This window comes from Arvicola amphibius, chromosome 17, assembly GCF_903992535.2.
Source record: "Arvicola amphibius chromosome 17, mArvAmp1.2, whole genome shotgun sequence".
Classification (NCBI taxonomy): Eukaryota; Metazoa; Chordata; class Mammalia; order Rodentia; family Cricetidae; genus Arvicola; species Arvicola amphibius.
The window spans coordinates 4762384-4834314 of record NC_052063.2 but is presented as its reverse complement, the minus strand read 5'-3'; the positions used below and the strand labels follow the sequence as shown (position 1 = coordinate 4834314).

Sequence of the window (71931 nt, the reverse complement as noted above, 5' to 3'; positions counted from 1 at the left end):
GCAGGTGCACACATATCTACATACCTGGCTAGCTGGATATATTAAAATGGCAAATAATTAGCTTAAAAAGAAAAAACTGGTATGTAGGAAATCACAGTGGGCTGCAATGGAAAAGACGGGTCATTGATTTTTCTTAATCATGCCTTTCTTTTAAAAACATTTCTCATTTCAACCTAATAAGGATTCCAGATCCAGATGGTCAACAAACATGTAATCTTCACCACAAGAAGGGGAAAAGGGAGAGGAATTCATCATTCCAGAAGGGATACTGCTACATTAGGTAAAAACCCAGGGCAGGCATTGACTCCCATGCACGCTGGAGGCTGGACATGTGTCTAAAACAGGCTAACCCATACATGGAGGATAAATCCTAAAAGCTGTTAAACTCTCAGGGATGAAGACTTGCTATACTTTCCAACTGGTGGAAGAGGGTATCGTGCAATTCAAATGATTTTTGTCACAGTGGAAGCAGCAGACCCAAAGAGGTGAAAGGACATTTTTGTGGTTGAGAACCAACCCTTCTAAGGGAGTGCTTGAACGAAGACTTAATCTCCATCTCCTGGGTTTCTGGCCCAGTGCTTTTTCCCCCCACTAACTCTTTTCTTGCCAAGGTGTTACTATTTCAGGATTGTGACTGGAAGGGGCCTCTCTGATGTTTAGTTCCATAATGTGAAGACTTCCCAGCCACACAATGCTATGACATGGGTTAGGTTTGACAAATGCTATGTTAAGAAGTTCCACACAAAAAGTTAAAAATACATTAGGCTTCATTTTTTTTTTTTTTTTGAACACTTACTGTGTTCCGGGCTTCAGGCTAAACGCTTTGTGGATAGAATTCATCTGATCCATCCGCTTAAATCTTATTGGTGTCTACCGTCAGCCAGGCATCTATGAACTAGCTGTCAATCAAAGAGAAGACATCCGATTCTCCACCCTGCGGAACTTGCAGCCCAACTGTTCATGGCATTAATTTCACAGATGATGAAAACGTCCAGAGAGTGCTAGGGATGCCCGTCTGCACATGCTAACAGTGTTACACGCGCTCACAACAGCCCTACACTACTGGAAAAGAAGGCATGGGAAACCTAAAGTTTTTATTTGTTTTGTTTTGTTTTGTTTGAAAGCTTTATTCATCAAAGCAACATGAACTTTTACCTAGATAAAGGCACATCAATGTTTGAGCAACTTTTTCCACAAGGAAAAGCCCCATTTAACAAAATAGTTGTCACGTGTTTGCAGTAACATAAGGAGGAAGGAGGAAAAATACCACTCAAACCAGTCTTTTTGTTTGTTTTTTAAGACAGGGTTTCTCTGTAGCTTTGGAGCCTGTACTGAAACTAGCTCTTGTAGACCAGGCTGGCCTCGAACTCACAGAGATGTGCCTGCCTCTGCCTCCTGAGTGCCAGGATTAAAGGCATGCACCACCACTGCCCGCCTCAAACCAGTCTTTTAATTAATTATCTGATTTGAGTTGGTGACAATGTCTTTTAAGGCTGTCATAATCCGATACTTAGATCATGGAAATATTCCAACAGAAACATTGGGCTTGACTGGAATGCCAGCTTGCCCATAATTCTGTATGGATGAGTTTAGGAAAATTTGAGTTTTACGTGTTTTAAGAAAACATATATATGCTCTGTTTTTAAACTTACATTGATAACTGCTTTTGTGTTTCATGAAATCACTATTTCCACAGCAAATGTCTAACTGTATACACGAACAGCAGGGGCAGAAAAGTCCCCTCTCTAGTGGAGTGGTTGGAGCTCAAGGCTAGACTCTATCTATAGGCGAAGATCAAGAACAAAGTGCTCCAAGCAGGGATAGAGAAAAAAGCTGAATACCACAGAGGAGCAAGTGATCCAGGAGCAGAGAAACTGAAGAGCTTCAGTAGGTGGAAGAGGTAGGAGTCTCACACACATAGAAACACTCTTATTTCCATCAACTAGATTTATTCGGTATTAACATGAATCTAAGATGTGGTTTCTCTGTGTAATAGCCCTGGCTGTCCTGGGCACTGTAGAGCAGGCTGGCCTGGAACTCATAGAGAGCCACCTGCCTCTGCTTCCTGAGTGCTGGGATTAAGGGTGTGCGCCACTGTGCCTGGCCACATGTCATTCAATACTTTTCAGTCTGACTCAAGCCCCAGGATCACAGAGGTAATAAGAAGCTGAGCAGCCATGGGAACCAAGGCTCTCGGCGGTTTAAAGCATGACAAGGTAGAGCAGCACAGGGTCCTGTCATTCTTTTCACTACAAGGGGAGTACGTGTGAAGAATCTGCCAGCAGGAACTGAGGTAAAACACGTAGTATAATGTTCACCCTTAGTAGATCCCTAGATAGTAGGAAAATAGTGATCAAGAGGAATAAGGAAGTATGGCTAGAGAGGACTAGAGCATAGAGTAATAAGTAAGTAAGGCTAGAGAGGACCTAGAGCATAGAGGAATAATTAAGTATGGCTAGAGAGGATTTGAGTAGAGATTGAACTTGGAATGACAGCGTTGAATTTTTGTTTAGATAAAAATGGTAGAAAGAATGGCTTTGCTTTATTTAAATACATAAATAGTATGAATCTACAAAACTTTTACATACTTATTCAGAAGAGGGCACTTTCAGTAGCTGTGAGATTGAATCTGCCCATCTGTTTAAGCCAGGCTCTTGTGAAGCAGCGGCACACACCTTGAGGGCAGAAAATAGACTCCAGTGACTTATTTCCAGTTTCAAATGAGTTCTCTATTTAAAAAAAAAGAACAAGACTGTAAAATTGTCAAACGTCTCCATTCTCTTCTTCCACATGAGCCTCTTTGAGGTTTAATGATAAAGAAAGCAGCATTGAGATTAAGTGAAAAGCACTGAGCAACAATTTAGAAACATCTGGAAGAGGCAAGCACCATGCCCCAGAGTTGCCAGGCTCTCGGCATAATAAGCAGAATAAGAATTCTCTGTTCTGTTAGGAAAGCAAAAATTCTGGCTTCACGTTAAGTCAACCCCTTGACCCTGCACGCCAGCTCTCAACTATTAAAAATGACCGCTAAATTCCCAGGGAGATAAAAATCAGTTTTCATCCATGGAAGCCTGTGTATGAAAGCACTGAGCTTCATTGCAAATATTTTCTCATCCAGGAGTTTGAAGTAAAAAAACATCCCTAGCCGGGCAGTGGTGGCACACGCCTTTAATCCCAGCACTCGGGAGGCAGAGGCAGGCAGATCTCTGAGTTCGAGACCAGCCTGGTCTACAAGAGCTAGCTCCAGGACAGGCTCTAAAGCTGCAGAGAAACCCTGTCTCAAAAAAAAAAAAAAAAAAAAAAAACCAAAAACAAACCAAAACAAAATCCCTAGTTAATCTGTTATAACAACATGAATATCTTGAATGACTTCCAGTAACTTTGCTTAAAAAATGTCACTGTCTCTATGACATTCCAATGAAAGCTCAGGATTAAATGTCAATACATTTCATTATTTTCATTATTATATTGCATCCCTTGATGGCAATGGATTCCGATTGCCATCTTCATGGATTATGTTTCCCTTTTGCTGCCGTATCCTGGGTGGTTGCCCTTGCTCTCTTGGCAGGGTGCCTGTTTCTAAGCTTATATTAAAAATTTGTCTTATCTGTTACGGTTTAGAATGAACTAAGGGATTACTGTTTTAATCCCAAATCAATAAGGGCAGTCAGGTCTTGGCAGGACTCCGATCTCTCTAGCTTTTTTCATATATTTGATAGACAAGAATGCGCTGTCATTTTTATTGGCCCTAATTTACATATTCCAAAGGTAAGAATTGTTGCCGCTGGTGTAAAGACTATTATAATGCTCATGGTCTGAATAAAAAATGTGTATAACATTAATATTCTGGACTATGGAAAAACCTGTAAGAAACATGTACGTTTTCTCAAATTAGACAGAAACAGATGGTCCTTTTCCAACTTTTGGGCACATTAGGATCTACGTGAAAGCTGAAATTCTTTTCAAAGTGTTATTTTACTTTTAATTGTGTGTGTGTGTGTGTGTGTGTGTGTGTGTGTGTGTGTTGGAGTGGGGTCTATAAACATTAGAGCAGTTGCCTACCTGGCCAGAAGTTATTAGATCTCCTGAACCTGGACAGACAGTTGTGAGGTGCCCCACACTGGTGCTGAGAACTGAGCTAGGATCATCTGTAAGAACAGAATGCTTTGAATTGCTGAGCCATTTCTGCAGCCCCCACAAACCAGAAGCTCTTTTCTTCCTTCCTTCCTTCCTTCCTTCCTTCCTTCCTTCCTTCCTTCCTTCCTTCCTCCCTCCCTCCCTCCCTACCTCCCTCCCTTCCTCCCTCCCTCGTTCCTTCTTCCCTCCCTCCTTTTCTCCCTCCCTCCCTCCCTTCCTTCTTCCTTTCCTTTCTTTCTTCCTTGAGACAAGATCTCACCATGTAGCTCTGGCTGTTTTGGAACTCACGATGTAGACCAGGCTGTCCTAGAACTCACAGAGATCCACCTGTGATTAAAGACATGCACTACCACGGCTACAAGCAGAGATTCTTAATCAAGCAGGTCTGGGCAGGGCTTGAGACTTTGAGTTCCAACAAGTTCCCAACCTTGGACCACCAGGAAAGGTCTTGGGTTCAAAATCTTGCTTTACCAGTCATAGGATTGTTGATGTGAGGTAGTTTAGTGAATGAGGAGCTGTGCAGGATTTGAATTGCTTAGGTAAACACTTGTCTATTCAACAGGAATTCCAAATAAATACCACATTAAAATTTTGTTTGATTATTGAATAATTTTCACTTAAATGGCTTTATAGTCCCCTAACTATGGCTCTTATGAATGATTTTCTTTAAAAAAAAAAAAAAAAAAAAGACCAGTTTATTTTCAAACTCAAGCCTTTGGAGACTAATATCTTTTCTCTCCATATTTTGCTACTAAGAGGTCTGGTGTTCTGCCAAGGCAACATTTTAATAAATTTAAACTCACAATTTTCCTTGTCATGTGAACATTCAAGTTGGCTCCCAATTACACAGGAGCAGCCAATTCAACAGGATGTGTGTACTGAATTTACAATGAACGTGTCCTTGAACTAATGACTTTAAAATCCCTGATTTCGTGATTTGCTTTTAATTTGTTCAACACGCATGATCTAACAGTTGCAAAGATTCTGGCCAACTCAGAACAGGTTGACTTACAATTGAGCAACACACAATTTTCCTTTAGTTGAGTCTTAAAATACGAATTCATCTCGAGGTCAAACATTTATTAAGCTGCTCTCTACATTCCATCTTGCTGGCAGGGCTAGACGCTAGGGGCAACACTTACTTTGCTCTTCTAGCCTAGTGAGGAAGACGGCAGAACAATTATTAGAAGCTCGTTTTAACAAGCCAGTCAGTCCCCAATCCTTACAGTTGACAGAATTGAGGACGCATTTTCATTCAGACTCAATGACCAGGAAATTCGTCAACCACTGCCTAGCATGTATCCACAGCACTAGCTGGTGACTCCTAGAAATAGATTCTCCAGAGCTCTTAACCAAAGGAAATATTTACATTTCTTAAGGTTTTGCCTATAAAATCAACATAGAAGAGGCCAGTCACGTGAGCATTACAGCTTGTAACTGATTGTCTTGCAAACCCTCCAGCAAAATAAGTGATTACAGACAGAGATAATTTGCAACTTGACTTTGGGATTTTTTTCAAAAAAAATGCATGATTTATATTTATATATTATATCATGTTATAGAGAAAATATTGGTCTTCTCCAAATCCATAGGTTTTAGCTTTAGCCCCAATCTGGTGATATTTGGAGATGGGGCTTTTGGGAGTAAGACTTAGATGAGGCTGTAGAGCGATGCCATCATGATGGGTTAGCCAGAGATGCTGGCAGTAGTTTCTGTCCTGCCCAGTCCCGCAGCCATTCAGTCCCAAAGAAACACATAGAGGTCTACATTTATCATAAACTGATTGGCCTATTAGCTCAGGCTTCTTATTAACTAATTCTTACATCTTAAAATAGCTTGTAATTCTTATCTATGTTTAGCCACGTGGCTTGGTACCTTTTATCAGTGAAGCATTCTCATCTTGCTTCCTCTGTGTCTGGCTTCCTCTGTGTTGACTGCAGACTGACTCTTTCCTCTTCCCAGAATTCCCCTGTTCTCATCGTCCTGCCTCTACTTCCTGCCTGGCTACTGGCCAATCCGTGTTTTATTAAAACAATACAATATACGTGACAGGGTACAAGACCATTGTCCCACAGCACAGAGAGAAGTCTGTTATCTGAAAACCAGGAAGAGAGAACTTGCTAGAAGCAAGTAAGTCAGCCCTTTGACTTTGAATTTGCCAACCCCAGAATGGAAACAAATACCTTGTGTTGAAACCACTCAATGTATGGCTTTTTTCTTTATGACAGCCTAAGCAGACTGAGATGTGGCCTTAGATAGTTACAGAGGTCTGTAAAAAAAAAAAAAAAAAAAAAAAAAAAAAGCTGTGAAAACGCCCAAACGTTATCTCTTGTGGTTTCCAAGCGAGGTCCCGCAGCTCTGCCAGGCTGGCTCTCCAGCATCTCTTGAAGAATATTTGCTCTTTCATGCTTCTAGCTTCTCCTCCCCCTGTGCTGTTCTCTTTACCTCAGATGACCTCCACAAATCTCCCACTTCTGGTTGGGAGGCACAGCTCCGAGAACCCCTTTTAATTACCCGTGATCCCTTTCCCACATGATGCATTACTAAGTGTCTTCCCATCTACTCATTTACTTCTCCTCCCTCAGGATACAGCTCCTACCTGCTCAAGGGGACTTTCCTTGAGCGCCTCTAGGGCAAACCTAAGACCTACATCTTCTGTATCTTCTATTGGACCACTGGGAGTGTTTTGCAGATCATATGGGAATAAAATTTACTGAAGAAAATTGAACGAAACGCTTGAGGCCAACACATGTTCTGGGACAAACGAGCCAGCAGTAGAAGGATGTACAATAAAATCCTGGCTTCCCAGGCTGCGGGTGGGGGCAGGGTGGGAGGAGGCATGTTCCGCATAAACGAGTTTAATAGATGGCTGAGGATTTATCCTTTTAAACACCAAAAGTTTTACTTTTGATTGTCTTGGATGGAAACATTTCCAAGATGTTCTTCTGAAATAATGCATTGTAAACACAATCCAGTCAGAACACTTGCCGTCATTAAATGAAGTAGTGAACTCTAACCCCCAGAAGCCCCTGGGCTCTTCGGAGATATGTAATGGAACTGCTTGTCCCTGTTCTAAATGGCCACAGGTTGCCGTTTTTATTATTATTACTCTGTGTGTGTATGTGTGCACACATGGGGGTGCTTTTTTAGACTTTTCCTCGATGAGGCTGTTTGTCTTATTGATGTCTATGTAAATGACTAGCCATTTCTATTTTGTGCTCCAAATTGGCTGTTTCTCAGCTAAAATAAGTTTGGAAATCAGATGCTGGAGTCCACTGTGGTTGTCATGATGATCATTGTTAGAAACGTGTGTGAACTGAGGGCAAAAGGCTCTGTGTGTGTGAGGGCTTGCCAAGGTCTCTGTGGATAAGTGGGGTCAGAGTCAAGGGCCTCTATGTTTGAACTCCTACTTAGATTGCTCTCAAACTTTTCTTGCTATTCTGTTCTGAAAATAAAGACAGTTGGATGTACAGTTTTCAAACAAATGAGGAACTTCGTTAGGTATGCCACAAATATTCTCCGAGTACTTGCAGAGTAAGGCACGCATGCTAGAGACAATGGAAAAGACATATAACAAATATTCTACTGGACTTCTTATACTGCACACCATAGATACATAGTTATTGAACGAGAAAGCTTTATAGCCTCATCGTTGAAAAGATGACACCCAAGACACACAAGTAACCTCGCCATGTAACTAGCAAAAAAGATCAAAATAGACCATACAAATAAAGTCAATTCAAGGACCAAAAGATTATTTATTACTGGAAAAATCCAGGAAGACTTCATGAAAGAAGTTCTAGTTTTGATAGGGACCTGATGGGTGGGACTCACGTTTCAATCGGGAAGAATCCAGGGAACTAAGAAAACACAAACACTACAGACATGGGGCCCAGAAGCTGGAATGGATAGGATGCTGTTGGGAGTTGACCAGTACGCTTTGGCTGGACTTCATGTAGCGAGTAGGGGAGGACACATTATGATGCTATTAGGGGTCACAGCATGGGTGGGCCTTGGACAGCAGCTAGAAGGAGTTGGGCCATTATTAGGCAACGGGGAAAAGCTGAGTGGCTGCGTTAGCTGGAGGTGGCAAAGCCTAGAGCTCAGCGTGGGATTACCTTGGCTGATGCTAGAGCTATCTAGAAGAACGTGCTATGCATTGAAGTGATGTTCACTCCAGAGCTTACAGAGTTTGAAAGGGCAGGTTTTAGGGGGATGAAGAGAGTTTGAGCTAGGTTAGCCCGAAAGTGAGGATGCACTGATGTTTAACCATGGCTGGGGAAGTGCGCTGAGCTACTCAGAGGGTACTGGGTCCTCACAAGGTGAATGCTCGTGTGGACTGGGCTCTCAAGAAGAGGCTCAAAGGTTCCTGTCTTAGTTTTGGTTGCTTTTGGACACCTCTATATTTAAAAAATAAATCTTACTTTTTAAATAGCATTCAAGTGAACCTTTAAAGGTTAAGTTCATCCTTGCCTTTTCCTGTGAGTCCGCCCTTTGTGTGACTACAGGATTAACACTGAAGTCAGAGAGCGCTTCTTCAGGGAAGCTGTACCAGCTCCTTGATTAGAGATAAGGTTGTTTTCAGATTACCGGGAAACTCCCTGTAGAACAAGGGCTGGGGCTGGGATAGATCCCGCATTCCACAGAATGAATGAGTCGGGTTTTGACACAATCCAAGGTGAAGCCAGAAGAAAGTGTGTCTTGTCTTGTAAAAGGCGTGTGCTAAAGAAGCTGAATATAAACCTGGATGATAAAAAGTTACATACGTGGTCAAAAGACGGCAAGAGGTAACTCCCATGTGGCCAGAGAGCATGGAAAGAGTGTGGGAACGATACCATATGCTTAGGCAACCAGATGGCTAATACTGAATGCTGCTGGAAGCCAATGATGGTGGGGCAATAAACTTACCAACTAAGCCAGTGCCCCACCTATAATTGGCTCTCGGTCCTGTGTGCTTGATAAATTGTATGGAGTATATTAGTTCTGAGTTCATTAGAACCTTAAGGGTTTCCTCTTGGGTTCAAATCAGCTTCAGTGGTTGGTTGAGCTCAGGTCTTCAACTGGGAAAGATTCTAGAAGATTAACATTGGAGCAAAAAATATCAGCAGGTTTTGGTGAGTCTGCTTCCTCTTCCTGGTAACATGAAAAGTCTTTAAGGCATGATCACCCTGGGCAGGAACATCAGGCCTCCAGGGCCAGGGCAGGGTGTGTTTGAGTGTATGACTTCTTAACTAAACCAAAGGGAAATTGCAAGGGCTCTCCATCGAAGGGTCTCTACTACTCTTCAAAATACAATAGGTGTTTATCCAACACAATGGCCACTAGGCTGCTTGTGGTCACTGTACATGTCAAATGTGGTGACCCAGGTGCTCCAGGGGGCTTGGTAAAATGCTGCCTAATGAGAGTGGAGCCCTGGGTTGTAGCTCTACTACCTTATAAAGTTAGAATTTGTAGCACACACATATAATTCCAGGGCTGGGGAAGTAAAGGCAGGAGAGAGTATAAGGAAATCCGCAGCCATATAGAAAGTTGCAGACCAGCCTGGGATACAGGAGAACACAGCCAATTTCAAAGACAGTATGAGAAAGATAATGTCAGCTACTCATTAAGACTTTGTTTCTGGTTGTCTGTTGAAATGCTAGTTCAGCTATGTTGGGTAAAATAAGTTGTTGAAGTAAATTTAAAATCTTTCTATTTACTTTGGTATTTGGATGCTACTTAAATTTCAGATTAAATATGTGGCTCACATTTCCATTTTATGGGGAGAACTGCAGAAATGCCATGTTATTTTCAGTTGTGATAATAAACAGTACCACCTCCCTTGTTCTTCTCACTTTTTTTTCCCTTATAGGGAACTTGCTAACACGAACACTAGGAAGACATTTGAAGCCTGATAAACAGGTTCATACATTCTTATCTATTGTCTGGGATTGTTTATCTGCACTTCAGCGTTTCCATGGAGATCTGAGTAACTGCAAGCTTGTCTTAATGGTCACGATGTTCGGTACAGTTTGTGTATTATAAAAATTAGTGAGACAAAAACTCTTAAAACGGCTCATTACTTTCGGTCATTAAAAAGCAGAAAGACAGAGGGAGGGAGCTGACTTATTAATAACTTTCACATCAGGCAAGTTGTTGTCTGACATACTCAGATGGACGACTCACCCTTTCTAGAGAAGTTATTGCTAAACACTGCTCTCCTGCAAAGCGCTAGGAGCCTGCATCTGTTAGAACAGCAGCAACGATGGCAGTTCTCAAGAGACGACGCCTGGAGGATCATTTTGCTCTCACACTGGTGAACAAAAGAAACTGTCAGAAAGGGATTCCTGAAATCAATTGCGGGGCTTCCAATTTTTTTCGCTTATGGGCTAATGGAAATGTAAGGTTTGATCATCAGATTGCCTTTTAGCCTAATTTGTCCTGGTTTTATGAACTTTCTTGCTTCCCACCAGCAAACTCCCATGATTCCATGAATTTGGTGTATGCCAGCATTTAAGAGAATGTGAAATTGCCTCAAGGATTTGCCACCAAATGGAACTGATTACACAATGAAAATAAAATAAGCTTACTGAGAATCTGAGACACCATGTCAAGTATTTACTATGTTCTGCGGGACTCTGCGTTTAGGAAGTGACTTTTTTTAAGTACAAACGGGATTTGTTTAAAAAAGTAAAACCTTATTCAATGTCTCTGAGGCGTTAGCAAGCCAAAAAAAAAAAAATCCAGAAGTTAAATTATGATGATGAAACCCAAAAGGGTGAGTTACAACCTGAGGCGTGCCTGCCACACGGAGGGTCTGCTGTACTTCAAAACAGTCAGGAGCAGTCTCTGTGTGGGGATGGCCTGAGAGTCCTCAGCAGACAGTGAACCTTCTGGAAGAACACACAGTTCTTAAATACCTGTCACCAGCGTTATATTGCAGAGCGAGAGGAGATGGAGGCAGTCTCATGCTAAGCGGTTCCTACTGATACAGCAGTGGTGACCTCATCGTGCAGTTAGCGGACAAGCTGTTCTCTCTCACGCCATCCCTTCAGGAGGAGAAACTTATTTTGACTTTCTCTCTCTCTTTTTTCTTCTACACTGAATTTTGTTACCTTGTCAACTGCAACCTCTTTGGCTTAATAATTACAGTCAACATTGCAAAGCTTTGCTCCTCAATTATAATTATTATTACAAATAAAAGGAGGGAAAAATAAATTGAACTATCGGCACAGAAAACCCTTCTCTGACTGAACCATCTTCCCGCCCTCACACTGAATTTCTCTTTACTAAATTAATTCTGCAGAATTTGGTGTTGCATCTGCCTGGTTGCTTTGCTGATTTGACTGAACTGTGTATTCCAACAAGTTGAAAAATGGTTATTAATGTTAATTAAGAATAATAATTCTTTTTAAAATTTTTATTGATTTTTATTGAGCTCTACATTTTTCTCTGCTCCCCTCACTGCCTCTCCCCTCCCCTTCAACCCTCTCCCATGGTCCCATGCTCCCAATTTACTCAGATCTTGTCTTTTTTTACTTCCCATGTAGTTTAGCTCCACATACGTCTCTCTTAGGGTCCTCTTTGTTCTCTTGGTTCTCTGGGATTATTAATTGTAGGCTGGTTTTTCTTTGCTTTATGTCTAAAAGCCACTTATGAGTGAGTTCACATGATATTTGTCTTTCTGGGTCTGGGTTACCTCACTCAAAATGATGTTTTCTAGCTCCATCAAAGAATAATTATTCTTTTATGTAAAGAAAAGAAAGCCTATGGAATCTATTTTCTTCCTATTGAGTTTCAACTATCTAAGGAAAAACTGAGAGGAGACAGCACTTAGAGAAACATATGATTCTTCTATACAGGACTGGAAGAGCCCTCTAGAAGAATATGTTTACATAGCAACGGATGTCTCAGAGGAAGGAGAATACAGACCATGTGCTTTAACTTTGTCTTGATGGTGAACCAAAACCAAAAAGAAGTTCCCCCAAGCTTTCAGGATTAACCCATCTTGCTAACGATAAACTCCAGGAGTCTGTCTGGGGCTCTTATGTGATGCCGGCACACTGTGGTTCTTAAGGACCGAGATTCACTAGTCCAAGGTTTATCGTTGTAAAACACTACTTTAGGGATGGCCCCTGTTGCGGAAAATACCTTCACAATGTGTGAAGATATTTCACTGTGATTGGTTTAATAAATAACTCAGTGATCCATAGCTAGACAGGATTTGGGGGGCAGAGAGAATGTTGGGAAGAAGAAGGAGATGCCAGCACTCAGAGGAAGCAGCATGGGCAGTACAGAGTAAAGGTAATAAAGCCACGAGGCAGAAAGTAAATTAATAGAAATGGGTTAGTTTAAGTTCTAAGAGCTAGTTAGAAACAAGCCTAAGCTATTGGCCGAGCTTTTATAATTAATAATAACTCTCCATGTCATTACTGGGGAGTCAGTGGTCCTGATGAAAAAAAAAAATCAGCCTACATGCTCCATTTCAAACATAGCGGTAAACCCCCTCCTGCTGCTATAGACCTGTCTGTCATTCCAGCATTCAGGAAGCTGAGAAAAGAGGTCTCCTATGAGTTCAAGACTAACATGAGCTGTGTAGCATCAAGCCAGTCAGAGATACATAGCAAGACCACATATAAAGACAATCAGTAACCCAGCCAAGGAAGCAGGTGAATAAACAGAGGTCTTCACCTCCCCTCCCTCCTTGCCTCCAAATTCAATCCTGCATTCTCACATTTGCTGTGCCTCCCCCCAGCCCCATCTCCAGTGGCTCATGCAAATCTTCCCACCTATCCTTCCTTCCGGGGCTCACCTCTTCATCTCAGCTCCTAACTCCACCAGGCATTCTCCGGGAAACAAGTAGATCTTCAACAAGAATCAAAAGCCTTAGGTCTTCGTGCTCACTCCTCTACTCTAAACCCGACACCCAGTCTCATCCTCAGATCGGCAGCAGACCTCCCGTGTGACCCTTCCTCTCTCTGTCCCTATTCTCAGCAAACTGAGCAGAGACTGGTGGAACACCCCGTTTCCCTCTCTCCTGTAGACTCACCACCACCCCCATCCCATGCCTATTTCTGAAGGTCAGCTCCTACTTTATAGAGACACATTTCACCCAGAAATCCCGAGTGGCAGTACTTGGCAGGATCCCAGGAGCATTCCCTGCCAGGCAACACACGGACACCACACCCTCCTACGAATCAGAGAGGGCATCTGAAACCAAGGAACAAAACAGAATTGATGTAGAAACAGGATCCATCCTTTGCTGCATCCAGGAAACACACCTTAACATCAAGTATGCAATATTCCAAGCAAATGGAGTTAAGAAACAAACTAGTATAGCCATTTTAATATCCAACAAAACAGACTTCAACCCCCAAACCAATCAGAAGAGATAGGGAGGGACACTACATACTCATCGAAGGAAAAAAATCCATCAAGAGGGCATTGCCATTCTTAACATCTATACACCTAACACAACGGGGCCCAAGTTTATAAAATAAACACTACTCCAGCTTATTGGTGCATTCATTAACCCTCACACACGGACAGTGGGAGCCTTAGTGCTCAACTCTTGCCAAGAAACAGGTCGTCCAGACAAAACTAAACCGAGAAATACTAGAGCTAAATAATGCCATAAACTAAATGGGCCTGACACCTTCACAGACCTTTTCACCTGGACACAAAGACTATACCTTCTCGGCACCTTATGGAACCTTCTCCAAGACTGACACATTCTCATACATAAAACCAGTCTCAATAGATACAAGAAAGTTGGAATAGTTTGTATCCTATCTGAGCCCCACAAATTAATGCTGGATGTCAACAACAGAAACAACAGAAAGCCTACAAACTCATGGAAACTGAGAAACTATCTACTTAATGAAAAATGAATCAAGAAAGAAATCAAAGACTTCTTAGAATTGATGAAAACAAATACACAACATAGCCACACTTATGGAACACAATGAAGGCTGTTCTGAGAGGCAAGCTCATAGTACTAAATGCCTATATAAAAAAAATTGGAGCGATCTCACACAAGTAATTTAACAGCACACTGGAAAGCTCTAGAACAAAAAGGATAAATTATACCTAAAAGGAGTAGACATTAAGAAATAATCAAACACAGGGAGAATTCAATAAAATGGAAACAAACAAACAGACACACAAAAATAATACAAAGAATCAATGAAACAGTTTGTTCTTTGGGAAAATCAGTAAGACTGACAAACATTTACCCAAATTAACTAAAGGGAAGAGAAAGAACATCAGAATTAACAAAATTAGAGATGAAAAAGAGGATATAACAATAGAAACCAGAAAACCCAGAGATTCATAGAAGATACTTTAAAAACTGTATCCCCCTAAATTGGAAACTCTAAAAGAAAGAGGGTTTTTTTATTTTAGAAATATCACTTTCCAAGTTAAATCAAGATCAGATAAGCAATATAAACAGACCTGCAACCTCTAGTGAAATCAAGGCAGTCATTAAAAGTCTTCTAACTGAAAAAAGCCCAGGGCCAGATGATTTTAGCACAGAGTTCTACCAGACTTTCAAAGAATAGTTAATGCCAATTCTCCTCAAATTATTCCACAAAATAGAAACAAAAGAAACATTGCCCAATTTGTTTTATGAGGCCACAGTTACTCTGATACCCAAACCACATAAAGACTCAACAAAGAAAGAGAATTACAGACCAATTTCCCTAATAAACAAAAGAGCCAAAAAAATCTTAATAAAATACTTGCAAAGTAATTCCAGGAACACATGAAAAAAATTATCCACATGATCAAGCAGGCTTCATCCCAAAGATTCAGGGATGGTTAAACATATGCTAATCAAAAATATAATCCACCATATAAACAGACTGAAAGACAAAAACATCATGATTATCTCATTAGATGCAGAAAAGGCCTTGAGAAAAAAAAATCCAACACCCCTTAATGATGAACATTCAGGAGAGGGGGCTGGAGTGGTGGCTCAGCAGTTAAGAGCACTGGCTGACCTTCCAGAGGTCTTGAGTTTAACTCCCAGCACCCACAAGACTGTTTACAGCCATCTGTACCTCTGGTACCACGGTACCAGAGGCCCTCTTATTGTGTGCAGACATACATGCAGACACAACATCGATATTCCTAAAATACCTAAATCACTATTTAAAAACTCCTGGAGGTATAAGGATACAGCTGACATGCATCAACCTAAGAGGTGCGGTTTACAGTAAAAGTTCATGGCCAACATCTACTTAAGCGAAGAGAAACTCAAGTCTGCAAAGATCAGGAACAGGCCACACAGTTGCCCCCCTTTCTCCACACCTATATTCAACACAGTACTGGGATTGCTAGCTATAGCACTAGCTACTCATACGACTGAAGGATATCAAGGGGATACACAACGGAAGGGAAGAAATCTAAGTATCTTTGTTTGCAGATGATATGATAGTATACATAAGTGACCTAAGATTTCTACTGGGAAACCCGTACAGCTGATAAACACTTTCAGCAGAGTAGCTGGCTACAAAATCAACACCCCAAATCTGTAGCCTTCCTCTATACAAGTGACAAATAGCCTGAGAAAGAAATTAGGGAAACAACACTTTTCCCATTAGCCTCAAAGAATACTAAATATCCTGGAGTAACTCTAACCAAGCAAATGAAAGGTTTGTATGAAAAAAAAACATTAAGAGGTTGGAGAAGAGATCAGAAGATGGAAAGATCTCTCATGGTCATGGACTGATAGAATGGATATAGTAAAAATGATCCTCCTGCCAAGAGGTGGTGGCGCATGCCTTTAATCCCAGCACCCGAGAGGCAGAGGCAGGTGGATCTCTGAGTTCCAGGTCAGCCTGGTCTACAAGAGCTAGTACCAGGACCAGTTCCAAAGCTACACAGAGAAACCCTGTCTCAAAAAATCAAAATAAATAAATAAATAAATAAATAAATAAATAAATAAATAAATAAAATAAAAAGATGACCTTCCTATCAAAAGCAATCTACAGAGTCAATTCAATCCCCATGAAAATTCCAATACAATTCTTCACATATCTTGCAAGGATAGTTTTCAGCTTTATATGGAAACACAAAAACCAGGATATATAAAATAATCCTGAACAACAAAAGAACTCTGGAGGCATTGCCATCCCTTTCCTCAAATTGTACTATAAAGTTATAGTAATAACTAGCGTGGTTATGGCATAAAAAAAGACATGTTGGCCTATGGAATCTAACTGAAGACCCAGATGTAAATCCACACACTTATGAACATATGATTTTTGAGGGGAAAAAAAGCCAGATGTATAGCCTGGAAAAAAGACAGCATCTTTAACAAGTGATACTGATCAAACTGGATGTCTGCGTGTAGAAGAAAGTAAATAGATTCACATAGCATGAATAATAAAAACCCAGAGACAGATATAGGGGTTAAAGATCAGAGAAGCAGAGCAGTAAGCCACTAGAGAGACCTTTTATCTCTACCAATGCTCAGACTGAAGGGGCGATCCTCAGACTGCCCAGACTGCACTGTGTGTCTCCACCAGACCTCAGACTCCACACTCCAGTGCATTTTAGTTGTATTTTAATAAATAAAACTTGCCTGAGCATCAGAAAAGTAAAACAGCCACACTGGTTAGCCTTACAGACCAGGTAGCAACGATACACACCTTTAATCTCAGTAGCCACACTAGCTTGCCATAGAAACCAGGCGGTAGTGGTGCACGCCTTTAATCCCAGAACTAGAGAGGATTATAAAACGGGAGGAGACAGCTCTCAGGTTCAGTCTCATTCTGAGATTCCTGGAGGCAGGATCGCCATTTCAGACTAAGGTAGAGGTAAGAGCCAGTGGCTGGCTGTTTTGCTTTTCTGACCTTCAGGTTGAACCCCAATTTCTCTCTCTGAGTTTTTATTAATTGTCCTTTACCATATTCCTGTCTCTCCTTTATACTCATCCCTCTGCCCTGCCTTATGGCTCCTATCTTCACCTCCCTAGAGCTGGGATGAAAGGTGTGTGCTCCCAAACACTGGGAATAAAGGTGTGAGCCACCACCACCTGGATCTGTTTCTGGATCGATTTCGTGTAGATCAGGGTGGCCTTGAACTCACAGAGATCCATCTGCCTCTGCCTCCCGAGTCCTGGAATTAAAGATGTGCGCCACCACTCCCTGGCCCCCAGTGGCTTAGCTCTGCACTCTGATCCTCAGGAAAGCTTTATTTATGAACATAAATAGAATGTCACTACAGATTTATATCTGTCACCCTGCACAAAACTCAAGTGCAAGCGGAACAAAGACCTAAAACCAGATACGCTGAACCCGAGAGAAGAGAAAGTGTGGGAGAGCTTTGGATGCCCTGGCCCAGGAGACGACCTCCTGGGGAGAACACTGTTGACACAGGCACCAAGATCAACAATTAACACACGGAGTCGCAGGAAAGTGAGAAACTGTAAGGCAATTGGCAACATCATTTGGACAGAGTGGCGGCCTACAGAAGGGGGAAATATTTTACAAGCCACACATCTGATAGAAGGTTAATATCTATGTAAGGAACTAAAAAAAAAAAAAACCCTAGATATCAAGAGAATAACCCATTTAAAATGGAGTACAGATCTAAACAGAGAATTTTCAAAAGAGGACTCTCAAAATTCTTAGTCATCAAGGAAATGCCAGTCAAACTTTGAGATTCCATCTTACGCCAGTCAGAATGGCTAAATCAATAACACAAATGGCAGCTCATGCTATGACGATGTGGAAAAGGGGAGCACTCCTCCACTGCTGCTGGGAGTGCAAACTAGAAATCGATATGGCGGTTTCTCCGAAAACTGGGAACTGATCTACATCGAGATTCAGTTACAGGATATATGGTAATATATTGACCATGGCATGATGAATATTAAAGAAGAGTTCATATTTTGGAAGAGAGAACGAGAATAGATAATGTTCATGGCGTATGAAATGTTCATTGACAAAGGGGAGGAAATGGAGCCTCATTAATTCAATAACCGTTGAACACCTACAACGTACAAAGCCCTAGTCTAAGTGCCAGCTTAACTGAAAAGGCCAAGGTTGCAATTACACTAAAAGTCTAATTAAAGCCATGCATCGAGAGCTGGAGGGATGGCTCAGTGGTTAAGTGTGCCTGCTGCTCTTACATAGGATGGGGTTTCCATCCCCAGCAACAATGTGGCAACTCCTAGCTGTCTGTAACTCCAGTTCCATCCTGTCCAATGCTTGCTGCTGCTATGACCGAGTAAGAGGAACAAAACTCATCTCTTCTTTAAAAGGTGAACTCTCTCAGGTGCCGCGCTTTGGCCATTGCAAAGCAGGCGGCCCAGGCCAGTGATCCCCCCACAAACTCTGAGGGATGGTGACTCTTCCAGGACACTGCCTACACAGGAAAGAGGAAGTCAGGACCCTTGACAATGTCCCTGAGTTGAGCAGAGTTCAGAGTATAAAGATACCAAAGTAATGGAAGTCAGGGACCAGAGTACAAGAGAGGGGAAGCAGAACTAGAGACCAACAGAGAGTGTCCTTGGGTCTTTAGCTAAATTGTAGTTAGCACATGGGTGTGAGCAAACTATCAAAGCTAGAAAAGAAATCATGAAAGGAGCCATTGGGGCATCCCCAGTGCACATAGGGTGGTATCCTGCATGTTCCCATGGGCTAGAGAAAGCCTTCCTCACACATGAGCAGCGCCCTCAAGAGATGGAACTAGTCACGCCAAATAATCCCTAACCTAAAAGACGGCTCCAACCACAAAACTTGTAAGTTTCAAAACCAGGCAATTAGGCCCAAGTAACTCAACAGTCATTCCAGTAAAAGACCAAACCAATTAAAATCATATAACCAGATAGAACATCCCCAAACCTGCTGAAGTGTCTGTGGGGAAATGTCTTAATTGCTAATTGACATGAGAGGTCCCAGCCTTCTGTGGGGAGAGGCCAGCCCTGGGTGGGCGGGCCTGGGCTGTGTGAGGAAGGCGGTTGAGCGATGGAGGGGAAGGAAGCCAGAAGAAGCTGTGTTCTGTGGTTTAGCTTCAGTTCATGTCTTAGGGTTCCTGCTTGAATTCCTGTCCTGACTTCCCTCATTGCTGTCCTGTTACTTCAAAGAGTAAGCTAAATTAAACCTGAAAATGAATGGAATATACGCCCTAGCAATGCTGAAGCATGCATGGGCAGCCCGTGTGTGGAGGGTCTGTCGAACTTGTCTGTATTGGGCTTCATGGTCTAAATTCACAAGGATGACTGACCAGATCTCTTTCTCTAGAGGGCACCAAATCTCATTACAGATGATTGTGAGCCACCATGTGGGTGCTGGGAACTGAACTCAGGACCTTTGGAAGAGCAGGCAGTGCTCTTAACCGCTGAGCCATCTCTCCAGCTTCATTTCATTCAAATTAAACCTGTTCCTCCCCAGTGGTCAGTGTTTTAACGTAGCGTCAGAGGGTGCAAACTAGGAAAGTCAGGCATGCACTCGGGAGCGGTACAGCCTATTCCAATCACTCTTCTGTTTTTAACTTTTTTGCGGAGCCCCCAGAATGATTTCCATGGTGGCTGCACCAGTTTTACTCCTGCCAGCGAGAGCTGGACTCATCTTTTGCCACACCTTTGCTGTAGTAATGGTCCCAGAGGCTCGTGCATTTGAACACTTGATCCCTGGCTGGTAGCACTGTTTGGGGGAGGCTCTGCTGGAGGAAGTACATCACCGGGAGGTGGCTTTGAGTGTTTCTAGGCTCCTCCCAACTCTATCCAACTCTAGTTCTCTTACTCTGCCTGCCACTTGTTTGCAGTGGAGATCCGTTTCCTGCTCCTGCTTCTGGGCCTGCCTGTCACAAGGAACTGTAGACTGAAATAGATCATTTAAAAGTTAGGTTTTGTCAGAGTATTTTTATCAAAGCAGCAGAAAGAAATTGACTATTTATAATTAATATTTATAATTAAAATTATTGCTAAAAGGATTTCTCGTGTATGTGTAGGGGGCTATGGTATGGAAGGAAAAAGAATTTAAGGCTCTGCTGATTAGACATAAATTACTGAACTCAACAGAGTAAACAATAGGTTTAAGAGAAATCATTGCAGCTGGGAATTTTACTTGGGAGTACTTTGCTTGTCCAGGTGAATCTGTTCAGGATTAAAAGAGATCAGCACAGCTGGAGCTTGGGGGAGGGGCCTGTACATGAGATGGAGCTTGGGGATGGGAGTCTAGACTTGAGACAGATATTTGGAAGAATCAGCTCATAGCAGGTTACACTATGGACCTGGCGGAGATAATCAAGGACATGTATTCATAGCATTTCATCTTACAGTAGTTATTTTTCCATGGAAACCTATTCACGTTATTTTGTCCTTTTGACCCCTGCCTGGCTGGTGTCTAATATTAATAGCTCTCTTGCCTTCTCAAAAATTATGCTCTCTCTCTCTCTCTCTCTCTCTCTCTCTCTCTCTCTCTCTTTCTCTCTCTCTCCACACATCCCTTAGGCTTAAAGCTATCCGTACTTTCCCAAGGCTCAAGAGAGGTGCTGGGATGGATGGTCCTGGTTGAGTTTGCTATTGATTGTTGTGTTCTACAATCCTGTTAAACTTGTCTGGGTTTCAGTAGAGTTGTTTGTTTTTCTTACAATGGACATCCTAAAGGATTAATAACTTCATCTTTCTTCTTCACAGTCTACATCTCCTCCTTCTCCTGCCTTCCTGTGGCAGCCAGAATCTTCAATACACACGAAGCTGAACACCAATATTTCTGGGCCTATTGAGCCTTGCATTTCATTGTTTGGCTCATTTGTGCCGGGTACCAGGATGCTAGGCAAGCCCTCTGTCACAGAAGGAAGCTCCCAGCTCGGTTGTTAAAATGATAAAGTATCGGCTGATTTTCAAGTGGAATCTGTTCTTGTATTTGTGGGATAAATGCTACTTGAATGAATCATTAGCCAACAGATTTTATTTTAGCACAATCTAAAATGTATAGGGTTAGTATACACAGACCTATAAATTCACCTCACGCCTCATCACAGCTTCCCATATTTTTAAGATCTTGCTTTAGTGATACATTTGTTAAATTAATAAACCAATATTAATGTATTATTTTTAACTAATCTACAGATTATATTGAGATCCGCTATGCTGGGCAGTTCTATGGATTTTGACAAATATACACTAGTTCCGCACACAATAGCTTGAGTTTGTTCAGGATCCCCCGTGGTTGGTAGTCGTTCTTCTAAAACGGCTGGTAGAGAAAAAAGCCAACACCTGTCAGCTTGGGTTCAGCTGCGATGACAGAAACTACAGCTTGTCTTTCAAGAGCATGGCTCGATATCCTCTTTGAAGTCTTGGAGATGAGAGTAGATAACATGAAATTCAGGCAGTCTGGGCAGTCCATGGCACCCCAAGTCAAATGTCTTTATCTGTCCTGAGTACTGTATTCCCTACTTCTGGTTCCACTAACACCTGTAGTAAATAGTTCTGAGCTCATATTTACCCACAGCAACCATTATCCAGGTATTTCATTCTGGTTACAGTTTCACGATCATCTTCACGGCTTGGGAAGCTCGTTTTCCCATAGAAAAGTGCATCCCAGAAGCGCAGGGGCAGCTACTGTCCTTGCAAGCCACTCTTTTCCCAATGGGCTCTAGAAATTGCCTCGGGACCTCAGTTCTAACCAACTGCCTCTTAGAATGTTTATTAAATCACCTTAGGGTTTGTAGCACTTGTAGCAATTTAGATAGTTCTGCTTTTAATTAGAGCATTTTATTTGGTTAACAAAGAATAATGGAAGCTTATAAACGCTTTATTTTTTTTAACAGAAGAAGGCTGGGGTAGGTGCGTGGCCACTGGATGACACTGTCACTAAGCGTGGCGTTCAGACTCTTCCACTGACTAAACATTCGCACATTTTTGTGATCCTCATCCATAGTTCAACTCAGTCGCTGAAAGAAGAGTCACTGTCTGAACTTTCTTCTATGGCTTTTTCAGTTGCACCATTGGGCACTGGAGCATCTGGCTTCCTGGAAAAAAAAGGGGGGGGGGAGGCGGGATTTAAAGATTTTCCCAACCGAAGACAAGCTTACAAACTGAGTTAGGTTCATCGTGCAGTACTGTTGCTAATAAACCTGCCGGGTCTGCGCGTGTACAGGACCCTCCGGTACTGCGCCCCAGCGAGCTCCCTCTGACTTCCGCAGGCCAGTGGGGATGAACTGCTCCAGCTCCGCTGGGGCCACAGCTCTCCGGCCAGCCCTCCCCGGGCTGTGCCTTCAGCACTCTGCGTCGCAGTGCCATGGAGACAGAGATGCGACGTGGACAGGCTGGCATGCCCGGCGTTGAGTCCCTGCAGCCTCGAGTGCACACTGAGGCACAGATGGGAACGTGAGGAATGGAAAGACAAACGGAAGCTCTGGGAACCCAGAAGCAGGAGCTGGAGAACGGCTAAGAAGCAGAGGTCATGTGGGAGCGTTGTGGGGAGGGGTGCAGCGTGGTCAGAGCAGGCTCTTAATGTCCACGGGGTGTTTTCACTTAGTTTTTGTTCTTGGGTTTTCTCTAGAGTGTATTCCCCCCATTAGGTTTCACCCTGCTATATGGTTAATTTCTAATATCTCCATTTTTTTTTTTCCAAGACAGGGTCTCACCATGCAGCTCTGAAACTCATGATATAGACCAAGCTGGCCTCAAATTCACAGATATCTGCCAGCCTCTATCTCCCAGGTCTAGGATTGAAGGAGTGCGCCAGTGTGCCTGTCTCCCATTTTTTTGTTAGTTTTATGGGGGAAAATGAGTACAGGGGATTATTTCAAGACTGCATCAAAATTCAATTAGTATCTATGACAACCCAAGCACACAAAGCAATGTACACATTTCTCTAAAATAAGTGCTATTTAAGAAATGAGTTGGCTGGGTAGGGTGATTCATGCTTATAATGTCAGTATTTGGGAGGCTGAGACAGGAGGATTGCTATGAATTTATGACCTGGCCTTCCCAGCAAGATCTTCTGTCAACAAACAAGCAAACAAAAAAATTTAAAAGATAGCTGGGAGGGGTGTTCTGTGAGTTCAAGGCCAGTCTGATCTACAGAGTGAGTTCCAGGACAGCCAGAGATTCACAGAGAAAGCCTGTCTCCCAAAACAAAAACAAACAAACAAACAAACAAAAAAGGTAGACAGAGTTAAATCTAGAAAGGAGCAAAACTTAAACTGCAGGGGGCAATGTGGCCATTAAATACATGAATTCTTCTGAACCACAAACACGAGGAAGAGGTCCTTCCGTCGCCTTGGATCCTCGACGCTTTCTTGTGTCTGGTGATTCAGTTTTTGTTGTCTTTAACATCTTTGGGAATATTTATGCTAAGATTTGGCTTTTCTGTTTGTTTTGAGGCTATCGCAAACGGGACTGATTTCTTAGCTGCTTCTTTTCATTGTGTTTAGTGAGAGGGGAAACCCCCTTTCTCCACCAGCGGGTACCCCACATCTCTTCCCGCTCAGCTCCTGGCAACTAAGCTCATTCTGTAAACGGCTTTGCTCAAAGTGCAGTCTCCTGGTGGGAGCCGCTTGGGTCTTTAAACTACAGGGTGATCTCTTCTAGAACAAGATGATAATTTGACTTCTTCCTTTCCCATTTGATTTCATTTATTTCTTTGTGTGAGGTGGGGGATGGAGGATAGGGCAAGCTTATTTATGCTGGTGGGACTATCTGGTCACAAGAAAAAAATCAGTATGGAAGTTCCTCAAAAAATGAAAAACAGAATTTCCATATGATTCATACATGTCGATTACCACTTTTGAGTAGATTACCAAAATAGCAAAATTTAGCTATCTGCAGCACTATCTGCACATCATGTTTATCACTACCCTACTGACAGGTCAGAGAGCCAGTCTCGGCGGTCACCAGCGGGCTGATGAACAAAATGTGGTATGTACATATAACGGGACATGCAAGGAACTGGAGCCTACCATGCTAAATGAAATAAGCAGGCCCCTCAAAGACAATATCATGCTTTCTCATATGGGGAATCTGGGAAGATATGATAATAAATCAGGACTCTTAGCAAGGAGAGGAAAAAGGAAAGCAGAATAAGAGAGAGCAACAGGGTGTGTGTGTGTGATCGAAATGCATTATGTTTTGCAATTGACATGTTAATAAAAAAGAAAATATGCTGTATATGCAATCATTCACGGATCCACACGATGCTGCATTGTACAGAAGAAGGGAAGAGAGAGATCTACTTTCTTCTTCCACATGTGGACGCCCACTTTCCCCATTTATTAAGGAGGATGTTTATTCTCTAATGTATACTTTTGTCACCTTTGTCACAAACCAGCTGGCTGCTGCTACACGGGTTTACACCCAAGAGTCCTCTGCTCTGCTCCACTGATCTGTGCGCCACTACCAAGGCTCTCAGTATAAACTGGAGTCAGGAACGGTGATGCCTCCAGCGTCACTCCCTTAGCTGCCGATTGTTTTCATACCCGAATCTTTTGTATGAATCTTAAGATGGTTTTCTCCTTCTCTGGCTGGGGGAATCACATCGAATCTGCAGACTGTGGCGGGAGGTCGACCGTTTTCCTAGCAGCCATTTCCCCAACCCCATCCACCTTGTATTTCAGTCACATGATGCAGCAAGATGTTTGTTTTCCTGGGCACTCCAGACGTGTGGTCAGAATGTTTCTTTAGAAGCCAGCTCTGGGTTAGTAGCAGAAGCAGCTTAATTTTATTCAGTGGCAAAAACTAAAAACTTCCTGATGGCTCCCTTAGTGGATTGGAGGAGAGAGCTCGGCAGGAGGAGGCAGACGGTGTGAGGTGTAGGGAGGAGAGGAGGATGTCCACAGTCACCAGCCCGGAGACTCCGAGCCTCTAGTTCCTGCCACTGTCTGCACTTCTCAGCTACGGCCACTAACTTCCTTTTTGCTCAGGCTAGCTTAAGTGGGTTTTATAATTTTGGGGATGAAGACAGTTTAAAACACACATATATTGTTGATTTAATATTTCTTTGTTAAAAGAAGATTTAACTTTGTGTTTAAAATCATAAGCACTTAAAGGATATAAAAATCAAATAAACATTCTTTGGGGAAATATGCAGATAGTTTGAAATCACTTTTATTTTCTTTACAAAGCAGTTCAATTTAATTTAAACTGTTTTCCACAGCAGTGCTAGATAACTATGGCTGAGCAGAGAGTGGTGGAGAGGCTGGACTACTTACCCAAGTGGCTTTCCTATGGGTTTTCAATGCCATAATAAAACTGTAATGTCATACGATTTTGTTGTAAATTAGTGGTCTGTCAGAACTCTACATTATAGCCGCAGCCACTCTCGGGGGAAGAACAAACTCTGGGGTTCTGGACAGACAGACAGAGCTGATGAAACACAAACCTCCAGGCTCCACCTTGGTGTGGGAGCTCCTTCTGTATATGTGCTGCTTTTATTGGTTAATGGATAAAGCTGCTTTGGCCTATGTCAAGGCAGAATATAGCCAGGAGAGAGAGAGAGAGAGAGAGAGAGAGAGAGAGAGAGAGAGAGAGAGAGAGAGAGAGAGAGAGAGAGAGAGAGAAAGTAGAGTCAGGGAGATGCCATGTAGCTGCCGAAGGAGAAAGGCAGCAGAATGCCAGAACCTTACAAGTAGGCCACAGTCTTGTGGTATTACACAGATTAATAAAAATGTGTTAATTTAAGATGTAAGAGTTACTTAATAAGAAACCTGAGCTAATAGTCCAAGCAGTGTTGAAATTAATACAGTTTCTGTGTGATTATTCGGGTCTGGGCAGCTGGGAATGAACGTGCAGACCCTGGATGAACAGCTACAGGCTGTTCAATGGCAGCTGTGAAGGGGAAAACTGGGTTATCCAGCCCAACCCCAAGCAGTCAGCCTACAACACACACAGGAACAACCCTAAATGGATTAAGTAGGATACACTATGTAGTTATATATGTGTACAGACATATAAATATGCATTGTGTGTATACAGACACATTAAAATTATAAAACAAGTTATAAACTTGAGAGGGAGTTGGTAGATATACATATAAAAATTATAGAAGAGTTCATAAATTTGAGAGGGAGTTTGTGGGTACATAAGGAGTTGGAGGGAGGAGTAGAAATGGTTTTAAAAAGACACCACTTACATATTTAAATTTCAAAGTAATAAAAATTTAAAAAATCAGACAAAGTTGGGATGACAATGTGTCTCAGTGGTGGAGTCCCGGGTACAGGGATTTCTTTGGAGAACAGGGAGATTTGCTGAGATAAAAAGTACCACACTTTCTAGTGTTCTCATGATTTGCTCAGCCTGCTTTTTTATAGAACCCAGGACCACCAGTCCAGCGATGACACCATCCACAATGGGCTGGGCCCTCCCCAATGATCACTAATTAAGAAAATGCCCTATAGCCAGATCTTACGGAGGCAATTGAGGCTCCCTCCTCTCTGATGACTCTAGCTTGTGTCAAGTTGACATGAAACCAGCCAGGACGGGTGGGATGGAGCCCAGGTGAGCAGCACCTGACTAGCTTGCTCAGCTTCAGATCTGATCCCCAACACAGAGTAAAAGTAAACAGTCTGTTCTTTGGGTAATTCTGACATTAGTTCTGAGACACAAAGGGGTGAAATTTCTGTTTCCTGGTAAGGAAATCTAGGCATTGATTCAAAGTTTTAAAAGTATGATTTACCCATTCTGTATTCCTGGGGACAACATTAAAGCAGATTAATCTCTGAATAGAGGTTAATTAAGTTTCAATTTCACCTTAAACTAAGGAATACAGTGACATCCCCATGTCTTTTTATGTCAGTAGCATCAAAACTAATCTTGAGAAGCTGGGGATTTTTTTTAAAGTAATTAGAACAATTAGAAGCATCAAACAAATACTTGTTTGGTAATTATCAAACATTTTCATCAGTTTTGTAGACATCTCAAATTCAAGGATGGCCATAATTTTGCAGTAAACTGCCAGGCTTCCTCATGCGAACTTCTCCTCTAAGACAGTGCTTTCTGTCTCCAGCTCTGGAGGTACAGCAGCCAGTCCGACATGACCGGGTTATGTGACCGGGTTGTTTCTCCCTCAACTCCAGGTCTGCTCTCTGTCCAGACCAGACAGATCTAGACCAGCTCTCCCAACAGTTAGTTATACGAGTTTGCCTTACTACCTGGAGCTAATAAAAACAGAAAGTGTGCATTTATACTTTTAAAGAAAAGAGAATCAGGACGCTCTTTACTCAAAGTTCTTGGACGAGGCTTATTTTGTACCTAAGATTCTAAATAAAACTACGTTCCCCTTGGATGGTACGTTTCCTTCTTGAATGCCACGCCAAACTTCTCTCCCCAAGTGAAGGTCCCTAACTGTGTAACTGGGATTCCGGATTCCGCAGCCCCAGACTTCCTCTGTGAACAAGGTGGCTGCTACATCACAATAAGCTAATGGAGACGTTGTAGCGGTGACTGTGTGAGTCAGTCCACTCCGACCAGTGCCCCTGGTGGCCAGTGGCCTGTACCTATGAGGTAATGGGCCAGAAGGCAGCCTCTCGGCTGTAGTTGAGAAGCAGCCTTTTGGTAAGGCCATGCTGTTACTGGAATCCTACCCTACAAGTTGGCATCCACCTCACATCTGAATGTTTCTCAGCATTTACAGACAATGACATACACTGTGCCATTGCTAAGGGTGTGTAAGAGCACACTGGGTGTGTGTGGGCTTCTCCGGTGGATAACCGCTTACAGATCCCTTAAGGTGACAATTCCGAACACTCTTGAATAAGGAGTTACCTAGGCCAATAAGATAGGGGAAAGGGGTTCCAAGGGGAGTTAAAAACGTCAAAAGGGAGTAGAAAGATGATATATTCAGAAAAACACAGGTCATTTGCAACAGCTGCACAAAATGAACATGAACAGAATCAGCAAGAGCTTGAGAAGCAACCCAGGACGCGATGGGAAAAGCATTTGCACGTAGCAGTTAGACACTATGTGTCGAAGGCAAGAATGAAGTTATGAACAAATACACGTGGCTTTATTGGGAGGGCTTGAAGGCGAACACAAAAGCCAATCAGGTGCTACTGCGATAACCAGGTGAGAAATGAAGGGTCACGGGAACAGCAAGAGGTGCGCAGGCATGTGGAAGGAGGAGGCGACACCCAAACCGAGAAAAACCATAGCGACTGACATCACAGGACAGGGGAGAGGCAGGGAGCAAAGGTGTGGGCAGGGTGAATAAAAGGACCGTGTGCTAGGCTTCATCCGGGAAGGAGAAGAATGAAGCCATCAGCGGCCGAGGACTGGAGATGCTTACAGGACACGGGCTTTCCTGTCTCTCCAGAGTGAAACATCACCATTTTAAAGGTCCTTTGTTACTATTTATGGCCTATTGTGTACTTCCAGAAGCCAAAAACATCCCAATTGATGGTAAATGTGCTTATACAATCAAATACCCAAAGGGACTAAATCCAAATGTTCCTTTCTTATTAAAATACATGCCACAATTCATCTACTTTTCAAATGTCAGAAACAATTTCCAGAACACACAGTAAACATGCCCAGATATACTGTGTTCAGTTCACCCAGCCACGCTGTTGGAGTCAGTCCTCGGCCACTAGGAAACACACCAAACGGACAGACATGTTGGGAATCCACTGTTGGCAGCGTTACAGGCATTCTTGAGTTTCACATTTTTGAAGATAAAAATATGAGAAGATGACTTTTATGATATTTCATTTCCAAAATGCACACCTTTTCCTGAAGTGCTGGAGCCAAGAAAAATTCCAGAGCATAGTGCTAGCACAGCCTGAACGCCCGGGGAGTGCGGGGTGGAGCACAGTGCTAGCACAGCCTGAAGGCCCAGGGAGCACGGGGTGGAGGAGTGCTCCAGCTGGACAGACTGTCACAAGGATCTGGAGACGTGGAAAGCAGACTTGTGAGGAACCCATTAAGATATACGATTTATTGAGATGAACCACATGGCCAGCCTGGCTTGGATGAAATGAATTATCATCAAAGTTCTGAGCCGTGATTTCTTAGCATATCTAAAAAATATTTTATAATAAACATTCAAACTGGCACCTATTTTATAAGAACCATTCGTGTTCACTGCTTATCTGAGGCACGTCTCAGCCCTGTGTCATCTAGGGTGCCACAGAATACTCTTCTTCTGTATTATGACCTTAAGTGAAAAGGCGTGGATAATGTCTTGTCACATCAACCCCCAAAGGAAATGTCAACATGGAAGAAAACAATGAAACCCAAATGTCCATCTACTAAATTCTGACCAGTTTCGTTACTGAGTTTCCTCTCCTGAAGCGTGCAAGGGCTGATTTAGCAGCCTCGGATATTTTCTTTTCTTTTCCTTCCTTCCTTTCTAACACAGCAGGGGCATCATTTGGAGGACGATATTCTCAACTATAAACACTGTATAGGAAACAGTAGCGAGAGCTCGAAACATTTTTTTGTTGCACTTGACAGATCTGGTACCTTATCAAGAGGATTTTATTAGAAATACTACTTACTCCAGCAGGTCTGGATCCAGCCCTTCGGATATCATTTTGTTTCTGATTGCCATCACTGGAACCCCCTACGCAAAAGTCAAAAGATAAATTCAGTTATAAGAAAGCCTTCTTCGTCATTCCCATGAACGACCTGAAAGAATACACCGAGGTTCCTCGTCATTTAAAGCACGTCCCCATTTGCTTCTACTGCTGCAGGTTGCGAAGCATCTCAAAGACCTCCGGGCACATTCACAGTGACCTGCGAACCAGCGCCGTCTAATCCACGCACACCCAAACCAAGTCACGTGAACCATTTTTATCGCCACTTGTGCAGCGCAGGATGAGGAGGTTACGTTCTCATCCAAAGATGACGGCTCGGATGACGAGACACCTGGCTAACCTGATGGCTACGCTTTTCAATCAAAAACGAAGGTCTCAGAGCTTTTCAAGATATAGGGCACACCAATGTAAATGCTCATGTAATAAGCAAACATCCAGATTTCATTTCGAGACTTTTGGAATGCAGAATCCAAGTGATATATTATTCATTTTCTCAGAGCACTACACACATGAACTGGGGACAATACAGGTGGTGAACTGAACAACACTGAGAATGCAGGAATATCTGCATTCAGGTTCAGAATATCAAAACAGCAAGGAAAGGATACATCAGAAATGGATACAAGTGCACTTGAAAAAAAGAACTCGTTTGATAGTGAACACACTCCATAACTCCATATTACTGAGTGTGGATGTGTCAAGACCTTTGGCGGCAGTAAATGTCCTCTGAAAGCAGCACACTCCAAAATTAGTTCAAGCTAAAATGCACGACAAATCTGAGGTGTCTCTGTCAGCACCCGCCTGTGCTGTAGCAGGCGGGTCTCCACACAGCATGAGGACTGGCCCCGTGCACACTGCCAAGCCGCACGGCACACGACCAGAAGCACCTCCGCTGTGTTCAATACTAGTGCAGGCTAGGAGCTGCAGAACCTTTGGATGCTCTTGCAGAAACAATGGTTTGATTATGGAAAACAAACGTTAGTCATGATTTCTCACTGTTGTTCCTTGGGAAATAAATGTCAAAACAGCATAATTTGGGTTGCAGTACATTCAAATGCTTGAACTTAAAAATTGTTTGAGTTTCATTTAAAAAAAAAATAGTTTGGGTTGGATATGGTTCCTTGGTTAAGGGTGCTTGCGGCTCTTCCAGAGGCACCTGGAGGGGGTAACTAAGACGTTAAGCCAAGCCCTACCTTTAAAGTGTGTTTTCTAAAACTAAGACTTGAGTAAAATAGAGTTCAAACCCAAACCTACTACTTAACTTTACACAAGGGATCAGTCTAAGTGATCCCTTAGATGCCTAAGAAGGGATCACCCTTCTCAGAGAAACTTCTTTTTGCAGTGAATGCTGGTCAATAGAACCGCAACAGGCCTAAGCGCCCTGGAGTGCTCGGCTCCAAACGGGACGGCTACACCATACCCTGCTGTCACAATGGGCAGGGACCGCCCTGGAAGACAGGGCAGAGAGGGACTGCAAGAGGCCGGGGGTGCTGCTTCAGAACAGTGTTTCCTAGATGAGACAAGCACCGCACAGACGAGCTCTCAGTTCCCCTGGCTGCCTGCACAAGACCCATATAAGATCAAACCAGTCCAAAGGACAGCATGGACGGGGCAGTGGGCGGTGGGCCGGGGAGCTAAGCAAGCACCACTGCTAACAGAACAGCTTCTGGCAGTCACTGGCGGCCATGGGAGGGAGACTCAGTTTTCTTCAGGGATGTAGGCCCTGGTAGGCTGCCGTGCTCCAGTGGCTGCCCCTACGGCATGCACACACTGGCAACACTAACTGGTGTCAGTGCACTAAAACCATTGCGGAGGACATGAGCAGGAGCTGGGAGATGTGGGGTGGTGACTTAACTATTCAGGATAACAGTATGAAAACCTTTAGAGCATTTCATTTTCCCAAAGCACTGGCGCTCTAAGGATAAGAGGGAAAACAGCAGAGTTCATGCCATATTTCCTAAAAGCAGCAACAAAAAGAACCAAACAAGCTCTCAGCTTCTATTAAGTATGATCTGATGTCAGAAGGCCTTTCTATGAGAACAGCTATGTGATTTATTTATCATATGTTAGTGTAAGCCACAGGACATCACTGGAAAGGTCACAGAAATAAATTACAAAACCCAGGAAACAGAAGAGAAGAAAAATGAGGTTTAAAAAAAAAAAAAAACCTGAAACAAAACAAGAAGCAAAAACCGCGGCATCGGCATCTCCTAAATACAGCACAAAACTGTCCGTGGGGCAAAGGGGAGGGAGGCACCTGGAAACAAACGCATAAGCCAGAAGCAGGGATGTTGGTAGAACCAGATAAACCCCCCATTTTAACGGATTTATGGAACTGATTACAGAGAAAGAACAATAGACATCTGAGCCCGAAGCTCCATATTTTAACTTGACTTTTCTGGAACCAGCCACAGAAGGAGGAAACAGAAATACTCCAAGTTCAGTGAGCCTCTTGTCACTTTCGTATATTGGTATAACATACAAAATACACCCATTTTTCCACCGTCCGCCCCTGCAGAGGCTTCTGATCACACCGTGATGTAAATCTCATACAGCTTGATATAAAAATGAAACCAGTGATTGGGCCTGTGTTCTGAGCACGCATCCCAACCGGCCCTGCTGCTGTGTGTGCGTGCCTGCGGTGATGCGGCTCGGGCATCTGTTGTTGGCTCCATTCCTGGGAGGACGTCACTTGTCAGCCGTCAGAAAGAAGCGTCCAATGTCTAATGACAAAGAGACAAAGCTACCGGTGGTCTAGGGAGGACACAGGAGACCTCGAAATGAAGTCCAGAGAGCTGTGGGGTTTTCTTTGGCAAGTAATGGGGGCAGCCCGTCCAACAGAAGCAATGAAGGAGAGCGGAGGCAGCCATGGGTCTGCATTTGCGTCACTGGAGAAAGTGTGTAAAGAAGCCACGCTAATGAAATTAGGACGGCAGCACCAATGGTTAAATGCTAGTTTCTTATATCACAAGACTGCTTGGAGGTTTCCAGGCCTGCCAGGATTCACACAATAATCTGTTACTGTGTTAATGAGAACCAAGCTACTAACTCTCTATAAGCCATGTTTTAGATTTGACGGGGGAAAAAAGGACTTTGCTTCTTGAAAAAAAAAAAAAATAACAACATCAAATCCTTGTATTTTAGGCTTCTTTCCTATCATTTTATGAACTTGAATCCAGAAATTTAGCTCTAAGAAGTGGAAAACAGGAAGTTCTTTCCTTACACAGAGCACATAACACAAGTCTACTGAGCGGCTGACCGGAAGGAGAACTTGTTCTTCATAGCGAGTTGCGGTGACACCTTAACTGAGCATCCAGGCTCAGGCAGAGGTCCCAAGTCTGGGGCAGTCTGGGTCACACAGCAGGATTCTGTCTCAAAACCACTTTTCATGTGCAAAGAAAGAGGCGTGCAGAAACTGCGGGGTGCTACGGGCTGGAGAGGGAGCCACTCTACACTAATAAGCTTCTTGACGTGGTAAAATGGACTCAACCGTATCTTTGCCTTTTGATGTTTCAAAAGTCCTGTTTTTATTCATTTGTTTGTTCAGTTGTTTCTTTTGAGACAAGATTTCATGTAGCCAAGGCTTACCTTCAAATAAATTATATAGCCTGGAGCTAGCCTTGAATTTCTAATCCTTCTGCCTTCACCCCCCACGTTATGGTAATATAGGTATGTACCTCCACGATTAAGAATGCCATTTTTAAAATTTTACTTATTTTTATTTTATGTGCATTGGTATTTTGCCATGGCTGTCAGGTCTCCTGGAACTGGAGTTACAGATGGTTGTGAGCCGCCATGTGAGTGCTGGGAATTGAACCCAGGTCCTCTCGTGCTCTTAACTGTTGAGCCATCTCCCCAACCCAAGAATGCCATTTAAAGTTTTATATAAATGTGATGGAGGAGAGTTATCTGTCTATGTTTCTTTCATTGGTTAATTAATAAAGAAAACTGCCTTGGCCCTTTAAGAGAGGTGGAGTAGACAGAACAGAATTGTGGGAACAAGGAAGTAGAGTTGGGGAGACGCTTCAGGCATTCGCCATAGTGAGTCTCCATGCTGCTCCTCTCCGAAATGGACGCAGGTTAAGATCTCTCCTGGTAAGCCACACATCGTGGTGCTACCCAGATTACTAAATATGGGTTAAAGGAAGATGTGAGAATTAACCAATAAGAGGCTGAAACTATGGGCCAGGCAGTGTTTAAAAGAATACAGTTTCCGTGTAATTATTTCGGGTGTAAAGTTAGCCGGCAGCCGGGTGGCAGGACGCAGCCCCGCCGCTTCACACTACAGATTGGCGCTCCAACGTGGTGACCAAATCCACGTAAAAACCTGAAAAAGCTTTAGATAAAGGAGAGAGAGAGAGTTTAACACAGCTTTTTGCTATTTGCTAGCATGTGCCATAGAGAGATTTCCTGTTTCGGCAATAGCGGCAGAGAAAAAGCTGAGTCATTTTTAAACGAGGCTTCCTGGTGCTGTGCCGCCAGTGCGAACTCTGGCTTTAAAGCATTTCAGTGGCTTTTATGGACTGGATGTTTGTGTGCCTGCTTGGGATCGGAAAGAAAGTGCTGCTCTGAGACCATGCCAATGGCTCACTGCTCCCTGCCTGCACCTGGGCAGATGGCGGAATCAGGCTTAGGCCAGCGGGAGAACATGGCGGATTTCTGCCACCATACAGAGAGATGTTTTTCAGACTGCGCAGTGCTCTGCATGTCAGATTTGGCTGTAACTTGGATGAAAAGAGTTTTTGTGCTGCACGCTCAGTCTCAGAGTTAAAGTGCTGAGTGCGGCTCCTACCTGGCGGCCCCAGAGCTAGTAGAAAATGGTACATCCTCCATTTTGAAATTGGAGAGAGGTGGAGCCAACATCCAGAGCAGCCGGCAGCTCTGCAGCTCAGAGCTGCAACCGATTCAGAGTCACAAGCGGCTCAGCTATGTTGGACTGGGCGTGGCAAGCCTGCAGTACCTGTTTTTGACCTAGGAATGTCACAGCTTAGATTCTTAAGTGTGTAGCGATTTAAAAGCACAAAACAAAAGTGCTCCTGGATAGTAAAAAAAATTACAGATTCACAATAGGAAAGATTCAGACATAGAAGGCCTTTAACTGGGTCACAATGTTGGATAAATGTACGTAGGCTTGAGAGCGAAAGAGAAGAAATAATATAGAAAATAAAGTTAATGCCTTAAAAAAAAAGGGTAAAGTCTTTAAAGAGACAGAGTACAGATAGTTATAGATTAAAAGAAGTAAAGTGATAGAGTAAAAATAAGCCACGTAAAAATGGAAAATTCACAGAGAGTCTGGATTATGTATTTTGTTGTGTTTTCTTTGATTTTTTTGACTGTAAAGGAGCTAAGTACAGAGAGACATTTCATTATATGGGCTGCCAGGCTAGACCAGAATGGACATCTTAACGGTATGACTTCAGGATTTGGATCTAAGAACATGATGCTTTGGAAAAGAGTTTCTTCTTTTGTTTTCACAGAGGACGAGACTCTGTGGATTGCTTCTACCCCAATATGGTATGATAGATCACGCCCTCCTGAAAGGTTGCTGTGAACATCTTCAAAAAATTACTTCACTCAACTGCCAACTGAGAGGAACCTAGCACACAGGTTACACCATGAAAGACCTAAATAACAGTGCCCCCATTCAGCAGGAAGCAGTTTGGAGAGAAAAAACTGCGCCCATTTTCCCAAATATTGCTTATAAATGTTCTTTTACATTTAAAGGGGGAGATGATATAGATATGAATTTGCATTGGTATAGATTTTAAGGTCAATTTTGTTATATGTATATGTATTTCTGATCTTGATTAAGCTATTGTGATTGTAGTTCATTTTAAAAACTGTAATGTATAATTAGGAAATATAGGTTGTTAATGGATAATCATTGATAATAGTTAAGCTTGTAGTCATGTTATTAGATTTTCTAGATATGTAGAGATATATTTCAGTTAGATAAACATTCTTCATATCTTTCAAAGACTGCAGAATATGGCATTTAATGTTTTAATAACTTAGGGTTTTTCATGACAATGAGACACGTCTGCTCCTGGCAGCACCAATCTACTTCGAGAGGAAGATGGGCATCGAAGAGGCTACTTATGGAGTTTGTTAGCCATTTGGGCAAGAAACTGCTCTTGGCTGGACTGTTCCATAAACTGGACACAAAGAACCCACAGAGAGAGGACTGCTGAACTTGCCTAAAGGTGAGATGGTCTTTCGGGGTTCCTGATTCGTGAAAGAGTCTGCGAGACGTTCTGCAGGACACAGCAGAAAGTGACTGAACTGTCTTTGGAATTTTTCTGCTCCATGGAAATGTCTGCTGGATACTGTGGGCCTGAAGCCCGAAGATGGATGCCCCAACGGTACAGAGGAACTTTGGGTGACTGTCCAGGCAGCGAGTTGTCTCTGTCATTTCTAGAGTTTTATAAGTTACTTATTTCTTATTTACTTAGGTAGCATTATATCCTTCTGGAGTCTTTGATGGAGTTGAAGAATAAATAGATAGTTATAGCTTTCCTTAGTTATGATAAAAGATAAAATAGATTTAAATATTGTAACTGTAATACTTGCTTGATAACTGTTTTGTTATATGTAATTTTGCTATGTTAAAGTTGAAGCCTTTCTTTTTTGTTTAAACAGAAAAAGGGGAAATGATGGAGGAGAGTTATCTGTCTATGTTTCTTTCATTGGTTAATTAATAAAGAAAACTGCCTTGGCCCTTTAAGAGAGGTGGAGTAGACAGAACAGAATTGTGGGAACAAGGAAGTAGAGTTGGGGAGACGCTTCAGGCATTCGCCATAGTGAGTCTCCATGCTGCTCCTCTCCGAAATGGACGCAGGTTAAGATCTCTCCTGGTAAGCCACACATCGTGGTGCTACCCAGATTACTAAATATGGGTTAAAGGAAGATGTGAGAATTAACCAATAAGAGGCTGAAACTATGGGCCAGGCAGTGTTTAAAAGAATACAGTTTCCGTGTAATTATTTCGGGTGTAAAGTTAGCCGGCAGCCGGGTGGCAGGACGCAGCCCCGCCGCTTCACACTACATAAATGATCTTATGTTAAAAATAAAATTTTCAGATAAATATTACATATACATTCAGATAAAAATATATGTAATGTTTGCTGACCAAATCATAAAACAAAACACATGCTCAATGATTTTCTTCTTCCCCTGGAAGCTTCCAGTAAAGGAATATGAAATTTTCCTTTTAATTTAAATAAACATCTTCAAGACTTGAACATGAAGATGGTTATCTTAAGAAGGAAGCTTTACAAGACAAGTTACAAAGACTTGTCCAGATCTAGAAAATGCTGTGGTCTCGTACTAACGCGGAGACTGTTCCTGCTAAGTGTTTCTGTCTTGAACCTGCGCATGTATGTGGGTCACAAGTCTTCAGTAGCAGTCACTTCTGTGCAAAGGAGCATGACTGAGTTTTTACAAGGGTTATTTCACGAGATGGGTGTGTGGTCAGAAGTGCCTTTCCATTGGCTGCTTATTGGCCATCTTTACAGACACAGGCACGGCTCACGGGATCAAATGGGTGAAGGCACACCAGACCTCAGGGCCGACAGCTGGTAAGGAAATCACAGTGGCTTTATTCTTAAAGTACACACGCTTTTAGCAGTTCTGTCTCTATGTTTTAGGGATAAGAAATTAAAGTTCACCTGGAGGCATATGAGTTTAAAAATCTTTAAGAAAATCATTTCCAAAAGTTATGAATTTATTGTCATGAGAACATTTAAAACACAGCTACACCAATTTTTCCATATTAACACCATCCCACGCCCTATAAAATACACTTGTAACATAATAAACTTTATGTGTTAATGACCAGAAGAGGGCATAAAATGTTTTCTTTGTATTTGCAACTCCTCAAGCATTTGTTGATTTAAGAATAACTTGGTGCTTAGGGAGACCCAATTTCTTCCCTTTACTATCATGTGTAAGTAAGTGGTATGCAGAATTTGTTGTTTGTCGAGACACACAGCCTTGGTTGGCCTGGAGTTCACTGTGTAGACCAGGCTGGTCTTGAACTCACGGAGATCCACCTGCCTCTGCCTCCTGAGTACTGGGATTAAAGGCGTGCGGCACTGTGCCTGGCTTGGTATGGAGAATTTTAATGCTTGCTTTGACAGGCTCCTCCATGGTGGAACCATCACCTCATTCAAATTAGATAACTCTTTTCTATAAATGTATTCACTTTCATTTTAAATTTTATTATACTTTAACTTTCTAAACTTGCAAACAATTTAAAATGTTTAAATTATGCATATGTGTGTGTCCGTGCCTATACGAGGGTTGCGCATGTGCGCACACATACCCTCAGAATCCAGAGGAGGGTACCAGATCCTGGAGTTAAGAGCTATAGGCGGTGTGAGCAGGTGTTGAATGGGCAGTGAAACGGAACCCAGGTCCTCTGCAAGGGTAGAATGCTCTTTATACCACTGAGCCTTCTCTCCAGCCCCCAAAATTTATTACAAAATCATATTAGAATTTGCTAACCAAATTACGAGTCTATGAGTTTATATGTGAAAAACACGCACATATTATTCATGTAAATTTAAAGTCATTTCTCCAAGTATAGCAAAAAAAGCAGTAGAGAAGATTCTAGTGACTTAATACAGGAAGAGCACTTCTGAGTTACTCTTCTAGGTAGGGTAAAGTGCTTAGGGAGCCAACTATGACTCCCTCCTTCTTTGACCTTAACAACCTACACACACACAAAGAAAAATGGTTGGGGTTAGGCAGCCATGGAGGCTACAGAACCACAGTAAAGGGCCTTGAATCTGGTAAAGACACGTCATCAATCTTGATCCAAGCAACTAACTAGAGATCCTTTATGACCCTAGACCAGGGAGTGGAAGGTGTTGCTGTGTGCTGGAGACTTCAGGAACTGCTTAGGTCAGGACCTGCTAATAGGCATTCTCTCGCTCCCAAGGGAGCCTGCTTCCTCTGAGAGCTCACTTGTCTTCTGGTCTTTATTGTTTCTCTCATAAATTAGCTATAATGCTAGATAAAGAAATTAACAGGAAAGGTGGGAACTCACAAAAAAGGAAAAAACAAAAGCAGCTGCTTAAATTCCAATGGCTATTTTTTCCCTTGACCCATGTGGAAAATTTTCCGGTGAGATCCCTTATTTCCAGCAGAGGCGGAAGGAATGTAAGGAAGAGAGAACGGCACAGATGAAGGGTAGCTGGGAACTAAAGGGACAGGCCGGTCGGAGTGAAGGGAGGGCTTGGCTTTCAGCAGGCACGACCGTCCTAATGGTCAGTGCCCATGCCTGAGAGCGTCCACAGAAGCCCCAGACATGTTGTACTTTCCCTGTAGCCTCTGGGGAGCTAGAGCAGTTGTGTAAACGGAGACAAGAAGTCAACAGTGCCTGTCTACTCGTGCCCTCTCTGTCTTTCCATGGTGGAGGTAGGTGCTGTGCTACAGTGGTTAAATACACCGAAACCAACTCCACTGGCACTTAGAAAGCTGGGTGAAATGGATATTTGACTTCTTTTTTTGTTTGTTTTTTTTTGTTTTTCGAGACAGGGTTTCCCTGTAGTTTCTAGAGCCTGTCCTGGAACTAGCTCTTGTAGACCAGGCTGGCCTCGAACTCAGAGATCCACATGTCTCTGCCTCCCGAGTGCTGGGATTAAAGGCGTGCGCCACCACCGCCCGGCTGAATATTTGACTTTAAGAAGTTATTTCAGATAATGAATCTCATGTATTATTTAAATTATTTTAATTATAATGCCATTGATCGGGCAAATATCTGATGACTTAATGAATAAAAACATTCTTATCAAACTCACTTTTTAAAAAGATTTATTCATTATGTATACAGTGTTTTGCCTGCATGTCTGTTTACATGCCAGAAGAGGGCGCCAGATCTCATTACAGATGGCTGTGAGCCACCATGTGGTTGTTAGGAATTGAACTCAGGACCTTTGAAAGATCAGGCAACGCTCTTAACTTCTGATCCATCTCTCCAGGCCTCAACCTTACTTTTATGCAGGTCCCAGGTCAAGTTGCTAGGCTTGGTGGTGAGTGTCTTCACCTGCTGAGCCATCCTGCTGGCTCTCAATTACATTTTGAATATGATTTTGCATTCTCTATTTTCTTTTTTCTACTTACCCCTTTAAATTACTTAAAACTTTTATTTTATGTGTGTGTGTGTGTGTGTGTGATGTCTTTGCTGGTGCCTGCAGTAATCAAAAGATTAGGGTATCAGATTCTCTGGAGCCAGAGGGACAGGCAGCTGTGAGTCCCCTAATATGGGTGCTGGGAACCAAACTACAAGAGGAGCAAGAACTCTTAACTGCTGAGCCATTCCCCTACCCCTAAAACTTGTTTTTAAATAAAATCTGGTTTTAAAGTATCCAAAACTGCATTAAAACAAAGAGCCAAGGGCCTATCAGCAACTCTAGGGGACTGGCTCCATGCAAGTACATCAGCTTGTTGATATGTGGCCGTTCTTCATATGTGACTGAGACTTTTTGACCTTCCAGAGGTTCACAACTCAAAATGTATTTTTCAAGTACATTAAACACCACACATAGATGCAGTATGGCAAACAACTAGTTCCCGGAAACAAATGAAAACTTTGAGAAAAGTGCTACAATGAGAAATTTATAATGCGAGCATGAGAATTCACTGAGCTATAGGAGTAAGTCAACAGTGGACTAGCAAAGGGGAGCAGCTGAGGAACCAGGGAGGCGTAAATAGCAGAACCAAGTAGACGCTGACAACCACTGGATACAGCAGCAACCTGCTGCGTGGCAGCTGCTCCCTGCTACCTACCACACCTCAAGGGAAACATGAATGGAAAAGTCCGAATTAGGTATACTCTTTGTTGTTAACACCTATATTTATAAAGAAAGAATAAATGAAGCTGGGCCGCATGTCACAGGCCTGTAAATTATAGCTCCCTGGAGGCTGAGGCAGGAAGAGAACAGTCAAGAACTGTCTGGACTACAGAGTGAATTCAAGGCCAGCTGGAAACTTAGTGAGGCCTTGTCAAAAACAAACAGACAAAAAACAAAAACAAAAACAAGAGCCAGGCCGGGCGGTGGTGGCGCACGCCTTTAATCCCAGCACTCGGGAGGCAGAGGCAGGCGGATCTCTGTGAGTTCGAGACCAGCCTGGTCTACAAGAGCTAGTTCCAGGACAGGCTCCAAAGCCACAGAGAAACCCTGTCTCAAAAAACCAAAAAAAAAAAAAAAAAACAAAAAAAAAACAAAAAAACAAAAAAACAAGAGCCAGGTGGTGGTAGCACACACCATTAATCCCAGCACTAGGGAGGCTGAGGCAGGTGGATCTCTGAGTCTGACGACAGTCTGTTCTATAGAGTGAGTTCCAGGCCAGCCAGGGCTACACAGAGAAACCCTGTCTTTAAAAACCAAACCAAATCCAAAGTTAAAAAGAAGCTTATAGATATAGCTTAGTGGTAGAACTTTATATAGTGTTTGGGAGGTCCTGCACACAATCCCCAGCACTGAAATAAAAAACATCCAATATGAAACCCAACACACACAAAGGGAAATATATAATTCATACGCACAGTTCTTTCTGTTTCAGAGACAGGGCCTCACTATATAACCCAGGCAGAACTGTATCTCATGGGTAACCCAGGTTGTCCTTATGTCTGTGACCTTCCTGCCCCCACCTCTCAAGTCTGGAAGTACAGACTGTCGGGCAGGGAAACGTCTTGTCTTTCTGCGTACCATGACTTGCTCTGAGGTCCCCAACTCAAGGCAACATGCAGAGGTTTAGGAGAAAAGCAAAATGATTGAAAACTCAGTCTTTATAGATTTTATAATTGGCATGAAAATATTTCCCAAATAGTATTCTTAGAGTTCAGTTCACTGACATCAGGAAAAAAATAGTAATTTTTATATTTCTCAAAAATATGACAGGAAGTTGTCTTTCTGGGTTCTCTGATATCAAGTCATAGGCAACATTTTGACCGCTAAGTTTTCTGTTTAAGGGAGAGCTCTTGTGCTTCTATAAGGTAGGACAGAAGAGAGGGGCTATCACAGGTCACTCCAGGCCCATTTATTCCAGCTCATGCTTCCTCCTCATGGGTCTACTGCTCCACAGAGACCGGTGGCTTGCTTGTCATCAAACTGACACAGTAATCACTTAGTGAGCAGAAAACAGGAAGCTTGTCAAATCACTGGATGTGTGGCTTCCCTTCAATAAGCAGCAGGAGATTGCCCCTTTATTCTGCAAATCTTCCTATGTTAGAATAAACTGTCTTGACATTTACTATTATACATATACATAGATATATTTAATCATATATATATATATATAATAAAACCTCAGGTATTACAAAAAGAAACACATATTCACACTTAGAAGTAACACCTACTTGTTAAACAAAATCTGGGACCAGTGTGCGACCGCTGGCATCACCACAAGCTACAACTCTGTCTTCCGGTCACACTGTTGATCGATGAAAAGCAACCTATGCTGTAGCTTTCCAGACCATGGGAAGTCACGTGGACTCATATGCTAAGGGTTTGGGTGCCAACCAGTCTTGACAATAACTCCTCCTTGTTGCTATCTAAAGGGAATGCTACATCAGGCTTGCCCGCTTCCCCGGGCCCACGGGGCAGCACCTCTTTATGATCATCTTTAATCCGCATTTGGAGACTCTCTGCCCTTAGGTAACGGAAGGCCCGCTTCCCTAGGCCAACGTTCACTGCTGGCGACGGCTACGTCAGAACCACCAGAACCAGAGATTATTCAATTCACATTTTCAGCAAGCCAAAGAAAATAGAGCTCTGAACAGCCTAAGTGTCTGAAGAGGCTGTTTTGGCAAATACGGTTTCAAAAAGTACAAGTCATTAGCTTCCTTCATGTGGAAGTAGGACTTTCCCAATGCACAATTTATGACTGGCACAGGATTCACCAAGCTCTGCCAGTAAAAGGGGGAGAATTGTTGGAAAAGTGATCTATGCCCACGATTCCAGTTAAGTTATAAAAGCAATATGTAACCGAGCACAGGCCAGTGCCGCACGGTTATGGTAACAAGCACTAAGTCACAATCAATTATCTGCCACATTTGGAACAAACTAGTATTACTCACTGAAAAATCTTGTATAAAACTTACTTTAAAAGGAAAAGAAAAAAAAATCAGAAAGTGCCTGCAGGTGTTCCAGGAACCTTTATTAATGCAAGGAACAAATCTGAGGATTAATGAATGAATCATAAATCTAGAAGGAAGCTCAGGTCTCAGTTTATACGAGGAAAAAGGCTTTGAGGTGACAGTACTTGAACGTGTCCCACACAACCTGAGACACAGCTAAGAAGCTCCGCATGCCAGGAGTACCCAGGCTTCAAGGCACTCACCCTATCTCTGAGAACAATCGCTTTCTGCAGTGGAAAGCACCCTGTGTCTCCCAGATGAGCAACCAAAAAAGACTTGGAGGCCAAAATGCAAGTTACGGCTTCCTGGTCTGCAGCGTGGACACGTGAAAGAAACAGAGACCACATTAGCTTCTGTTCAAAGACATTTATATTAAAATTAATGTAAATTATTAGGTTTAAAGTGGATTTGCAAAATGTGACAGGTGAGACATCCCTGAGGACAACTGGGACTTAGGAACTGAGATAGCTTTCTTGGTACCTTAGAGAGGAAGCCCCAAAAGGTTACAGTGCATCTCAGAGGGAGTCTGAAAATAAGATGATATTTTTGTAATCTATAGGACTTTCCCAGAGTGAAGTGAACGATCACCATATGGGTAGCCTACAAATCCAAGCCTTTTATACTAGAAAAAGACACTAAGGAGGTTTGAAAAGGACTCTGTCTAATTGAGATGATGAGATGACTCTAAACAGTTCGGGAAGGAAGCAGAAGAGATAACACAGCCAGTGCAAGAATATCCAATAACAAGATGCGGTTGCGTGTGACTGTCCACTGTGGCTAAAGATAGTTCAGCACAGGAGGTACTGACTTCTGAGTCAACACAGAGGCACTGAAGAAGAAAGGAATGTCAGTGCTGGGCAGAGGAGGGAGGCTTGGTGAATACACCGACTCCCTTTTGAGAGTATAATTTATACTGTCGATGTAAACATACAGCTTCACGGCTTACACTACCGTGCACAGCGGGTGGCACACTACTCAAGATGGCATCCACATATAGCTTCACGGCATAACACTACCGTGCACAGCGGGTGGCACACTACTCAAGACCGTGTCTACATACACTTTCATGCCTTACAGTACTGCACAGCGGATGGAGCATTACTCAAAACTGTGTCTATATACAAGTAAAATCCTCTGGATAAGTTTCTCTGCCATTAACAGTCCTAGGAAAGCAAAGGAAGCATTAGTGACCCTCTGAAGCTGAAAAAAATCGGGCATTTAATAAAACTGCTGCACTTTTGGGCAAGGTAAAGTACTTTTCACAATGAAGGAACGTGCTAGAATTAGCTAGATTAGGCTGCTTTTGGGGATGGCAGTGAAGTATGTTTATCATCTTATCTGTAGCCCACTGAACCCTGCTATTTTCACACCCAAGGAACTGAACCAACTGAAGAGACTATCCAACTGACCAGAGGCTAAGAGAGAACAGGAAGGCATCTTACCACCCTGGGTGACTAATCTAATCATCTAAACAATTCCTCTCCTGTCAATGAAAGGCTGAATGAGCAGATGATATGGGTCTCTAACAAATCTACTGCCAAGTATGTTCTAAAGCAGATGGTAATGTCACCATGTTCCCCCAGTTCCAATTTTAACAGCTACTCACAACAGATTTGAAGAACACCACAAAGTGTTTACATATAGGTTAATAATTGGATGCCCAAGATTGGTGCTAGCCTTGAGAGACAGCTTCCCTTGTCCTATGAAGCATTTAAAACCAACAACTTGAAGAAACAGGAGCTAACTCTGTATTTCCCCGTGACTTGAAGCTGGCTCAGAGAACAGACCGGCAGCCTCACAGCGTGGCTGGGAAGACTACTGAGCACCCTTACAACGCCACCACAGCTGGATTGCTGTCACTACGATGAAGACCATGGCACAGAGCACCTTGGGGAGGAAAGGGTTAATTTTAGCTTACAGCTCTCAGGTCCCACCCCATCGCTTAGGAAGCTGGGTAGGAATTGGAGGCAGGAACCTGGAGGCAGGAACTGAAAGAGCCCATGGGCGAATGCTACTTCTCAGCCTGCTCCCCATGGCTGGCTCGGCCTGCTTTCTTACACTACCTAGGCCCACTTGCCCAGGGGTGGTACCACCCTCAGTGGGCTGGGGCCTTCCATGTCAATCATTAATCAAGAAAATGCCTACCAGACTTGCTTATAGGACACGCTAATGGATGCTTTTTCTCAATTGAGAGTTCCTTCCCCAAATGACCCTAGCTTGTATCAAGTTGACAAAAAACTTAGCAAGCACCAGGGATGAAGTGAACACAAAGATTATTCAAGGCTGTTTTTCCTCATACAATTCCCCCTTTGACTGGTGGTAAGATATATATTATCTGGTGATAATATATTTATTGGTGATGATATATATATATATATATAATATATATATTCTATGAAAATATATATTCATAGAAAAAGGCATGAAATAACAAACTCCATAATGAATATAGAAAAAATGGCTGGATAGGTTAAGGAAGATAATGTTTTAGCTTTATGAGCTGGGACATTCAGAATCTGGGATTCGAGACAAGTAGAATTTGAAAAGCAGTAATTAAGACAAGCAGAATCTAGGCTCAGCCTGGAAAAGCACTGTGCTTATGTGAGGAAGGATTTGTGGTTTGGTTTGAATGGAGAATGGAATTCAGGACAAGAAGCAGTAGGAAATAAAAGTTGGGTAATAAGAGTCTGGGATACAGGTTGGCACAATGAACTAAAAACAATAAAATTAAATTTAACTTGGATGAACTTCTAGTTTGGGATGGCAGGGTAGAGATATTGTTTCTCCCTTTCTTCTTGAAAGCCACCCCCAAACAATTAGAAAACCACCTCTAACTTCAGTGACTAAGAGGCATGTAAGAACCACAGTGCCTGAAAATTAAAAGCAGGGACAAGAATGGCTGATGAGTTAGTACGACAGATGAAGGCCAAGCCCACGTGTCCTGAGAGGGAAATACCAGAAGGGAACAGCTCTTCCGGAGCCTACCCAGAATACCTGTACCAGAGGCTTGGGGAAGGCAGGAGCTTAATACAGGGACAGATCAGACTGGTCCACTGCTACGTTCAGGCACAGAAGCAAAAGAGATGGTACAGAGTTAAGTCAAACACTTCTAGAGAGTTATGTTTGTTTCTTTCTTCCTTAAAAAATTATTTTTTAAAAATATTTTAACTAAAAATTTATAATGGTATTAACAAAAAGATTTTAAAATACCTTAAAGACCATTTAAAAAACACATATGGTCTGGCTGTAACTTCCACATCTAGAAATTCCAATTCTGTGGGTGGAGCCAAGGACACTGGACGCTATCTAGTACTAAATGAAAGATTTCAGGAAACCCAAGTCTCGTTTCTTGTTCTTTTTGGTTTTTCGAGACAGGGTTTCTCTTTTCTCTACGTAACAGACCTGGCTATCCTGGTACACAGAGATCCTCCTGCCTCTGCCTCCTGAGTGCTAGGATTAAAGGCCTGCACCACCACCACCCAACCATTTTCTCATTTTTATGTTGGTTAGCTGAGAAGACACTGACTACATGTCATTCGGAAGGCTTTTCCTTCTTGTTCTGAGAGGCACACAGTTTTTAAGAATTTATCTCAAATGTCGTCTTTCCTGTTCATTATTCATGTTTAAGCTGAACTCTTCCTTGCTCTTATTAAAAATTTATAATTCTTTTTTAATCCAGAAAAGTGTCTTACTATGTTGGGACTAATGAGTCCTGGCCTTTAGCTGCTCTTCCCTGCCAGAACCTTCTAATTGAAGTTACTAGAAGCTGTGCCTAGCTTAGAGGATCAGAGGATGGGATTTTCACCTGTTGGCCATTGACTGCAGTGTATTTAAGCCTCCATGGTGCTATTAAAGAGGGGCTTTGGTATCAGTGATTAAAGGTCTGCGTGTCGGTCTGTCTCTGCATGTGTCTTCTCAACTCCAGCCCCTTGCCCGAAGCTCGTGAACTGGGGTCTAGCGCACAGAGCGCAGACCGGGGCCGCGGTGCGTGGCATTACTACAAAGTGTTCTCATACTTATCATTTGCCATTATTGCTATGGTGTTTTTGTAAATTTATTTTACATCTCTATCGCATCTTCCCCTCCCCACCACGGCCTCCCCCTGCCCCACCCCCAATCCACTCTCCCTCTGTGTCTGTTCACAAAGGGCCGGCCTCCCGTGGGTGTCAACATGGTCATAATAAGTTGCGTGTATTAAGGCTGGGCAAGGCGACCCAGTATGAGGAGTAGACTCCCCAAAGCCAGCAAAAGAGTCAGAGACGGCCCCTGCTCCCACTGTTAGGAGTCTCACAAGAAGAGGAAGTTATACAACTGTCACTATTATTTTACGTAGCCAAGAGAGCTGTGCTCTTTTTTTTTTAATCACTGATAAATGAACATCAAAATGGAATATATTTTGAAAGCATATTTACACTAGCATAAGAGAATCAAACTCAAGTATTGATTTACCAAAGCAACAGCCCTCTTTCATATTTCTGATACAGCCAAGATTTCAAATAAGATAATAACAATAATGGCACAAATCTACACTGAACTGTTAACCTATGTCAACCACAAGTGTAATGAATTTTAAACTTTAAACTTCTTCACTTTTGTTTTAGCGTGCACATCTGTGCGAGAGTGTCGGGTCTGCTGGAACTGGAGTCACAGACAGTCGTGAGCTGTCATGTGGGTGCTGGGAATTGAACCTGCGTCCTCTGGAAGAGCAGTCAGTGCTCGTAACTACTGAGCCATCTGTCTGGCCCTGTGTAATCGATTTTAATAAGACTGGACCTCTGGTTTCTTTCTTATGAGTGCATTATTAAACAGGAAAGAAGCAAGAGACTAGAAAACTTGGTCATTCAGGTTACCAGTTTTCTCAGATTGAAAAAAATAATGGCAAAATCTCCAGGGTTAGACAGAGAAGACAGAGCAAAGCTTACCACTTGAACCATCTTGAGATATCTGGCATATCGTGGATCCTTGGCTACAGTTATGACATTTTCTGATGGAACTTCACTTTCCTGTGGCCTGGAGTCTTGTACGTTGTCCTGCTGTAGAGAGTTTATGTAAATCTTTAAACAATTCACAGAAAGCATCTATCACGTTTCTTAAAAGGGATGTTTATTTTTATAATTATAAGGCAGTAAATATTTAAAAATTGTATTCTTATATTTAAATACCAATAGTTTAATTATTGATATATGTTTCTAAATACTGATACATACTTATAAGCTAAACTTAATATCAATAATACATTGTTCCTTAAAATGCAGATGTATTCTTGGCATCGGAATTTTAGCTTTCCTTTTATTTACCCTATGAAACTGGATGGGCGGGCATATCAGCAAGCCAGTAAAGCAGTCTGTCACTGGCTCAACCAATGGACAGTGGCTACTGTTCTGGGTGTCTGCCATCTGTCCTATTGTCCCCCACTTGTTAAATCACCATATCCTAAACGGACACGGTGATTTCAGTTCTTAGAAAGAGATGCTCGGGGGTTTCTCGGAGAAAACGAGACTCTGGTTTTGTACATTTCATATGTTAGTGAGCTGTTGTTAATGGTGACAAAGTCAACAGCATGGCTAAATACTAGTCCCATGACAAACACTGAGGACGGTGTTTTTGAACAATGGCACTCGTGACATGGCACAACTGTGTCACCAGAAGTTCCGGCGCAGTTAGGACTCGCTGCACACGGCACCTGGCTTCCCTGCCAATCTGAGCACGCAGAGTAAACACATTTTGTGACTCCCAGCCAGCACCAGCACAGCTGCTATGAGGAATGGCTGCCGCAGGCATCATTAGCTTTGTGTCAATGTATCTGCGCTAAAATGTGGACAAATTACTATTTTATATATCTTCAGTCTTAGCTGCATGGAGGTGGCGCATGCCTTTACAACCAGCACTCAGGAGGCAGAGGCAGGAGGATCACTGTGAGTTTGAGGCCAGCCTGGTCTGTAGAGTGAGTTCCAGGTCAACCAAGATTACATAAGGAAACCCTGTCTGGAAAAAATAACAAACAGAACAAAACAAAAATCTTCAGTCTTTAGAAAACTAACATAAATTATGTTTACATACTGATTTTTCTAATATAATTTATTTGTAAGCCAAATCTTTAAAAAGAAAAAAAAGGAACTCTGAAGCAATAAAATAAATACAAATTCTTTTGGTTTCTTCCACTATGTGATATTGTTAAATGTTACAAAAGCAATTGATAATATGCATGAATATATACATTCATCTGCAAAACAAACACATAAGTCCAAACATTCTTAAGCATAAAAAGACTCCAGCATATTTTTAAGTCTTTAGTGCACAGCCCATCCGAAGCCCACAGGAGCAACTGAGAAGAGCTGCACCCACTCTAACAGTTCCGACTTCAGCTGCTCCCTTGTCCCCCACACCAGGGCCTCCTGGTTTAATTAGCACTGCCATGCCCTTACTATATGAATGGCCTATTAAGCCTCATGATCCTTTCTCTCAACTGTCCTTCATTTCATTCTCAGATCGACCTCAATCTGAATAACTGATACCCTGCTGTGAACACTGATAGGATCTGAGCCACGAAATCAAAGTTGCACAAAAATCAGCATAGAGACCACAGGATTTTGACTCAGTTTAGAAACAGTAATAAAGGGATGTTTTAGATTCTGTTACTGTTTTGTGCTGAGGCAGGGTCTAATGGAGCCTAGACTGGACTCCAATTCACTACAGAGCCAAGAATGACCTTGAACTCCCCTGTCTCCACCTCTCAGGTACCAGGATAGCCGAGTTGACTACAATATCCATGGAAATCTGCATAAAGCAGTATTTAAAACCCTTTCAAGGCATTTTATATAAAAATATACTAGTAAATGCCAACAAAGACAGAATGAGAAGTTGATCTGAATGCTTGCATGCTCAAGAGTCATGTTGTTAGGTTGACCAAACAGACGTCATCACAGCTTTATAAACGCAGGAAGCCACAGAACTGCCCTGTACTCTAGATGAATTTATTTACAGCTCAAAAACTGTCAGACACATATCAGGCAATTCTGAGTCTGCAAAGCAAATTAAGAAATTCAGGTATGATTAACAGTAATAGTTATTTGGGGATCTGTAGGGGACTGGCTGTAGGACCCCAAGGATCTTGAAATCTGCGGCTGCTAGAGTATCCTATATAAAGGTGCACTGTGTCCGAATGTAACGTATGCTATAGTGTATCTTAGGCCATCCTAGATTACTTACAATACATTCACAATGTAAGCAGCCATGCTGTTTAAGGAACAACGACAAGGAAAGGGGTCAACATACGTTCAGTAGAGATGCAAACATTTTTTCCTGAGTATTCTTAACGTGTGTCTAGGTGAATCCCGAGATGTAGAATCAGGCACAGATCAACTAACTGTACTTGGGTCTAGGGCTCTTCTGGGATTAAATATATTCAGTTATTAAAACACAGAGGTATATGTGTGCTGACACACAGCAGGTTTCCTTTGTCAGCTACTAACCTTATTAACAACATCATTATGACCTAAGAACACGGTGTGAGAATATTTCTAGGTAGAGATGCAAAACTCACTTACATAGGATGCCTACTCTGTCAGTATTACTTTAGTGGGTCACCATTTTGGTGATTGTTTTATTTCATATTTCAATACCTCACTGGGATGTGCATATAATGGCAATTTCTAGATAGTAACAAACTTTGAAAGTATAGACACATGAAGGAATATTAGCCGAAAAGCCAAGTGCACAGCGGCTCTTACTATGGTGTGTAATTGGCTCTAATTAGGATACTGATTCAGACAAAACAATCCCAACCACACTTTCTCAGTTCATTGAGATATACAGACCGGGTCTTGTTAACTTTGGTGTGATATTTATACAATAAAGATTTAATAAAAACAAAAACAGAGTATCTAGCTCCTTTTCCTCAAAAATGTGTTCTGTAGCTTCAGGTTTTGTGATCTGACTACTAAGAGTCTCACACCCACTGACATCTGCCAAGGTCTATGCACAGGACTCCGGCTCAACCGAGACGCCCCACGTCCCCTGCAAACCCCTCTTACCTGCGGCTGCTCTGAAGGGCTCTCAGAATGTGATCCGCTTGGGACAGCAGTGACACTTGCAGGAGACACCTCAACGGTGACGTCCTCGAGGCCTGGGATAGACGACAGCTGAGAAACGTAAATTAGCGTTAGCACGGGAAGATCATTCCAGGTGCACAAAAATACTTTCTGCCTGTGGTTCTTACTTAGCTCCCTTAAACCTACAAAGTTATAAAGGTTCAGAATTTTCATCCTTAATCTCCATGTCATAAACTGAAAGTGAAAGACATTCACAACACTTCTGAATATTTTTTCAAAAGTTTAATTTAATTAATAACCTTTCCCTATACATTGCTGTTAGGACGAGAGTAGTTTAGTGCGCGAGCTGGGAGTGTGACTGACGAAGTGTGCTGCACCACTGATATACTATTTGAGCCTCTGGCCCACCTTCCTTATACCCCATTTTTATTGTCTGTTAACAAGGATGAGATTTTCCTTATAAAATTATTTTTGAAACATTTTTATTAAAAATGGCTTGCTAAAGAAAGGTACTCTGCCGTACACAGTGTATGTGCACACGTGGTGTATGCACGTGTGTGTATGTATACCTGTGTGTGGGTTAGCAAGCATGTGCGTGCTTGTGTGTGTGTGTGTGTGTGTGTGTGTGTGTGTGTGTGTGTGAGAATGCGTGTGTCAGTGCATGTGCTGGAGTCTCCCTCCCTGGCCCTTCACCAGCTTCTCAGAAAGGGTCTCTCGCTGACTGTGGAGCCCCTCCATGGCTCCATTAGCTGGATCCTTCTTTCCCCCGCCTGAACTCGGGTCCTCAAGCTCGTGAGCAAGCAAGCCACTGAGCCTTCACCCAGTGCTCTAGTACGTTTGAAGATTAATGATGTGAGATGTGTCTTTACACTTTAATATATGACACAGCTCGTCTTCTTTCTGTCAACATTTACCATCGAGTGTTACTAAATTATGCTTTCTAAATTTACAACAAACAGGCATACTGTCAACGTTCCACAATAGAATGCATTTTAAAATAAAAACACATTTGGGGTTAGATTAAGAAAAATCCTTCCTGATTTTACCCTGGTGATAATGACATGTGTCTGTCAAAGCTTGCTGGATGTGAGGATCATATAATAGCCAGGGACACACTAAGGTTAACTTGTCCATAAGGAAATGTAACCTGTGTCCTTGGATGGCAGCACCTGAAAATTCCCCAACCATTAAATAGGTCACAGTCCTGAGACAGGGTGTAAGAATCACTGCAGACAGTAGGACAGGGTCCTGGGACAGGGTGTAAGAATCACTGGAGATAATATCTCAAGCAGCACAAGTCACTGACAAGTGTTGACAGAAGACAGCGCTTAGCAAAGTGGCAGTGGCCCCACAGTCACAAGTTGGTGTCCTTGTGACTGCTAGAATAGCCCCAGCATGCTGAAGGCCACCTATTCTAAATGTCTAAGCCAGAGAAAGGTTCTCAGGCAGCACACTTGCTGAAGTCCCTAGAGGGCAGAGAAAGTACAACCACACCTTTACTGGCTTATTCTAATGTGAAAGCAAAATTTCCAACTTAAATATTTAGTAAACATTTTGATCAATTAAAAACTTAAATTCACTTTTGAACTGATCCATAAAAAGACAGACACTGAACACTTTTATGGAGTGGAGAATAAAATCACAAAAATACAGTAGAAAAACTACAGTAGTTTCTCCTATATTTCATGAACAGGAAAAACATGTAGATCATTACAAATTAAAACAAGTTAAAACTTAATCTGTCAGCTATTTATCAAAATCTGTAGGCTTCAGATAAAAATTATTTTTTGCAGATAACATGGGACCTTTTGTTTATTTCATTTTTTTTTAAAAAAGAGACTGCCTGTCTCTGTATAGATCAGGCTGGCATCAAACCCGTTATCCTCCTGCATCAGCCTCCTGAGCACTAGGATCCTCAACATGGACTACTATACCCAGCTTCTTGGCAATTCATGATTTCAAATTGATATTCTTCATTAACTTTCAAGACATTTACATATGAAAATATTAGGCAATGTTTATAAATTTTGCCTGGGAGACACTTGTTTTATTCTATTTTATTATTGTGCTACTATTAAAATGAAAATAATTCTGAGTTTCCATTACGTAATGTGAACCATATAATAGCTTAATTTGCTAATATGATGCTTCTATTGTGCTTTTACTTGGCATAATAAAGGAACTCTCAGTCCACGAGCATTCTGACAAGACTAGGTTAATGTTTATTTAACACCATTCATTGTCTTGCAATTATAATACATTTTTTTAATGAACTACACTATATCACTTCACAGATAGGGGTCAGGTTGACTCCACTTCCAAACACATTCTAAATATAACTAAGAAAGATGGTGTGCATGCAGAAAAGTTCACCCTGTGTTTAGAAATACAAACCTTCGCATCTAAAATGTTGAGAGTTGTTTCGATTTGTTGAATTCGAAGAGAAAGGTCTGCCAGTTTCTAGAAAAAAATCAGAGACATAATAACAGTATTTGATGAACATGCTGAAAAGAACAATGAAGGCAGATTTGAAATTTATAAGATACGCGATTTAAATAGTTCTCATATACCACTGTTTTCACAAGGTCAGAATGAGAACACTGTTACTGGAATGTGTCAGAGTTTCTACATAGTCACTGATAAAAATGTTCACCTTTCAGCTTTCTTAAACTCATTACCAGAGCACTAAACCAACATACAGACTCCACCCAGGCCAGTCTTTCCTTCACTGGACCCAGAACAGAACCGGAAATGCAACAGCAGCTTAATAACTCCTTGCAAATGAATGGATTTTCCATAGGAAACAAGAGACGGAATAGAAATGAGTCTAAAGCAGCCTCACGTAGGATCTGCCTGTGGAAATTACTTAGGCGAATAAGTAAATACAACTCAGTCCAAATTCAAGCCTCTCAGGTTTGAAAAGCAATAGGGGGAGGGGCTGAAAAGGGAAGCTGACCGATTCATTTTAGAATGAATTAAGAGAGAAAAAGAGTTCTAAAGAAGCAAAATCAAACACCTACTATCAAAACCCAACATAAACCAGAACAAAGCTCAGCATGCCCTAACTACTCCATATAATTAAGTTATCCATCTGGCCCTAGGGAGAAGGTTCAGGGGATAAAGCACTTGCCACTCCAGGGTGCCGACTTGTGTCTGCACGCCAGCACCCAACACCCACACGAAGGCCAGGCAGGCACGGTGGCCCACCTGCAATCCCAGCACATGGGAGGTAGGAACTGGATTTCCAGAGCAAGGTGGATAGTAGGAACAGCTGAATTTGTGAGCACTGGCTTCAACCAGAGACCCTGCCTCAAGAAATACAGTAGAGAGTGACCGAGGAAAAGATCTGATGTCAGCCTCTGGACTCCATGTGCTTGCAAACCTGTACACACATGTACGCATACAAAGGCATGCACACATACCACACATACGATTATTCATTACACACACACACACATACTTTCACAAATAAAAGTTAGCATAATGATGTACAACCCAGAAAAGCATTTACTGAACACCTTGGTTCTAGACATTATCATATTTATTTACACATCCCAAGAAGGCTAGCCAGTTCACTCCATGGCAGAGAGGCAGCATTTTGTTTGCTACCTGGGAGAATATAAAAATCCTAATTAAAAGCAGAGCTTTAATGCCCCAAGGTCATTTTGCCCACAATTAGGAGTAAAACACTGACCACTGTCATAGAGCACTCAGTGCTTTCTGGGTGCTTGGTTGTTTTAAAGCAGGATCCACCAACGCTGCCTATGCAGGTCTCACACTTGGGCTCATGGCAGCCTCCTGCCTCAGCCACCCAAAAAGCTGGAATGACAGGATATATTACTGAGCCTGAATCTATGAAATCTATGAAATTTAAGTAAAAGCTGCTTTCTTTTTATTTTAACTATTACTGTATTTTGTCTCTTTCATCTTTGCAAGCTAGGATGAAGATAGATAATATCATATCCCAGGGAATGACAATGAAAGCCGGTGTGGATGCTGAAGCAACAATACCAGAGGACATAATGGAAGAAGCTGCTTTTGGATTAGCAATTGCTCTGATAACCTAGATCCGCAAGCCTGGCACATGAGTGAGAAAATACTTGGTTATTCTTTAACTCACACCCTTTTCTCATACAGATGCACAACGGGCAGCTGCCAAGTCCTTGCTTTTATTTTTTTATTAAGGATAAAGTTTATTTTAAATTATGTGTATGTGCACCTGAGTGCAGGTATCATGGAGACCAGAGGAGGGCGTCAGATCTCCTGGAGCTGGAGTTACAGGCAGTTGTGAATCACCCAGTATGGGTGCTGGAAACCAACCCTGGGGCCTCTGTAAGAGGAGCACATGCTTTTAACCACTGAGCCATCTGTCCAACCTCAGGGCATGAGCATTCGGAAATTACACACACATAAGCCAATTTCTGGTTCTGGTTTCATTGTTTTAGAGAGGGTCTCACTCTGGAGCTCGGGTTGGCTTCAAACGTTCAGTACAGTCCAAGCTAGCCCCAAACTGTCAGCACTCCTGCCTCGTCTCCCAAGGGCTCAGAATAAAGGCCTGCGATCCTTGGATAAGCTTAGCTGTAATGACATCAGCGCTAAGTTTAACTTTGAGATTTGTTCACAATAAGCTGTTATGTAAACATAAATACAAGTTATAAAACATGTCATGCTATCCAAATTATAGGCGCATTCCTGAAAAATCATGGAAATTCAATTTTGGCAAATTCAATAAGTTTTTTAATTCACTAGAGAAGAAATCTTACAACAAATTAATTTATAAAATGATAAATTCCATATGTGAAAAATGAGCATATTGGTTTAAATAAAGTGAACATAAAAAGAAAAATGAGTTCAAAATTTACTACCTTATGCTTGTATGTGCACATACATGTTAATGTGTGTGAGAGAGTACACGTACATGTGTGTCTATGTGGAGGCCAGAGGTCCACACCAGCATCTTCCTTTACTGATGTGTATGTTTTGGGTCAGGGTGTTTCTCTGCACCTGGAGCTCTCTCTCTCTCAGATGGGCTGGTGAGCACGTCCCAGGAACCCTCCCCCCTGCTCTCCCGACACCCATGTTAGACGCGCTTCTTCATCCTTGACTCTTACATGGGCTCTGAGACATCAATCTCAGGTCTTCATGCTTTCATGAGAAGCATTTTAGTGGCAAAGTCATTGCTCCAGTTCCCCAAATTAATTTTTATGTTTTAACCTACCCTCATGAAACACACCTTTTAATAAATTTAATACTGTAAATGTCGGAGCAGTTGTGTGTGAGATACTACTGTCTGCAACACGTCATTTAAACACACCGAGTCTATGACATAGGAAGAAGGACTTTGCATGTTTTTAGAAAAAAAGTGAGATTTCACACAAGTGAAATAACCTGAACCAAAACACTTCAAATTCGGGCTGACAGAGTTTGCTGCAACAGGATGGTAGATCCAGGGCCCACAGCCTGCTGCTGTTCATTACCCAGAATTAGTAATCAGCTGACCAGCTTCTCAGCAAGCTCTGGACTACACAGACTGGAAATCAGTCTGACTTGGAACATTTACCAAGGTGGCTGGCATTCACCTGCAATTACTACTACTATTTTTAAATCAGTATTAAATATCTCATGATCAGACTATATACCTAACTTGTCACTGAGTATGGAGTGGAGATTTCCATAGGGCAGACTGGGGATGGGAAGGCGGATCTTAGCGATTAGCGGAGTAGAGCTGTTTGGAAATCTACCTACTGAGCAGAGGGAAGGTTTTGGAAAATGATCATTTCAGGGCAATAATTTCCCCTCACGGTATGACACAGGTTATTTTGGTTGTACCATCCTGTCATTCGGAGCCCATTTTACCTACTCTCATCTGCTACTGTCAAAGCCTCAGAAGGTATGAATGATTTATCTTGCAAGACATGAACGATACTGATAAGAACATCAACACATGCTAGCTTACCATCATTTATCTAGATACCCTAGAGAGTTGTGGGGGACAGTAGTCTTTGCCCTGCTATGGCTACCACCACCTATGGCAAAGCTAGATAAATCAATGCAAACATAATTCCAACAAAAAAAACCCTACTAGTTTTATACTACATTGGTGGTGTTCTAAAAACCCCTCCAAATAGTCTAGTTATTAATTTAGAAACTCATGAGGAGCGCTGCATTAAGAAAAAATTCTCACAATCCTACAGAACAACAGAAACTCTGAAAACACGCAACACCTGAGATTCTCAAGCCAGCTCTAGAGAAGGCTACTTGATACCACTGTGAACAACGAGGTGACATAGCTTTATGGCTGTAAAACACCGAGCATCAAAACAAAACAAAAACAATAAAATAAAATACCAAGCATCTCTAGCCACGTCCCTAAAAGAGTGTTTTAAAGTAGCTCTCCGTGCGCTCCGCTGTGCTGTGTTCTGGAAGCCAGTGAGGGCATCAATCCACGTCTTCACTAAGCCGTGTAGAACTCTTAAGCCTCCCACTAGAAGGATGCAGCAAAACCCAAAAAAAAGGGTTTAAGAAAGGCATCACATTTGTTTGAAAGTTAAGCTCAATGTGGGCCTAAATCTTGGATATAAAAGATCAACTCTATAAATTTGTTAGATGAGAATTCTCAACACCTTTGCCTGAATTTAAAGAGTTTTAGAAGGAAAAGATTAGAAATGGTTTAAAATCCAGTCTTGTGCGAACTGAATCTGAGTCAAGATAAAATACCCCCACGTCTTGTTTACACGGGGCTGTGGAGCCTGTGATTCTCTGTAAGGAGTCTGTCCAGGAAGGGCAGCACTAAGAGCTAGAGCTGGCCCTGCCCACTGGGTGGTGGACACCCAGCACTCTGCTGATGGGAGCTGGAACAGGAATGTCTGCTGGGGGTTGTGAAGGAAGGGGAGATGACCTAAGCGACTTTGTAACTTGGGTCTGATTCAATGGCTTTCCTTTCTCCTGCCTCTGGTCTCAGCAGGCAAAGAAATATACAATGTAACCTCGTAGCAGGAAGTTTGTAAAAAGTCAAGTTCTTTACAAAAGTATAAAAAAAGAGTTCTATACTGTTTTCTTTATCAGAAAACTCTAAGAAACAAAATAACAGATAAAAAAAGCTCAATTTGTTTCAAATTTAATCTCAGCTTGTGTTTAGCTGGCGGAAAGTGCTACATTTATATGGTAGATCAGGGTGTGGGGAGCCGGTGCCTTTCTCCCTGCAGTTCACTCCTAGTTTGATGGAGGAGAGTTATCTGTCTATGTTTCTTTCATTGGTTAATTAATAAAGAAAACCGCCTTGGCCCTTTAAGAGACAGAAAATTAGGTAGGTGGAGTAGACAGAACAGAATTGTGGGAACAAGGAAGTAGAGTGGGGGAGACGCTTCAGGCAGTCGCCATAGTGAGTCTCCATGCTTCTCCTCTCCGAGATGGACGCAGGTTAAGATCTCTCCTGGTAAGGCACCCCTCGTGGTGCTATATAAATTACTAAATATGAGTTAAAGCAAGATATGATAATTAGCCAATAAGAGGCTGAAACTATGGGCCAGGCAGTGTTTTAAAAGAATACAGTTTCCGTGTAATTATTTCGGGTGTAAAGCTAGCCGGCGGCCGGGTGGCGGGACGCAGCCCCGCCGCTTCACACTATACTAGTTAAAAAAACAGAGGATGCTCATTTTTGTCCTTTAGGGAAACAGTCATTTTGGTTTCTGCTATGACTTGCTAAACAAGGACAACAGGCTTCCCAGGGCTACTGATAGATTAAAAACTATTTCAGAAAGCGATGCTGAGACACATATATACTATCTCCAGCAATTTCCATTTCTATAAAGATGCTCCATTCAATAAATACAGAACAACCAAATGTACGACACAGAGTAGAGAGATGATCTAGCCTCTTCAGTTAGGCCAGAGCTGGGAGCTCAGTTCGGCTCCTTGGGCTCTGTGCTGCTCTCAGCAAGCTAGGAAGCCTCCCTACAAATCCTCTGCACGGTTTCAAATGAGCATGGAATAAATGGATAAAGAACAAACCAGTCCAAACTGTCCACATCTTCGTTTGTGTATATGCCAAAGAGAGATGTCTGGACCTTAAATGGCAGGGCTGGGATGATAAATGCATGTTCTTCCATTAGTGAGTAAGCACACAATAAATATTAGTTACATCTCACCGAGCAAATAGCCAACCACTGACAAAAATATAAACCGCCAAAATATCAATTGTAAATAATGAATCGGAGTCAATCACCAAACATAAAACACAGAAGGGCTGGACACAGGAAGATGGTGAGCCAGGCCTTTCCAGTACCCATCCACAAGCAAAAGCATTGATTTAATCAGAATCCCACACAAAGACACTTTGCCAAGAGCTAAGGAAACCAGGCGAGCACGAGGGTGACCTGCTGAATTCAGGAAGATGCATCAGAAAGAGCAGTGTGCCATGTGACATGTGTGTGGTATGGACAGGTGCACATTCCTGTCACCCAACCCCAAGAAGCACAGCAGAGAAGACACAACTCTGGCCGGGGAAGGACAGGGAAGTGAGCAGCCTCAGAACGTACACAAAGACCACCCAGTCAGACCCAGAACTGTGTAAGCCCTGGTGACCCCAGACACCTGGCCAGTACCAAAGATGGAATTTTCAAGCCCACTCATTGTCTGGTCAGACAAGCCTTGCGGATGTCTGTACCATACCTGCTGCAGTACCAAATTAGCCCAGAGACTCAGAATCCAGGCCAAACCTAAGCAGGTTCTAATGTTCTCATAATCCAAGGCTCTTAGAAGATGGCTGCAGACCTGACCATCAGGTTTGTTAGAGTTGGACCAGGCCTCTGCCCTTAGACCCAGGGCAAAGAAATGGACAGACCCACAAAGCCGGATTGTGCAGATCCAGGCTCAAGACCAAGCACAATTCTAGTCCCTGCAGCCTTGTGGTGTATGGCCTAAGTCTTCCCTTACAGAGCCACATCCAAGGCCCACCTTACACGTCAATCAGCAAGACCATATCATTGGACACAAGCTCTATGCAGAACAAGAGATATCTATAGCAGCATGGTGGCGCATGCCTTTAATCCCAGGATATGGGAGGCAGAGGCAGGTGGATCCCTGTGATTTGGAGGCCAGCCTGGTCTATAAGAACTAATTCCAGGAAAGGCTCCAAAGCTACAGAGGAACCCTGCCTCAAAAACAAAACAAAAAAAAATTTCAACTAAAATTTTGGGGTTTTTTTTTTTTTTTTTGGAGGGAGGCTTGGTGTCATAATCACAACAAACTTGACTGAGCTATCTCACAGAAACTTCTAGAATACTAATTCAGTTGAGGCGGAGGTACAGGACTGATGGTAACCGAATCAAAGAGGTGCTAAGGTGTCACAAGGCAGCTGAAGAGGGTCATGACCATGGAATCAAGGAAGGCTGTGACTCTTGCTTCGCTCTGTTCACCTACAAGGTGGAAGGTGACTTCCTCGGCGACGCCATACGCCAGCCGCCCAGGACCTACCTCCTCACAGACTGTGGAAAACCGGTTGAGAAACTGCACCGTGTGCACCACAAACTGGTTGAGAAAGGCCACGGTTCTTTTCTGCTGAATGGCTGGCACCTGTGTTGTGTAAAAACAAACAAGCATGATTTTTACGGGGGAAACAAACACTGTGCCATCCTTTGGGTATCTGGACTTCACAAAGGGCATGGTTTTGCCCTGTGCCGTGAATTTCACGAAGGGCTGAAGATAGTCTCTGCTTTGTTTTTCCCGAAATTGTGTGTGTCCAAGTGACAGGGGAATGCATAAAGTTTGAGAATGTGCTGCTACACACACACACACACAGAGAGAGAGAGAGAGAGAGAGAGAGAGAGAGAGGGGGGGGGGGGCAGCTTGAGGGTCGAAGAGAGGTAGTGCTAGAAGGGGCACTATCTCCAGACTCTCATCCTTGGGCGTACAGCCACGTGATGTGGGGAGCAAAGGCTGCGAGGCACACCAGACTCCTTAATTAGCTCAGGATGGACCTCTTTCGAAGTGGATTGCGGGGCACCCCCTTCCCCAGGTTAGCAAAAGAGGGAACCGGGTTGAGCCTGGAGGGGTGGCGTCTCGCGGGGAACCGGGGCCCCTTGGCCAAGCTCCTTCCCTGTCCGCCGGAAGCTGAAGTCCATCTTTTACAAACCTTGGTCAGGTCTATGCCTGAGCCCATGAGAGGAAGCCCATCCTCATCCATCTCCTCAGCGGATGGGGACCCCGGGGCTCAGAAACAAGCCCCTCCCAACCCGGTAGAGAGCCCCGACTCCCTTCCCAAGTTCCTGCCTCCGGGGCCTTTCCGGAAGAAAGCGCCTGAGTTTACCAATCATTAATCGGTGGCTTCGGAGAGCCTGCCCCTTCGCTCCCGCTCAGCATTCTGGGATTGGTAGTTCATGATACGAACTGTAAGGTTGGCTCAGGGAAGCGAGGCTGAAGAGCAGTTACTGTTTTAGCTGTAAAATCTGAAAAATATCTGAGAAAACACACAGAGAGAGACACACAGAGAGAGAGAGAGACAGAGACACAAAGAGAGACGACAGAGAGAGACAGAGAGAGAGAGAGACTGAGAGATGAAGGGGAAGACCTGCCTTTAGAGAATAGTATAGTGAAGACGTGCAAAATTTAGATGGATGTGCCAACAAAATCCTGAGGAAGTTGTGACATTGCAAATTAGCGCATACAAACACTACATGTACCCACAGGTACATGCACCCACATGGTGTCAAAGTGCTGTGGTACTGTAGATAATAGGAACTCCTAAGTTGTCCAAGCAAAAAAGAGGAAACCAACTTTAGCAGCTACTTAACGTGAAGAGGAGTCGAGTCGACAGTCTGAAATGAAGAGACGGGTATGTGGGGCAAAGGGAAAGCTATCTGCTGGTTAAGCAGAAATGCCCGGAGGTGGAGAATAATGAGAAATAAAGCAGAAGTAGGCACAAAGGGCGGATAAAGGGCCTTTTATGCCAGAATAAGGGTCATGTTTGTCAAAGCCTGGCAGTGGTGGCACACACTTTTAATCCCAGCACTAGGGAGGCAGAGATAGGTGGATCTCTGCGAGTTCGTGGCCAGCTTGGTCTACAGAGAGAGTTCCAGGTCAGGCTCCAAAGTTACACAAAGAAACAAACAAAACCAAAACCAAAACCACAAAAACCCACACAAAAAAATCGTCTCGAAAAACAAAAAACAAAAAAAAAGAAGAACTAAGAAAAGGAAAGAAAGAAAAGAAAAAAAGTTGGGAGTGCTTCTTAAAAGGCCCATTCCAGAGATTAACCTCAAACTAAACCACGATCCCTTTGGGATAAACCTTGATGCCTATGTACCACTCTCTGGAATTGTTTTGAACTGAGCTGTCTTCAGCAGCAAGGTCTTAGTGCCAAGTTCTCTAGAACATCAGAAGCCAGTAATTCTAAAAGATGCAACCCATTTCCAATACTAGACTTCTTGTTAGCAGCAGTGCCCGTAGTATCTAGTAGGGGCATTGTTGCCTTATAATAGGGTAATTCCATTTAAATTATGAACTGTATACATACATACATACTTACATACAGATACGTGTGCATATATACAGCTTAGGAACCTTCTACAGTGGTAGGTTTCCATATGCCTTTCCCGAAGTCTTTAGTGGTTTTTTTTGTGTGTGTTATTTAGTCCCCCTAGATTCCCTCCTCTACCCGACCCTTGTATGTTTTCAATATCTAGTCATTAGATGGCAGACATCTAGAGAGCTTCTGCTTCCTGGCTGTCATGAATACAGCAGGGACAAACACAGATGAGCCGTGTCTCTAAACGGGATATAGACCTCAGGGTATACGCCCGAGAGTGGCGGAGTCAAATGTGTGGTGCATCTATCTCTAGCCTTTGGGGGACCTTCCCAACTGATTCCCAAAATGGTTACAACCATGTGAACCCCCTCTGTTAGCTCCCCTTTTCCTGCAGATGACATCTGTCGCCATTTGATTATTTTAATCTTAGCCATTCTGACTGGGGCAAGACAAAAATCTCCAAGTAGATTCATTTCTATTTCCTTGGTGGCCAAGGAGGGTGGCCATTTAAAAAAATGTTTGTCTGCCATTTGTATTTCATCTCCAGTGAATTCTTCAGTTTCGTTCCGTGCCCCGTTTACTGAATTTCTTGCAGTAAGTCAGATATTAAGTCTGATGCTCTGATTAGCTGCTATTCTCATGAATTTTCTGCACGTCTTTGGCAGTATTTTATTCATGCTGGTAATGTATTTTCTGACATCGGGACAAGTTCCATCCATTCCTGCTGCTGCTTAATGGGCTTAGTTTGTGTAATACTAGATGTTTTCTTCTTTCAGGGGCGTTCGCTGCCTCCTCTTTGAGTGGACTCCATCCTGAGAACCTTCTCGTGTTGCTCATCAATTAAACATCCCCCTCTGTTGAAGTGTTTTCCACGAGATTAAAAGTAATTCAGCCACATCTTCAGGATCCAATCCTAACTCCAGTTGCCTTGCTGTGTCTAGCATCTCTGCAATGGCCCCCTTCACTGAGACTTGAATTCTCTCAAGCCACCCATGCTTTGAATCTGCTTCTTGCATACTGCCCCCTTCCTCCCCTTTGGGACTGGCTTTCCTGTAGCCCAGTTTTGCCCCAACCTCATGTAAAGGAAATGAACTGCGAACTCTTGAACTCCTGCCTCCCCTTCCTGAGTACTGGAATTACAGGTGTGTGCTGGCAGCTCAACTTTTCTTGGCGTTGACATTTCGACCTCTGCCCATGGATCACAAATGCTCTAAGTGGTGCTCAGTGCGTTCTTTTCGAGGTTTTCAGTTTATTTTGTGATCCACAAGAATTGTAAGATGCTGTAGCCCCGCTCTCCCCTCTCCCTTCCCCTGTCTCTTCATTCCCTCCTCTCCTCTATTTCTCTCTTGCTTCCTCCACTCGCTCGGTTCTTTCTTCTCTCTACTTCATGATCTGAGATGCAGTAGCCCAGAATGACATTGGATTTGTGATCTTCCTGATCCTATGTCTTGAGTTCTGGGATTACAGGTGTATGACACCGATATACAGGAGTATGTCATTTATTTATTCAATAATAAGACTTGAAAGTAAAAATTGTATCCACTGCAGAATGCATTTTCTGTCAACAAACAAAACCATTGTAGAGCTCTTGAGTGAACAAGTGAAGCTAATGTCAATTAGCAGTGATTCTTCGAATTGTTTTCTTTCTTTCTTTTTTAAATCCTAGCTAGTATGTCTCAATAATGGGCTTAAAATTGTCTGCAAACCATGTTATAAACAGACATGATATCATCTGGGCTTTGTTCCATTTACAGAATATAGGCAGAATGGATTTAGTGTAAATCTCAAGGGCCCTAGGCTTTTCAGAAGGGTAAATTAGCATTGGCTTCAGTGTAAAACCTCCAGGTTCATTAAGCCCTAGCCAAAAAAAAAAAAAAAAAAAAAAATCAGTCTGGCTTTTGAAGTTTTGACAACGGCATTGACATCTCTCTGGCTATAAAGTCTGACACGGCATCTCCCAGTCAAAGCTGTTTCATCTGTGCTGAAAGCCTGTTGGCTAGGGTAGCCACCTGCATCCTTTATCTTTCCTAGACCTTAGGGGATAACTTGCTGCTTCTTCTGCATTGGCACTCAGTGAGTAGCTGTGCCCTTGTATATTATGAAGACAACTTCATTCTCCAGATGGAATGAAATACCCCTGCTTGTCTCAAATTTGCCTTCTGTGGAGCTTTTACCTTTCTCAATTTTCATAGAACTGAGGATAATTAAGACCTTGTTCTGGGATTAGGCTTTGGCTATGGGGAATAGTGTGCTGTTTTGACTTTCTATTCAGACCAATAACTTTCTCCATATTAATAACAAAGCTATTTTAGGTTGTTTTATTAACATTCATGTTAATTGCCCTCAGAAAGTTACTTTCCAGTGTGTTTTTTATTTGCAAGTTTTAACAATAAAATTAAAAAATAATCAACATATCTTTTTAAAGTTTTCCTCCGTCTTTACAACCTAAGTGGTAGCTTTTGGTTTGCCCATACTTTCTGCATGTCTTTCTCATCAACCTTAACCTTTCTCGCATTTGGCTTAGAGAGAGAGAGAGAGAGAGAGGAAATTCATCTTTCATGTGGGAACTTATGAGATCTCCATGTGTGAGCTTAAGGGTTTAATTTCATTACTGTGTTTTAGGGGCTCTAGGGAGACACGGGTAGATGGACCAGTCAGGACACAGACAACGCTAATGGGTTAGGCCTGCCATCTTATATGGGCATGATTTGTGGCCCTCAAAAACAATGACAGCAGCAACATCAGTGCTGGCTGATCCCAAATTACTGTACCAGTCATAATGAGGATGTTGGAAAGTCTATGAGAATTGCTAAGATGTGGCATAGAACCCTGGCATGATTACCCGCGGGTGGAGAGAGGACCAATAAATAGACCTCCTCCATGCGGTTGCTACAGAGCTTTAGTTTGTCCGGAGATTAAAAAAAAAAAAAAGCAATTATCTGGAAGGCCCAGTAAAACCAACCACAATAAAATGAGGTATGCCTAAACTGTACTTGTGCCACGACTATAAATAACATAAACGCCGTGACAGTTCTAGGCAACTGGGCTTATGTTTTGTTTTCTCCCCTTGATAAAGTCCATACGACTGGGAATTTTTCCATTGGGCTGTAAATTCCTTGGAGCAAAGGCTCTTCTCTTCTTATGAGTCCTCAATTATTACAAGGCACGCCGCTTTTCAGTGAAAAGTCATTAATAAATTAAACCCACCATTGTAAGTGCTTAGTATGATGCGGGCACAGTCCTTGGCATGAATCAGCCATCCTCCCATTCATTCCTTCACCCAGCTACTCAAATGCGTCCCACGCCATGTACTCAACATGTTATAAACAGACATGAGACGTGAACAGAGGAGAGATACAGCTTAGGTGCTCGGGACTCTAAACAGATAACAGAGGCATGCAGTTGCTGGAAGTCTAGACCGGGAGACAGACAAACGAGAGATGAATTGTCTCATAAAGGCCTGACTAAAATGTGTTCTGAGGAGCAGCATCTAATAGATGGATATATGAAATGGGCAGAACTTTCTAGAAGACCTGCTGCTTGGCTTTGCGGCTGTGAAAGTTATCATGGTATAAAACAGACATACGGACTCCACGGCATGCCCAGGAAATGGCATCTACACGGATGACCTTATCCTTCCCAATTTCCAGCCCTTTGCTCTCACACACAGAAGTCAGTTAGGGGCGAAATCCCCATTAGCCTCTCCTGAGCACACCTGAGCTACTGGTGACTCTTTCCTCATCTTCATCCACCCCCTTGTATCATCAGGGGAGGAGACAGCAATTTCCCCTGGTCCTAGTTGCTTCAACGCCATTGTCTTTCCCTTCTCTGATGGCATGCCGCCATAGTGCTGAGCGCATGCTCTAAGGTACGATAGTCTTGTAGTTGGGTTTCCCTCACTCATACTCCTTTGAATGCTCAGAGGCGATACTGCAACCCCGGTGTCTCGGTCCCTTCAATCTCCAAATATCTTTACTCTTCAGTCACGGAGCTCACTGATACTCAGTCTTCAATCCCTGGGACTTGGCAGTCTCTTTGCCCCTCCATGTTTTTACTGAAACATTTCTATCTGTCCACTGATTCAGTCTTTCCAGCTTCCTCCTTATCAGCCTACCTTTGATAGTTTATTGAGCTATAAGGAGTCTACTATTTATTGCTCTTGTTTTAGTTTTTGGCATTTTTAAAATTTCAAAACAATTACATTATTTCTCTCCTTACCCTCCCTCATTAACCTCTCCCATTCTCTCTCTCAAATTTATGGAGGCGCTCTCTCTCTCTCTCTCTCTCTCTCTCTCTCTCTCTCTATATATATATATATATATATATATATATATATATATATATAATGTGTGTGTATACAATGCATGTTTATGTATGCATATACACACATATGTGTGTAAATATGCACAAATATATAAATACAATTTGGTCAGCCTATTTAGTGTTACTTGTATGTGTATGGCTTCAGGGCAGGCCAGTTGGTACTGGATTATCAATTAGAGGCTTTATTCCTAGAGAAGACTATTTTGCCCACTCTTAGCTTGTCTAAGTTGCCTATAGTTCTTGGATTGGGGTGTGGTCCTGTAAGGTTAACATGGAGGAGAGGACCAACTGTCTGTTGGTGCTGTACTTTTCTGGGTCTTGTTTAGGCAGGATATTGTTGAGGTGTCACAAGGGAAGCTTCCCTGCCATTTCTAGGAGATACAGCCTCACAGATTTCCTAGAAGTCTCCGTTTTCATCACTTCTTCCATGGAGTGTCCTTCTGTCCTGTCTTACCCATTGGGACCCTGTGCTTTATTATATCAACTCTGTGAGTCCACTTGTCCCCTTCTGTCATATTTATGTGGCGACATTTAGTACCTTTTCTGTGACTGTTACCATAGTACACCATACTTGTTGGCTGGCCTCTACCAGAATCCCTTTAAATTCACATGTCCTGAGTCTAGGCCTTGCAATGGTCCCTCTGCGACATCTGTTTCTGATCTACATCAGTCTTTGATCAGAGGGAGCCTTGTCTTCCCTTCAGTCACTTGGATATACACTGTTCTTATCCTTAGAAAGAAGGCCATTCCTCTGTACCTGTGCCCTAGATACTCACCCCAGCACACCATTCCAATGGCTACTTCCTTCCCTCCCTCACCATCAGTATGTCCCTTTCACTGGCTCATTTCCAATAAAATAAAACATGCTATGACCTCACCTTTTTCCTTCCTTCCTTCCTTCCTTCCTTCCTTCCTTCCTTCCTTCCTTCCTTCCTTCCTTCCTTCTTTTATTGAGACAGGGTTTCTCTGTAGCTTTGGAGCCTGTCCTGGAACTGCCATTCTTCTGAATATATGCTTCCAGTCCAGCTCTGCTTAATCTTATATTAGCGAGTACTATATTTGCTTGTTTGTGCAGATCCATGCTGGATACCAATCTAGGACAGACTGCCTTGATCTCTACTTAGATTCCAGCCACATTCGCTGCGTAGCAAACCCTTCCTAAGTTTTTGCCGAGTATGACGATCAGACCTAACGGTCTTTGTGCTTCCTCACCTTTATCTTCCATGAACTCTCGACCTATGTACGATGCAGAACTCTGGGGTTCAATCGGCCTTTCTGAGCCACATCTTTATTTGTTAGCCTGTTCTACTCCTCCAGAGCCAAGATGGGCTCCCAGTCAGAAGAGAGAAGATTCGAGAGTGGGTGAAGGGGTGAGACAAAGATCACCATTAGCCTCTGCCCACCTATGAGTAAAGTGTTTGTGTGTGCATAAAACAAGACTGTCAATTTGTGAGCGTCTCAGTCGTCAGCAGAAGACTGGCTATTTCTGGCTGCCTTCCTGGATCTTTGATGAGGATGGCTCATCAATCATCCGTAGCTCCTGATAGCAGTGCCATTCTCATTTTAAGAGCAGAATTTCTAGGACTAATAAAAAACGATCCATAGCTGGAAATTTTGGCAAACAATCAGGAATCTTCCGACATACATGGTTTTGTGCAGACTTCCTCCCACTGGCAAAAAATAAAATATATTGCCAGGTTTCATTTACTGTAGTGAATTTTGGCAGTAAAGAAAGATTATAATGAACACTGACTTTAAGGGCAGAGGCTGTATCTGTCACTCATTTACTCATTAAAAAAAAAATCTTAAGACTTTTTCAACAGTTCCCTTTGTTTTTCTAGGTGATTAAAACTTAATTTTTATCGTGGATAAGTTCTTAGGTGGGAGAAAGGATGAGAAATGGGCTCCCATCTTTACTCTGTTCCCTGCTTTAAGACGGAAAGGTTAGCAGTGCACAGAACTGGTTCAGGATCCCAGGAAGAATGGAATTCCCCCCTCCTTATCCTCTCCTCGATGCCTCCCTCCTCAAGAGTGATGTGACCCTGTCGAGACTTGGTGAAGGGAGGGAACTTCCGTGCAGTTACTCCAGTGTGTCTGTTTTAGACTGTGCCTGCTAAGTGATCTGGCTTTCCCAAGGCTGCTCAGAACACTGGACTGTAAATTTATATCCTGCTGGTGGGACACTAGATAAGCCAGTCACCTCTAGAGAAGGGCCTAAAGACATTTTAAAGTCCCCAGTATAACAACAGGCAGCCCAATGTTATTCTGAAGGTTATAATACACACACACACACACACACACACACACACACACACACACACAATGAGGGCTTTGGAGGAGGAATCTTACTCATTTCTACTCATGGGACTTTTATATAAGGTGACTAGGTGACAGTACAAAGAAGTTAGTGGCACTGAAAGCCTTACTGGTCAGCTGGCCCTTTCACCCTATAGGATAAGAATGGTAGGTAGGTGGGGAGCCATCTGGGGCTAGCAAATCCAGGTGAGTGCCCAAGGCTTACAGGCTGGACTGGGGGACCCAGTGGTTTACAGCTCTGAACCCTGGAAATTAGAGGCTTTTGGCTCCATGCTGCCAGGGTGAAGGCTCATAGTTCTGGGGACTGACATCCAGCAGCTCTGGAAATTGTCGTCTTTGGCTTCGGGGAGCAGACAGCAGCAAGCAGGAGTTGGGGACATTCTCTAGTGCTGCTCTCGTAACCTGAATGGCCAGGTGTAAGGCGGAGTGTTACAGCTCTTGACCCAGGGTGTCGGGGTTCTTGGTTCTTAGGCTTGGATATCCCCTGGAACCCTGGTAGTCATCAAAGAGCGCCGTGCCCACTCTCCAGTTCCTCCAGTCCCCCGTTTTTTTTTTTTTTTTTTTTTTTTTTTTTTTTTTTTTTTTTTTGCCTCTGCCTGGCTCATCCTGCATCGCTTCTGCCCTATCTGTTCCTGGGGACTCCCCAGAGGCCTCTGCCGCAGTCCATTCTTCATGCCACCAGATCATCCCACCCTGCTACGGGGGGAAAATCAGAAGCAGCCAAGAAAAGACTTCTCTAGAAGCCTTCTGAGGGCCTCAGGTTGCATACCATGGGGCAGTCCAAGAGAGGCAGTCTTCGGGCCAGCCCAGAAAGTGAGCCCAACAGTGCTGCCACCGCCAGCAAGGGGGCGAAGGCATCGATCACAGAAATGATGGACCAGGCCAGAACCAATCAGAAGCCTTCTGCTGGGCCATTAAGGGCAATATTCTTCCTTTGCCCTGGGCAGAGAAAAGGAAACCTAGAGTTGCTCAGGAGGTTTTTGATGGCAGAGAGCTCTGTACCCGAGCTTTAAAACAAATGTGACTAGGACAGGGCCTTTAGGAGTCTAGCTCTGATTTAACAGCAAGCAGCTGTGGATCCTGGCTAACTTCCTCAAAGCAGCCGTGTAGTTTTCCAAGCGACCATTGCTGGCGTGAGGGGAATCCAGCTAGCTGCTGGGCTGCTGGTCCCCTGATCCAGGCGGCCAAAGCGTGCTAGGGAAGGATCAAACAGCTGTCAATCGGAGTCAAACGTCCCGGCTCCCTGGCTTCTAATACCTTAGCTTATTTAAAGGAGAAATAAATATTAAAAGGGTGATTACCATAGAGACATCATTAGCGATGCTATTACTTCCAACCCCCTCCCCCCCCAAAAAAAACCCCCAAAAATCAAAGGACTGGGCCAGAAGTTCCAAGTCCACCGGTTCAGAAGAGCGGTTCCTAAGGTTTGCCAGCACGAGGAGCACGCTTCTCTCCTGCTTGGATTTCTACTTTTCTCAGTGTTAAAGGCCACACTTAGGGCCTTCTATGTGCTGGGCAAATGCTCTACAACTGCACATGTGCGCGTGCACACACACGCACACACACAGATTGTAACAAGACATCTAATCGTCACTGGGCAAAGGGATACACACACATTGCTGGGGAAACGGGCGTATTAAATCCAAGTGGGTAAACTTTATTGGAAGATCCACAGCAATATCAAGTGTTTCCAATCAAACAGTGTTTCCCCGTTGTTTTCTAGACTAGATTTGACAAGTTCCCCTCACCGACCCTGCGTTAGAATGCCCTGTCTCCTAGGGAACTGTGGAAACTCTGGTTTCCATTTCAACACCGGAGGCAAACCCTGGACTACATACAAGCCACCAAGCAGAACGACCCACCTGGATGTATGAAGAGTAAGAGCTGAAGTTTCTCCAGAATTCCAAACAAGGGCTCCAAAGGCCACTGTGCCTGAAGACTAAAGGCCTTGCTGGCAGCTTCACTTCCCTTTCCTATGACGAATTTTTAGGGTAGGGGTTGGCAGATGTCAGGACACATGGACTCAGTGTCTGCTAGAAATATGTAAGCAAATTGGACTTTGGGGTGTCTATTATTCCAGGATCCTAAGAAATTGTCACTTCTAAGATTTGATAGTGATGATTTGAAATTATTTCTCTCCAAGGCATATTCTTTTCAATGAGTCGAAGTCTTGCTGAGATTATATATGCAGAGAACACTTTTAGAGACTGCAGCATCTAGGTGGTAGCATGTGGAAAGGACTCGATCAGTAACACTCCACAGGTTCAGAAATGCTCCTCAAAAAGGACTGTAACGTACTTGTCAGGTGAATCCAGGAAGTGCTAAGGCCCTTTAAGCAGATGTACATGACTTGCTGAAAATCCATACCAGGGATCTCTTTGTAGACAGAAGAGAGCTCCACATATTTCAGGTGGGGTGGGGGTACCTCCACAGGCGTTCTTCAGGAACAGGCAATTGGAGAGCATGCATGTCTGAGCGCCTATCACATGGCTTAAGGCAAGTCTAAGGAGAATAACCTACAAGAAATTGGCAGTGTATCTAAAACTCCTGAGTCTAAATATCACTAAAAAATGATTTTTCTGTATGCTGGCTATCAAAATGAGTTATAATACAATAACTGTAATAAAACCCATCTGTTCTGTTTTAATGAACAAAAACTTCGTTTTCACTAGGGTTAGTGAAAGAAAGACCAAAAAAAATACGAACAAGAAGTTCATTAAAAAGTAACTTGTTTTGGTCTGATTTAAACTTGATGTGAACTGAGAAAAGCAATTTCTTAAGATGACAGTCTAAACAGAGACGAAGCAAAACGAGCTAACTTGGTGACTCTCCGTGTCCTTATCGCTGTGCTGAAATCATCATTAGCTGTCTCTGGCTGGCTTTAGAGGCTGTCTGGGGCCTATTTCCTTTGTACCCGGTCTCAAAAGCGGAGATTCCCTAAAACAGTATCAGAAAGCTCTTCTTCC

General features: G+C 42.8%; 1 protein-coding gene and 1 long non-coding RNA gene across 4 annotated transcripts; one reads left to right on the top strand and one right to left on the bottom strand.

Moving 5' to 3' along the window:
• Positions 1 to 21828: 21828 nt before the first annotated feature.
• On the bottom strand, positions 21829 to 61089 carry Washc3 (WASH complex subunit 3). 3 transcript variants are annotated; one of them, XM_038315019.1, is made up of 8 exons: positions 60935 to 61089; positions 60277 to 60375; positions 53197 to 53262; positions 50785 to 50892; positions 47674 to 47784; positions 29569 to 29633; positions 28924 to 28956; positions 25747 to 28878 (listed from the first exon to the last, which is right to left on the bottom strand). In XM_038315019.1, exons 1-7 carry the CDS (start codon positions 60983 to 60985, stop codon positions 28947 to 28949), a joined length of 510 nt encoding a protein of 169 aa, XP_038170947.1. In that variant the 5' UTR covers positions 60986 to 61089; the 3' UTR covers positions 25747 to 28878; positions 28924 to 28946. The 3 variants fall into 3 exon arrangements, with proteins under 3 accessions (XP_038170946.1, XP_038170945.1, XP_038170947.1); XM_038315018.2 differs by lacking the exons at positions 25747 to 28878; positions 28924 to 28956 and adding an exon at positions 21829 to 22104 and having other exon boundaries at positions 47674 to 47781; XM_038315017.2 differs by lacking the exons at positions 25747 to 28878; positions 28924 to 28956 and adding an exon at positions 21867 to 22104.
• A 111-nt stretch (positions 61090 to 61200) lies between these two features.
• Positions 61201 to 71702, top strand: LOC119803552. The gene is made up of 2 exons (XR_005283671.1): positions 61201 to 61633; positions 70689 to 71702. It is a non-coding gene; the product is annotated as an uncharacterized LOC119803552 (long non-coding RNA).
• The last annotated feature ends 229 nt before the right edge of the window (positions 71703 to 71931 follow it).

Coding starts and splice junctions, on each gene's coding strand:
- Washc3 (XM_038315017.2), bottom strand. CDS start 60,985: ATGGATGAGGATGGGCTTCCTCTCATGGGCTCAGGCATAGACCTGACC. Junction 60,376..60,934: donor CAGGCATAGACCTGACCAAG/GTTTGTAAAAGA, acceptor TACACAACACAG/GTGCCAGCCATTCAGCAGAA. Junction 22,105..29,568: donor CTGGATCCAGACCTGCTGGA/GTAAGTAGTATT, acceptor TTTTTTTTCCAG/GAAGCCAGATGCTCCAGTGC.